The sequence below is a fragment of the Protopterus annectens genome, chromosome 4.part1 (genome assembly GCF_019279795.1).
Source record: "Protopterus annectens isolate FY-2018-M chromosome 4.part1, PAN1.0, whole genome shotgun sequence".
NCBI lineage: Eukaryota > Metazoa > Chordata > Ceratodontiformes > Protopteridae > Protopterus > Protopterus annectens.
Window position 1 is genome coordinate 833914816 of NC_056734.1, and position 72089 is coordinate 833986904.

Here is a 72089-nt window from a genome sequence, read left to right on the forward strand (position 1 = left end):
ATAATGGCACTAAGCTGGCAAAAGTCAGTGCAGATGTTAACAGACATAGGTTAGGTGCCACTTTATTCTAAAATGATTAACAGCTGTTATGCCCTGTTGCATATTGCAGAACGATAATAGATACAGAGCAGTTATATTTACAGATTGAAAGAGAGTATCTTGCAAGTGTATGGGCACCTGCAAAGTTCTCCAGGTATCTCTTGGGGCCTGATAGTTTCTAACTTCAATCTAATTGCAAACTATTAGTTCAGATAACTAATTCATTCATTCATTAATTAATTCATTCATTCATTCATTCATTCATTCATTCATTCATTCATTCACTCATCTTAGAAAAAGTAACAACAAGGTTGTAGAAACTGTTAATGAGACCAAGAAGGTTGAATGCCAGAGCAATACATGTGACTGGAAAATAACTTCTTGCTGTAGATGTAGTTATATAGCAATCCTATACATGACCAATCGTTATCAATTATTGAAGGTGGCACTGCAGCTTATTTATAAACAATAACAATGATAAGATGACAGAAAGACTAGAAAAAACTGAAACAAGCTGTTTAAAAATAATCACAAGTTGCAAGATGTGATTCAGTATGTGCACAAGTGATGGTTAAATCATTGTACACTAAGTAAACTGCTTATGCATATATGTATTCTGCAGTAAGACTGCAGGTATTAGAGTATGATGACTTACTGTTGTAGGAAGAAAGAAGAGTCATGACCCCAACACAGAAAGCACAAGTATTCAACAAATACACATAGGCCAACAGGGTCTCAACAAATACTGAGAAAGGCCCAAGGTATCAGATTAGTGTCAAAGTGCTAGTTCTGTATTATATATAAATCATTGCTTTGGCAGCCACCTCTAATACCAACACCTTTACACATGGTCATTGGTAAAAGATGGCTGACAACATATGTGAGTTTTAAGGCAAAAAATACCTTGTTGCTGTTTTTGATTATTACTCTTTTGACAAAGAAAGAATTCATGTTTCATCCATGACTAGCTAACAAATAATTAGCAGATTCAAGCCTATGTTCTCAAGACATAGTCTATCTACGTTTATGGTGCACAGTTTATGTCCAATGAATTCCAAAAGCTTGTGGCTGTCAACTTTTTCACCCATTCTACATCAAGTCCTCACTATCCAGAATCAAATGGTGATGCTAAGACAGAAGTATAAACAGCTAAAAAGATACAGGGATAGGCAAAACGTCCTCATAAAGCATTTACTACATACTGAGTTACTCCAGATAATACTGCATCAGTAAGCCCTTCACAGATAATGCTTGGATGACAAATATGGACTGACATGCCAATGACTGAGTCAAAACTTGAACCAAGAGTTATACCATGCAGTTAAATACAACTATCAAAGAACCAAAAGTCTCTTACAAAATGTTTTATACCAAACATCATTATGCACAACCACTACCTGCCCCATAACCAGGTCAGACTGTCTGCTTAAAATTAAAGGGGGAGAAAAAGTGTTACATAACAGCTGTAACAGTGCATAACCTACTGAATCATGTTCCTACACTGTACAAACTAAAGACAGTACTATAGTTCTTTCAAATAGATGCCATATTGAAGAACTTCCTGATGATTGCCAACCAGAATGAAATATTCCAGGGAGCCAACAAAACCAGTGTGAACTGAAAAAAGTAACCACATCACTGTCTGGCAAATCTTTTTCTATATGAGTTAGAAGTCAATCAAAATCTGACACAAACTTGGAAGTCTGAGTTCAACTGATTGCAGTGACAGACCGTGTATTGTCCAATCAATGCATTTGATTACTCCTGTTCCTGCTTCATTTGACTCTGCTTTGTCTACTGGCTGGAAGAGTTTGAATGTTACAACAATATATCTCAAAGTTTTCCTTCTGCAGGTTCCTAGTATAGCTCCAGTTCTAGTTTGAGCAGTTCTCCAGTTTCCCAGAGTGGGAGAGTAATCCATGTTTCTCAGTGGTACTAATCATGTGACAAAGTCACTGGGATACATAAATGAATATTGGTTCATAGGTTCATAGACCATACATTTAATACATTTTCATATACCATAGTGTTTTTGTTTAATGCTTTTATGTTTCTGCAGGCTTAGTCTGAAGTGTTAAATGTATGATGCAAATAGGTGTCATAATTTTGGAAAAATGTAACTTTCCTTGTAAAGAGAGAGATGTAATGATAAGTGGTACAAAGTTGCTTAAACTTGTATTTATTGTACATATGTATACACAATGATTGCCTTTTTAATATAAGCACTTGGTGGAGCCCTATTAAGATGCAAACTATACCATAATGCATTGCAAGTTCTGAACTGTAGTCAGTTGAGTGTTAGATGCTGAAGTGTTAACACTGTTTATGTTAAGCTGCCATATTGGTTGTAATAAAATGCGCCTGTTTGTTGAAACTAATGCTGAATCCTGACATTACTGACCTGACCAACAAAGTAAACTGTAAATTAGACAGAGCAGCTTCTGACAGAGAGTTTATACTTTCTTATTCGTAATGAAGCTATTACAGTTGCATAAAAACATCCCTAGCATCTGCCCTTTTACAGCCGGCTTGTCTCCTATTTGGAAGCACATGATGTATTGTTTAAAGACTGTTTTTATAAGTGTTTTTGGAAGGTAGTCTTTGATCATTTAATTTATAAGCTTTGTATTGCTTTAAGATATAACTTGGATGAAAGCATATTTGTGTGTGGGTTAAGGATTTGTTTGTTAATGTTTTAGCTTTTACCACAAAAGACTTGGTGCAACCCTTCAAATTTCAGTGCCAGTTAGTATGCAGGATATAAACATCAAGCAAAAATGAGCTACTAAATTGTGTATTATATTATGACCTGAGAATGAACTTTTCCTATGAAAGTATGTAACACATATACAGTATTTATGTATTGTTTAATACCTTGGGATTCAAATGAGCTCTGTATTCCAGTTAAAAGAGCTATCATTTTTGTATATATTAAACAATTTAAGCCCCATTCTATGTTGATGCAAGAATCACATCTTTTAGCCCCTGAACATTTGAAGTTGGGTTGAGTATGGTTTTATCAATTAATAGCTTATTATACAACACCTTCTATGTCCTCTGATGATCATGTAAGATTCCTCAGTGTTCTAAATAATCTCCTTGTTACCAAGAATTTCATTATTTTGAGCAAATTTAAGTACTATTCAGTAAACTAGGACACCTATATCTCCAATTTTGGATATATCCAAAACTTCTTAGACTCTATTAACAAAAACTCCCTTGAGCAGTTTGTAAACAAACCTACAAGAATTAGCAACATTTTTGAACTGATTCCTACAAATATGGCTGCCTCTTACAGTGTTCCTTTTGTTTTCCGTCCCTAGTGAAGCTTGATCAAAAGCCTGGGTCATTTTCCTTTAAACTCCCAAAACCCCCTATAACAAACCCCACTGCAGTTAAGTTATTATTTATTTATTTATTTACATTTGTTTACCGGGAAGTTAAGGTTACAAATGTGCCATCCTCACCTTATTCTATGATGAAATGCCAAAATTCACTTTTAACTGTAACCCTGACCTTCATGCAGCATCAGGCTTCACTAAGGAATTCTAAACCCATTTAGAGAAATGCATAGATTAAGCAGTCCCTACCAGAACCAAGTATCATGGGAAATTCAAAAATAAACCACTATGATGGTCTACCACCAAAACTAAACTGTACAATAAAATAAATCATCTCCTTAAATTATATAGAAAATCCAAAATCACTCTTCTCAAGGAAAATATCAAAAGCCGTACAAAACAACTGAAAACTACTATCAGGTCCAGAGAAGGAGTCCCTGAACTTTGGCTCATCTCTGAAGCCATGGGACCTGACAGTATACCAGGCTGCTTAATTAGTAGTGTTGAACATGCCCTTACAGACCCACTCTTTGAGCTGTTTAACCTAAGTTTAGTTATTGGTTTCATCCCTGGTATGTGGCATACTGCAGTCATAATGCCCATCCATAAGGGTGGCCTTTCAACCAACCAAGGTGATTATAGACCTATCGGTCTTACATACCATATCTGGAACATATTATTACAAACCTCATTAATTGCAATATCAAAAAAAAAATCTTATTCAGCCTGACCCCCAACAGTTTTACACGTTGAAGAGTAGAACTTGTGTACTGAATTTAGTTTAATTCTTTGAAAGTGTTGCCATCTGTAGATGGTGTCCAGGCAGTGCACATGGCATATCTTGATCTGGTCAAGGCCTTTGACATTATTCCCCATTTTAACATCATACAAAAGCTAAATGCATTAAAAAGCATCTCATATGTAATAAGATTGATAGCAAGCTGACAAAAGCCCGAACTCACCATGCAAGCTGCAGGAGTCTCGTCAGCATATTTGAAAGTGACCAATAGTGTCACTCAGGACTCAGTGCTGGGACGTCTTGTTTTTGGCCTTTACTTCTCAGATCTCCAAGCAAAGATTGAAGACCTCTGGCTAACAAAGTCTGCAGATAACTGTAAACTGGGCACTACTGCTAAGTCACTCTCTGATACTCAAACCCTCCAGTGTCTCCTCTCCCTAGTAAACCCCTGATGTACTAAAAGGGGCTCAAACTACATGCTAAGAAATGTAGCATCGGCACTGTTAGCAGATAACCCCTCCCCTCCTCATAACTGTATAGAAAATAAACCACCATGAAATGAAAATCTAGGAACTCAGGTTGATAATATCCTCTCTTTTGACCAACATGTAACAATGGTTGTTAATAAATATTTTTTAGCACAGCTAATTGCAAAATGAATCTCTTCAAAGTCTAAAGATATAATCATTCCTTTATTCCTTTATTTTCAACATTAATCAGAACAGTTTATTGAGTAAGATTCCTCCTTTGAGATGTAACTCACTAAACATATAAAAAATATGAAGAAAAGGGTTCCTAGGCATTATTATCACATGCCTAAAGCCTCTGAGGTATCAACAGAGGCTTGAAACTGCATTTCTTTATTCAGTGTCTTACAGGGTTTTGAAGTGAGTTCTCTGACTCATGTATTACTCCATAAGAGTCTCATTTCTCCTAGACCTTCTGCAGCTCTGCATGTCCTATGGTTCTAGCAATACTAGAACCAATTATTTAAATTTTTGTCAACAGATAAATAAAACATTGTGGAGAGATAGGTTTATAATTCATCATTCTCCCAAACTGCTGGAATAAACTCCCCTTGCATATTAAGTTGATGACTGAATGGATATTCATAGCTTTACCCCAGTACTGACTGCCATGGTCATCCTGGAGAAAGGAAGTGTGGCTTTAGGGATGGTACTGAAGAGTTGTAAATGGTCATAAGACTAACCGGTCTTGGAATATCTATGAATCTGTGAATCATTCTTTTATTGTTATAACATTGCATTGTTTCAAGCATTTAAATTAAGTCATTTACTAAAATGAGTACGTAATATTTCTTTCATTAATGCCACATAAGTAACATGCTGTGTCCATTTTTTTCACTTTCAAGTTAGTAACTTTTCTACCCATGTTTTCTTGCATGTTACATTTCTTACATAACACTGATGATAGTGTACAAATTGTCATCATATCTTCAGGTGCACGAATTGTCATCGTATCTTCGGTAGTAAACAGGATCTTACAAACGTCTGGCTCATTTTCTTTAGTGTGTGTTTTTTTAACCTTTTCCAAAGAAAATGGTGAACAAAAAAGTGATTATGATATCCATATAAAATTCACACTAATATATGTACTTATTCTTTTTTTTTAACTTTTGGCAAAATGTGGAATGAGCAGATACCCTTGCCATGTATCTCTTCCTAAATAAAATGCCAAACAAAATGTATTTATCATCTTTATTCTAACCATACTCCCCAGTTATAGTGGCAGAAGTAATTTAACAGACCACTTAGGAAATTTAAGATAGCTGAAAAACACAATAGCAGCTTGTCCTGTAATTGTTTTCAGCATTTAGACTTGTTACTAACAAAATATATTTTTATATAGTGATGTCTTCTGTTACTAAGCAACTGTTTTTATCAGATTATGAGTGGCCCTGGCAGGTATGAATCCTGTTTGGTCTAAATCAATCATTTAACAAAGAGAAGTATTTTAGTAAATATTTTAGCTAAGATGGTAATGAATAATTAATCATGGCTGAGAATAGATATTGGGTGGTATGAACCTACTTGAGGAGGGTTTTTGTCAGGCTTCAGAATTTCAACACTAATTTTCTGCCTTCAGGACTGGGAGGTCAGCTAAATTAAGAACATAGTTACCCATGATTATGAAGTTATTTGGAAACAAGACAAGACTTGAGTACACAACCAGGCAGTAGGAACAAATGGACACCTTAGTACCACACGAGTTTAGTAAAAAAAACAACAAAATTAAGTGCTTTTGTCGAATGTAACACTGACTTCTTCAGAATTAAACAAACCAATATGTTAACAATATTTAAATATCCCTCATATATCATGTGATATATTTTTGTGATGGTTATTTAATTGATTTTTAATAGTATTTAATGAGTAGGAAGTTTTAACTACTGGTTGGTGGGAGATCACATGATACATTTTACAGCCTGTTGATGGTTGGAAAGTGTGGATTGGGATAAGTTTAAAGAGGAAAACTTATTCAGAAGTTTCTGTTGTGAAACTGTGTCAAAAGCTTCACATGGAGGCCAGTATTTCTAAGTTGGTTGATAGAACTGGTAAAATTGGCAAGGGCAGTGGAAGTACTGTGCTTGGGCCTAAAACCATGTTGGGGTGGAAATAGAAGGTTTTTGTTTAGCAGATATTGGAGTAGTTGTGTATATATGCATTTCTCCAAAATCTTTGTGCAGGGGAAGAGAATCGCTATTGGCCTATAGTTATTGAGTTCTGTTGATGTGCTACCTTTATGTAGAGGGATGATGTAAGAGATTTTCCATAGTTTTGGTATGAATTGTTCAGTAATGGATCGGTTGAGTAGGATGGAGATTGGGAAAGAGATGACAGCTGATGCTATTTTGAGGAATTAATCAAGAAGTTGGTTTATGGTGTTTTAGGAGGGCTTAAGTCTAGACAGTAGCTTCTTAATGGTGCTAGTTTGGCTAGGTTTAATTGAGAAGGAGATGAGGATGTCTATAGTCTGTGCGGGTAAGGATAGAGGGTTGTTACTGTTATTATGTACCAGGGATGAACTGCTATGAAAATTATACTTTTGTTGGAGTTGAATTGAAGGCGAGTGGAAATGATTTCAAAATTTTTGGGGTGTGGTTAGTAAATTAGTAGATGTTCCAGGTTCAGGTTATCTTTATATATTATGGATATGCCACCACGCCATTTGTGAATCCTGTGAAGACTATGGATGTTATACCCAGGGGTTAGTATCTCAGTATCTTGCATATCTGGTTTTAGCTAGGTTTCTATCATTATAACAATGTCTGGAGAATATTGGCTGTGGGTTGCATGAAATTCAGAGATTTTGTTGAGTATATTTCTTAGGTTCATATTTAGAATGAGGAGATCTGTGTTATTATGTTGGAGATTAATGATGTTAGGAGAGAGGGTTACTTGGGTGATAGCAGAGCCTGGATTGGGGTACGTCTCCACTTAGTTTAATGTGAGCTGAATTAATAAGATGGAGATGTGTGAGTCTGATAAATAGTTTGGTATATTTTTGTGATAAAGAAGGTGTTATATGTGTATGCACAAATTTGAATGAGAACAGTTCGAAGGTAGAGATGTTATATTGGTATGGAAAAATTATATAGTTCATTGGTGGGGTATGGGGTGGGTTATGAGAGGGTTGGTGGAAGAGTGTAAGAAGGATATGTGTTGATGGTGATATGATGTTGTGACAATGTGAGGTATTGCCAACTATGCCAGGAGAAGTAGGCCAGTGGATGTGTAACATATGCCAGCACAGCTAGCTGGAATTTAGTAAAGGAGTATATGTTATCCGAATATCAAACTGATTGCTGGTTATGCTGAAAATGGATTTGTAAAGTTGCTTGTGTTAAAAATGCACCACTAGTGGGTCCTGACTGTATTGTAACTGGATTATATATATATATATATATATATATATATATATATATATATATATAAATATATATATATATATATATATATATATATATAGTTTCACTTCATAATCTCAAAATGCTGAAATCTCGAATTTCAGCATTCTGAGACCATGAAGCTGAAAATGCAGAATACCAAAAGTGCATAAGAGCAAATTTGAATATCTCAAATCCATGCTTATGCATTTCTGGTAAGTTACATGATATGTTTGGCTGGTATGGTGTCTGGAATTAAAGGTGAGGGAGTGTATGTGTGCGTTTTTGTACATTGTATGTGTGGGTAAGGGTAGGGAGGTGTAAGCATGAGTGTGAATGTTGGATTTGTTGGTGTTTGTGTATGTGTGATGTGTATTTGTGTGCGAGCGAGTGTAGAATGCCGTGCTGTGATTTTTTTTTTCATTGTGTGATTTGTGTGCTGTGGGTAGAATGGTATGCGTGTTATGTGATGTATGTATGTTCGTGATTGTGTGATTTGTTATTATGGGTTTTGGGATTGTGAATGGTTCGGTTTCATAGTTTCGAAATGCTGAAATTCGAGATTTCAGCATTTCGAGATTATGAAGTGAAACCATATATATATATATATATATATATATATATATATATATATATATATATATATATCTTAGAGGATACTGAAAGAGAAGTGGTTAAACTCAGCTCCAGCTAACTTTGAGAAATAGTAAGAAATTAAATTACTGGACCTAGGCCATAAAGATGTTATCTCACAGTGTTGAATGAAGCCAGATGTGCAATGTCTGTAAGAAGCATGGTTTGCTAGTCTCCTTAGAAAAAGTAGAAATTTGTAATTGTTTTATGACTTCCAGAAGCTGCACCAGATCTGAGCAATGCTCTTGTGTGTGTATTATTGACATGTAGGTGCTAAATCCTGACAGCTTCTAGCAATGGGAGGTTTCATGGGAACCAGATATCAGATGACCAGATGTATGTGATGTCATTCTGTACAAAAATAATGTTTTAATATTACAGGAGACTGAAGTCTCAGGAGCAGTCTGTTTCTTTCAACCTGACATAGAAGGATCCTTCACCTACTTATCTTGCCTTGCTCTATTAAGTAAGTAGGAACAGTAATTCTTTAGATCTGTCAAGAAAATATAGTGAGAATAGTTAAGTATTTTTTTTCTGTAACTGTGTGAATCTTTCCAGCTGTGTTATTTTTAATATTTCCTGTGAGTGAAACTCTGGTGTTTATTGTAAACAGATATTTAGTAGTTTCATGTTCTTTTATTATTTATTATTAAATATATTTAAAATTTTCATTGTGGCTGGTCCTTTAGAGAGTATTTTAACCTTTAAGAGTACTTATATTTATTCGGTGACACTGCAGCCCCTCCTGAAAGCCTTGCTGTTTGGTCAACATTACCATATGTATTAATATTAATTTCACAAAGCATAATTGGGTAGACTTGCAAGAGCCTTAGAGTAGTTGGCTTTTGAGTGCCTGATGGCGATGTAACTACTTTATAGTCTGGGCAGAAGGAGGCATAGCTAGTAAATCTGTGTCAGCCTTTCCCTGGTGTGTGTGTGTGTGTGTGTGTGTGTGTGTGTGTGTGTGTGTGTGTGTGTGTGTGTGTGTGTGTGTGTGTATGTGTGTGTGTGTGTGTGTAAATCAAAACTTAAAGAGTGTGTATGTCAGCTGCTTGGAGTAGGGGCACGAAGCACTGGTTTCACAGAGATGGTGTTGGAGGACTTGGCTTGGACATTCAGCTGAGGACTTAACCCTATAGCTGTACTAGTGAGGAGCATTATTGGGGCCCTGGAGGAAGACAGATATAAAGAAATACAGACCCCAGGCTGACTGTGCTCCCTGTGTGCTCTTAAGGGGAATTGTGCTTGATGCAGAGAGGTCTGCATGTGGAAATATTGAGTGTATCTATTTGTATTCCAAGTGAATGTCACTCTCCAATGTCAGTGATGAGGATTCAGGCTCCTTGATTATTGGCCCAGAATGGGGACATCACAGATGTAATAAGGTAAGCTGTGATAAGCAGGGTAGATAATGTAGAGAGTTGGGGAAACATTATGGTTGAGAAAAAGTGTTGCTTATTGGTACATATAGGTGAACTGGGTGAAATAGAGGATTAGAGTTGTAACTTGTACTGCAAGTGCAGTACTAAATTAAGTATGTGGGGTGGGGTTAAGTTTAGTGTTGAGCTAATTACTAGGTAATGAAAACTGTTTACTGATAGGATAGTTAGAAAGGAGGTGCGTCTGAAGCTCAGAATAAATGCAGAGGTGATAGGGATGGGTGGGCATTGGGGAAGGGGGTAGGGGAACAGAGTGAGCCCGAGTGAAGCATGGGCAGGACCGGATAGCAATGAGCTACTGCAAAACCAATCTATGACCAGTAAGTAGAGGTGATCAGTTAGAAATTAAATTAAAATCGAATACACTGTAGTAGGGGGGTGTAGAATGAGAAGGGAAGCACGAGGACAGAGTGGAATTTAGCAGAACAAAATAGCTAGAAGAACAAGCCCAACTATCTCTCAATATCAGGGAAAAAAGAGAGAGAGGAAAAACTAAAAGGTTAAACAGATTAGAAAGTAATTGAGTAGCTGTATGAACCAAGGGCATAAAAAAATATTACAGAGTAAATGAGCAGAAGTTGATTGAAACAGTGGGTAAGAGTGTGAAGACTGACTTAGTGATGTGCATGTATAATTTTAGAAGGAAACAATGCAATGAAAATATTAATAGAATATATACATTAAACATTGACAGGAGAAATGGAACAATTTGGTGAAAGGAATATTAGGTAACATACAATAGATATTGACAGTGGTTTATTTTAGTTTTTGTTATTGTTTCTTTGGGAGACCTCAGTGTCTGTTTTGCAAGAAGAGTTTCAAGGTGGAGAGTGGAAAACCTTGAGGTCAGTTCAGTTGTTTAAACCAGGGTAACCACCAGTTTCCAGGTAGTTTGTCTTTTGAAAATACTGAATAAGCAAGTAGCCAGGAACCACAATGGTAGCCTAGCCTAGGGTGTTGAGAATGAACCGAAATAGCCAAAAATTGCTTAATGACTTCATCAGTGTTGAAATTTTCCTTGTGCAGTACAGACCAGATGGAAAATAGCCAATACATCATTATTCTGTATAAAAAATACTCATTTTCATTTGGAATATGCTGGCAACTTTTTTTCCTGCAGCCACTAGTCAAGACTCTCTCCAAGCTCATTACTTATAATTTAACAGTTTCCAGCTTTTTGGTTACAGCTATAGATGTATAAACAGCATAGCAGATGTATAATTTATTTAGAAATGTATAAAACCCTGTCTCCACTGATTTAAGTGTTCTGTGTTTATCTGGCTTTGGAGGGGAAAGGGGAGGGGAGCATTTCAGAGACTTACTGTGCTCATTCTACTCAACCCCCTATGCCAGTTAGACTTAAGACTGTGATATGGACAGTCTGTACAGCAGTGCTTCTGTCTTGTGATCCTTCAGGCTGCAGGACACAGCCAGCCTCAATCAGCCACATACACACAGAGGAACATACATAGCCACAGGAAGCATAACAGTAAGCTGAATTTATAACCTTGTGGTAATATCTATGAAGTCATAGAGAGCCTTTCCACAGTACCTTGGCAGGATGTCTTTAGCTACATGGCTTAACACATAGGGTCGGGGAACACTATATACCAAGGATTACTCTGCATAATGTTCCTGAAAGCACTTAAACACAATATGGGTCTGCAATAACACTAGAAACCAGGAAGAACTCTTACATCTCGTGCCTTAATGGTAAGTAAACATAACAGGGATGAGAGAACCACTACACACCAGGGAAAACTCAGAAGGCGTGGGTCGAGGGTCAAGGAACACTAGACACCAGAGATACTCAATACGGCATGCCGTAAAGGCATGTATTAAAAAATATAGTGCGTGGAACCACTCAACACTAGGGATAAGTTGTGTGGTTTAAAAGGCATTAAGAGCAAGTTTCTGATTTTGTGCTTGGAAATGGATAAGTATGTAAAGAAAATGACAGAATAAATTGTTTTAATAAGCCAATAGTCTGGTAATGATGTATTCTAAAAACTGTATTTAAACATGATTTGCTTTCCATTTTCTACAACAAATTATATTCTGCTGATGAAGTTGCATTAAGCTTTCATGTAATGAAGCTGACAATATAGAATATTGCCCAGAAGGATCACAGACTAAACTGACTACAAAACAAACTACTTCTCTGTAAAACTCCTTCCAGTACCAACTACAGTTGTACTACAGTGCCTGATTCCCAAGTGATGTTGCTCATGTTCAAAGTCGAATATAAGTTCTGGCAATCAGCCATGGGGCTGGAGCACTGTTCGTGCTCAAACTGAAATATGAATTTAGGCAAGCAGCTGTGTGGAAAGAGGAGATTAGGATTAGGCAGTGAGAGGGGAATTGGTGTTTGGGAGCAGGAACTAATTTTTAGGGTTAAGGAGTAATAATTGGAGAATTCAGGTTTAATGAAAGGGGGTTGGAGTTTTAAGATTAAGGAGTGGGAAGGGAGTTTTATGGTTAGGGAGCAATCAGGGAATTTAGGTTTAGGGAAGGGGTTGAAGTTTTAGGTTTAGGGGGTGATCAGGGACTTTAGGATTAGAGAGGGGTAAGGGGAGAGGGAGGTGGAAATTTGATTGGGAACTGGATAGAAGTTTTTGAGTTTCTAATACCATGATGGGAATGGACCACATTCCTAAGTCAAAGTATAATTAAAGTTCATGAAATTAGTATTGTTTCAATCTTTGATGTCAGCCAAAAGTGCTCTTCACAGCACCCGCAATGCACCCAGTAATGACTCCTTCTGCAATTCATACAGGGTTACATGTATTGGTAACATGTCTAAATACAATTGTAGTTTCTTTTTTATAACACCCATTGCTCCTACTACTTTTGGAAATGTCTGGGTATCTTTCTTCCACATTGGTCTCATTTCTGCCTGAAACTCCTGATATTTTATGACTTTGTGTCACTCTGTACGCAAGACACTGTAGTCACCGGGTGTAGTGATTTTAATGATCAATGCTATTTTTGTCTTCTTTTCATGGGCCACTATATCCAGTTTTCTAGCATCTGTCTTTTGAACTGTTGGTAATGGGTGATCCCATGTGATGTAGAATTCATCATTTTCTATGATGCTTTGTGGCTCATGTTTCCACTGTTTTTCAGCCACTTCAATACAATAATGTTTGCACAATATTTCAGTATACAGTCCTTCTGCCATTAGCATGTCACAACTAGCAACGAGGTGTGCGACTGTTTCCAATTTGATTTTACAAAACCTACATTTTTCTGTTTCTCCCGCATGTTCAGTGGACTTTGTAAACCAGCATGTACGTAGCCCACTATCTTGGGCCGCCAATATTGACATTTCATCTCTTGGTTTGAATTCGCCTCTTCTTAACCATTGCTATGTTCTTTCCTGATCAATGTGAGATTCTTCCAGATGTTTTCTATACCTGCAACTATATTTATGCATTTTCCACATTTCTTACCTTCTCATCTGGTCCTTCACCTTATATCCCTTCTTTTGTTTTTTGGCACATTCAGTTGCTGCCTGATTTCTATCTACTTCTGGTTTGATTTCCATCCCTGCTTGACGCTAATATGCTTCTGCTAGATTAAGCAGAGAAGTCATCTTAGATTTATTCTCCTCATATTTCAAAACTTTCACTACATTTGGGTCTTGTGAGGGCAGCAGATATGTGTGGCATCCCACAATTGCAAATCTATACATTTAATCAATTTCAAGGAGGCCTATCCCTCTGTCAGAATGGGGAATATATAATCTTGGCATACACTCTGTGTCTTTCGGCTTTTCCCAGTTAGGGGTCGCCACAGCAGAACTCGGGTCCGCTAATGATCAGCAGTTGATTTTTACGTACCGGCTTGCCAGGCCTGACACACAACCTTCAACGAAGGTATGCCCATTCACGCATGTCTCCACGCAGAAGACGCTCTAGCTGAGAATCAAACTGGACAGCGTCTTACTGTGAGGTGACAATGCTACCGCAGCACCACCACCATAATCTTGGCATACACTGATTTTTATAAATCATTTGTTGAGCATGGGGCATCCTTCTTATTTTCCTATCTAATCTATCCAACATGTTTTGGGACCAGTCAATCACTCCAAAACTGTAAGTTAGGACAGGGAGAGCAAATTGGTTTATAACCTGGAGTTTGTTCCTAGATGTCAACGCTATTTTCAGGATTAACTTAAGTCTTACTAAGTTTTATTTGCATTTATTCATGTTTTGTTGTTGATCCTTCATCAATTCCCAAATATTTATACACTCCCTCTTGCTCAAGTTCTTTTATATCACATTCTTGTCCCAAACTGATGTTTTCTTGGTGCTACAGTTTTCCTGCTGTAAAGGTTGCTTTTGCACATTTATCAAGACCAAATGACATTCTTGTATCATCTGAAAAAGTTTCGACAACTTGCAGTTGTATATTCAGTTCCTCATCTGATGGTCTATGCAGTTTTCAATCATCAACAAAGAGAAGATGAGAAGTCTTTACACTTTGTTGTTTTCTAGGAGCCTAATTATAGCCATGACCTAAGCTGTTAAGTAGATAATTTAATGGGTTAACTGCAAGACAAAATAACAGTGGTGACAGAGAGTCACCCTGGAATATCCCCCTTTGAATTTTTATCCCTGAAATAATAATTTCTCCTTTATCATGTCTTAGTTACAAAGTGGTCTGCCACTGTTACATGGTCACTATAATGTAGTTGATCAGTGTAGGGTATATCTTATAAATTTTTAAAACTCTTTTATCCATGAATGTGGGATACTATCAAATGTTTTTTTATAGTCAGTTCATGCCACGCTTAGATTCTTCCCCTTTTTACAGTTCTCCACTATTACATTATTTAACAACAAATTATCCTTTGTTCCATATGACTTTCTTTTATTGCCCTTTTGTTCTACTGCCATAATTGAGTTTTCTTCTAAATGACTATAAACTCTGTCGGCATCAATTCCAGTGTATAGTTTATACGTCGTTGGAAGGCAATGTATTGGTCTATATTTTTTAGGGTAGCTTACAGGTTCACTCTTAAGTAGTTGTATTGTTTTTCCTGTTCAGGGTGCACAGATAAATAGTTCTTACTCATAGCTAAATCTTCATGAAAAGATGTTAATACTTTTAACTAGAAATTAGGTACTGCATCTGGGCCTGGGGATTTTCAATTGGAGGCTTTTCTTAACTTTGTTTCAATCTCTCTGGCTATTACTTCATCCCATTTCATATTCTCTACTGTTAAACTTTTTATTCTTTCTCTTACTTCTTCTATCCATTTAGCATCTTTGTTATGTTCCACTGGATCTTCATAAATACTTCTCCAAAATCTATATATTTCTTCTTTTTTTGGTGGTTTTTCAATTCCTTTTACCTTGTTTCCCAGCTCTATATAAAACTTTTTTTGTCATCAATAAATTGCTTATTTTGTACTTTTCCTTTATATTTATCTGTGTATCTTCTAAGTTTTCTGCCTGTGCTGAGATTTTTAGTTTTTTATTTGAGATAATGCATGATAGATTCTGGTCTGTTCTAATACTGCATATTGCTTTTATTACGTCTATCTTTCTTAGTATTTTTGTTGATCTGTTCACTCTTCTATATTCTTCTAACAGTGGTACTTCTTGTCAGTTTTCTCTGTTCGATACTTCCATGATAGTATTCGATTTTTCCCCTCCCTTTCCCTCACTACCCTGTGTTCTTGCAGTAGAACTGTATCAGTTACTAATTTAGCTACACAATAATATATCCTGCTTACTTCTGTTATATTGCATGGATCTCTATGGACAGTCCTAATTACTGTTTTATCAAACTTCTGAATTTTTGGATTTTATTGACCTTCTGCAGTCTATTTATTTCATTGATCTTAGTATGTGTATCTATCTCTATTAAATCAAGCAACTCTTCTCTTAGCTCATTTTCTTCTAAACTGAGGACACATTTTTTGTTTTCCATTTCCTGTGGTCATTCTATAGAAAGTTATATAGCACCTTCCTGTGGCACATTCTCTTCAGTTTCATCCTGTGCCATCCATTGCTCTGTCATATGGGAACTAACTGGCCTATGACTCCTCAACATTGACTGTGTCAGAGTTTCCACAATTTCCTGTGCCTTCCCTTGCTGTCCAGCTTCAATGTTTATACTGGTTTCCTGTGGAAGGCTCCAAATTATCTTCATATGTCACCTGAGGAATTGCTTCCCGTTCCACTGGTTTCCCCTTAATTTGGATGTCCATTGCTTTATCCTGTTGTGGTGCTTTCTGAATTAGATTTTCTACACTGAATCCTTCACTTTGCAGGTGCTCCATAACCTCAATTTCTATTTCTTTGACTTCTCCATTACTAATCTCCTTTTCTACTTTTCCTCTTTGTTTTGTTATTTTTTATATTGCAAAGTTTTCCATCTCTGGATTCCTTTGTCTGTTTTTCTCTTTAAATATCTTTGGTGCTGCTCTTTTTGTATTTGTTAGTTTTGCTTTCTCCTTTGCATAAATATTACACCATATTAAATCTCTTTTTCTTTCCCATGTCCATATTTTTTCTTCAGATGTCTCCTGATCTTCCTACTTCCCCTTACTTTGTGGATTCCATCCATCTTGCTGTGATATAACCTGTATTAGACCTTCTGCACCAAATCCTTTGCTTCACAGGCACTCCATAACTTCACCTTCTATTTTTTCAAATTCTACGTTACTAATCTTCTTTTCTACATTCCCTGTTTGTGATACTATTTTCTTTATTGTGAAAATGTCCATATCTGGATGCCTTTGCCTGTATTTCTCTTTGAATATCTTTGGGGCTGCTTTCTTCATATTGATTAATGTGGCTTTCTCCTTTGCATAAATATTGCACTATATCAAGCCTCTCTTTCTTTCCCATGTCCATATTTCTTTTTTATACTTTTCAAACATCTCTAGGTTTTGTTGTTTATATTTTCACACTTTCTCAGATGCTTCTTTTTCCAAACAGATCAATGTTTCTTGATTTATATACTGTTTTTCACAAGTCTGTTGTATTAACAAATACAAATTTTTATTTGAAGCTTCTGACAGTTTTTCTTGTGGAAGTATTTTTCTTTCATCTAATTTCTCTCTTAATCATTTTGTATACCATCTGTCCTGAAATTCTGGGTTTTTTGCATAATAATAACAATACATAATTTCTTTCTTATCCGCAGTAATCACCTTTATTGCCTTTATGGCTCTTCTTTGGCCTATCAGTTTTTGTGATTTTTGTGGACTACTACTTCCTTCTACAACAGAGGGGCCATCATCCCCCTTGGTCTGGCCTGGTCCCATTGTAGGAATGCTTCCATATTTTGAGGATTCTACACTGTCATCTTTCCATTCCTGGCAACAGTGTGCCTACAAGGATTGGGCACTTTTTTATATCCTGGGTCTTGTGCACCTAGTTATCTTTTTTAATATTTAACTTACTTCTGTCCATGATATATGCTATATAAAAACAGTCTACAAATCAGTGTTGCCTTGGTGACATTTTGTGAAAAAACAGGGTCCACCTGGTGAAGGTACTCACCAGGACTTGAGGATGAATTCAGTTTCAACACTACTTCTCTTCCTTGCTTGCTGACTTTTCATCTCTCCATTCCAACCTCAGTGGAGGTTCTGGAAGGGCTATGCAATGTGTAGGATTGTGTGATGGGAGTGCTATGCAGGAACAGGAAATTGGACTAGTGGGCGTTCAGGCACTTGTTTTTTGAAGCAAGTGGCAGTGAGTAGGTGTGCCATAACCTACTAGTAAGTGAGCACCTATAGTAGGGCCACCGACTACATCATACTATGAAACATTCACATTACTACTTCCTTGGGATTATTACTGAACGTCTTGTGAAATACATGTGACACACTTAATATTTTAATTCTCTTGCTTGATGGAGATTGAGTTGTGTCTATTTTAAAGATCAAAATCTCAACTTTGTCATCTTAAAATAGTGTATCATATGGGATATGTCTAAATCTCTGCCATTTACTGGAATTGTACTAAACAATCTGAAAAGGAAAAACAGAATAATTTAACCATGAGTTATACATTTTATCAACACTGAACCCCTTTTTGCTCAAATCTACTGCAGTGTAACCTTTCTCAGCATGTCATCTCTCTTCCCAAGTGTATTACTGAAAAAATAAACAGATACAAAAGAATATATCAGGGGAAAAGTTTAAGAAGAAAATTTGGCACGGATGAAAACATTAGACCTAAGTTTAGGAAAACATTATACCCCAAAGTATCCACCTAAAGAAATATAGTATCAGTCTCAAATCAGGTTCAAGAGGTTAGACTTCTGGCTAACAGCAAAGATTGAAACATTAATAATTTAATGAACTTTAATCATATTTTGACTTAGGAATGGGGTCCATTCCTATTATGGTATTGGAAACCCAAAAGACATGGAGAATAAAAAACAAGTTTAACATTTTCAGCTCTCATTCTGATCCGATATTGGATTAAATGATTGTATTCATAATCTCAGTTCAATATTATACATATCCCAGTGATTTTACAAAAAAAATTCACGCTGAATATAGAACAATAAAACATTGCTTAATGTTACTCATGATATGCACAGTAACTTGACTGTTGCAGGATTGAGTATAATCCCTTTGAATTGTTAATAATTCATAATAAGGTTTTTGGACATATGCTGTTTTTTTAGTAGATCCTTGGTTACTTGTGCTTTGACTTTGGATGAGTTTGCATATAATGACTTAAAATTGATAAATTTGTTCAATTATTTTTTTCCTATCAACAACCTTTGGTAAGTCAACCCACATGAAAAAAGTGACAAATGTTGTAAAGACATTATGGAAGTTTTGTAAAACCAGAACGATAATTATATCCCTGCAAGGGCTAGTAATCTGAAGTATTAAAGGGCATCAGTCTGAAAAACAAAGATATAATTGCTGCCAACATTTTTTTTTGCATTTCTTTGGAGTGTAGTAGGATCTGTATGAATGGTGCCAGACTCTCTAGAAAATATACCTGTGCATTTTAATTCTGATGATATGGCCAAGTCTAACAACTCAATTCAACAGCAAGAACTCAAAATGCAGTAGTGGTATCTGTTAGCATCAACTCACCAAATACCATATGGAACTACAATAAACAATTATGGTTTATTTGATTGAAAGAAAAAACAGGGCTTCATTTGATTGTAAACTCTTTTGATCTAAACCGCAAAACACTGAAACTCATTCCATTGACAGTGTCATATGCACTTATATATATTTATATATATATATATATATATATATATATATATATATATATGTATATATATATATATATATATATATATATATATATATATATATATATATGGGTCTACTTTTAAAACCTGAATGCCCAGAATATCGAACCTGAAAAGACTGACATGGAAATACCGAAGTCTCAAAATCCTGAAAGCCAACAATACCAAATGCCGAAATCTCAAAACCGAAAAACCATAAAGAACCTACAGTTATCATTCAGGAATTTTGCAGGGGGGGCTATGCATCCCCGCACCCCCTGCAAATTTAATATACCAACTCCAAGATCGCATTATATTGAGTACAAGAGAACAGTGTAGTGATTAGTGATCACTACACAAGATACCTGCTTCCTACTGCAAGACATTTCAGCAAACTGCAAAAAAGTTGCCAAAATCAGTACTATTTTATTATTCCCTTGGTTCACATAGCCTACAGCTCTACCTTTGCAACATTTGATATTCTGGCATTTGGCATTGTTGGTTTTCTGGATTTTGAGACTTCGGTATTTCCATCTTAATCTTTTCAGGTTTGGTATTCTGGACATTAGGGTTTTAAAAGTAGACCTATATATATATATATATAATATATATATATATATATATATATATATATATATCCAAAAGCTTTTTTCCATGGGGTAACCCCCCCGAGCACCTCCGCACCCCCTACTTAAATTAACTAACTTCACAGTCTTACAACAACAGAGAGAAGAGATATATTCCTGACATATACACAAACTTCTAGACATGGAGATACAACTTATCAACAGGCATTAGCAAGGAACTAATAATGACTAACACTAATTTCCTTTATAATTCCAATACTCCAAACTCAAAATAGTAGTCACTTTCAATCAAATGTGATTCACTCATTTGTGGTTAAGATCAATTGAGTTTTAGATCAAATGAACCACTATATTTCCTTTTAGATTAAAGAACCACAACCAAATGACTAGTTTGGTAAGTTATAGAAACTTCTCTTAGTATTTGCGGTGATAAACTGTTACTTCAGGAATACACTGATTCAGAATCGATTCCAAAGAGTGTAAGAACAGATAACAAAAAATAAGAGAACACTGAATGTAATGAAAAGGTTTCCTTCACAAGTAATTGTTTAGTATAAGTTGAGTAGTCTGCAGCTGAGGGCAGCTCTACATTTTCTTCTTATGTTTCCATGGAGGCAAGTTGACTACAAGGGTAGGTAACAGAGCACTTTTTAAGGCTAAAAGTTAATGTTTTATAAAAGCATATAAGCTGTTTTTTCACATAAAGGGAGGAGAATAAAGATAAGACAAGAACAAAAAAACAATTAGTGTCAGTAGGAGCACAGGTTTTAACATGCATCTTAGCATGGAAAGCCTTAAGTTTAGGTTAGGTAATCCTGTGTGCAGCTGCCAATTTGGGACAATTGTTCCTATCATGAGAGTTAAACTTCATTATTTGAGGATTTACATCGTTTTGTGCATTTGTTTTAAGTTAATATGGTTATGGAGGTGTTCTGATTCTTTTTTTTTTTTTTGAGGGTATTCATTAAAACAAAATGTCTTGTAAAATGTAACGTAGATTAAATGGAGATAACAAGAAACAACTGCATAAAAGATTGACCTGCCAAATATTAATGGGTGCATACAACACAAAAGTTGGAAATAGACATTTAAAAATATCATATATAATTGGTGGGAATAATAACTTATTATCATAATGGCTATACTATCCATCTTTTTGAAATGTTAATGGTCTCACAGGTATAGACAAAAAGGGAGAAGTACTGAAATATATTTAGAAATACAGAGAACAAATAGCAATGCTACAGGAGACACATTTGAAGAAAAATGAGCCTATGAATTTCATAAAAGATTTTAGGAGGGATATTCAGCAGAGTATCAGGGAGAAAGGAAAGGGGGGATACTTATACTAAGTACTAGAGAAGCTCCAATAGTGACAGAAGAGGAAAAAAAGATAATGATGATGATGATGATGGTAGATTTGAGGTAGTAAAGGTCTACTGGTAAGGGATGAGGATTATGCTGTCATGTATTAATATTCTACCTAAAACTGCTATTATGGAGCTTAAGAAATGCTGTAGGAAATAATCAGCTTTCAGCCAGGAATATTACTAATTGGTAGGGACTGGAACTTGATTTGTAACAGTATAGCTGTATCTGGGGGACCTAGAAGAGAAAATTCAACAAAAAAGCGTAGACTTCTGAAGACATTTATGAAAATATTTGGTATGAAGACATGAATTCAATAATAGGAGCTCAGAGAAAACTTACATATTTTCCCCAATGTGCAATGAATGGGCTATATTAGATTATTTCACAGCAACATGTGCATTTGATTGAAAGCTTTGACATACATCCAATAACTATTTCAGATCATGTGCCAATAACAACTAAGACAAAAATGCAGAGTAGTGAAGAAAAATGAGACTCTGCTGCTTGCTCACCTAAGTGTTAAAAAGAGAGGAATTTAAGGAATGGGTAGTGGAAATTATTTGAGAGTTGTTAGGGAAGATATAAATTTCTTCATAAGTTATAGCTAGTGGGTGGGAGGTTAGCATACTAGTTAAAGCGTTTACCTTATAAACACAAGGTACATGGTTTGATTCTGACATGGGATAATTGGCTAGGCTTATAATAGCCCAAATAGGCAGTTAGCCTAGTACTAACCTATGAACCTATGAGCCTATGTGAGTGGGATAAAATGAAAATGTAGTTTAAAAATTGGGTAGAAATGAAAAATAAAGAAATATACTTGAAAAGTGACAGGAATTGTTTAGAGGGGTTGACAAATGTTAAAGTATTGCAGAATAAGGAGAATCTCACAGGACAAGAGAGGCGCACCTGCAGAGTGCAAAAGAGGAAATAAGGGAGTATCTGGATAATATGCATGAGCTTATAATGATTGCTGTTAAGCAACAGTTTTTTCATCATATCTCCAGAACAGAAAAAAACTTTTAGTACAATACCTTAGGCAACAGTTAATAGAAAGTGTTGCAAAATTTAGGGAACCTATAAGAAGAAAAATAGCTAGACAGCCTGTAGAGGTACTAGAGATATTTTGGAAATTTCATGAAAATTTGTATAAAGCAGAGAAATGTGGAAATGAAGAAAGAGCACAAATGGAAATATTTATGGAAGACTTAAGTAAGTCAGGGTTAAAGGTAGATGAGGCTCAACAATTAAAAATTAAAGAAGGAGGATATAAGATAAAAACTCTAACGTGCATCAATCCACAGGAAAGTCTCCAGGAATAAATGGTATTCCTGTGGAAATTTGGAAGCCAGGAGGGAAGAAAGTGATAAATATCTGGAATGTTTTGTTTAACAGTATTTTAAAACATCATGGAAGAAAGCTGTGGTGCCTGTAATACCTAAAGATGGTAAAGACCTATCAGACCCAGCTTCATATAAGCCCATTTCAATTTATTTTAAACCATTATAAAGTGTTAATGTTTATACTACCTTAAATAATGGCAAATGTGTTGCCAAAATTGATAGATATGGGCCAATGTGCTTTTTGTGGAGGAAAGGCAAACATTTGACAACATTAATACAACAACGATGATCCAGACAGAAGCAGAGTGTAAGAAAATACTGATCTTGTTAATGGATCTTAATGCAGAGAAAGCATTCAACAGAGTAAGCTGGGATTTTTATGAGTAGGCCAATGGAAGTATTTGTATTCCTGATACAATAATAAGGTTAATTAGGAGGATATATGAGGGAACAGAGGCAAAAACTAAAGTGGGAGCGTTCTTTTCTGACAAATTGTGTCTGAACAAAGAAACTAGGCTGGGGTGTCCTCCTTCCCCTTTGTTATTTGCTTTATACTTAGAGCTATTGGCAAAGAAAATATGTGACTTGGAAATTCAAGGATACAATTTGTATGGCAATCAAGAAAAGTTGACTTTATTTGAAGACAATTTTATTTTGTACCTAATAAAATCAGAAAGGGACAAATTAGTGTTGTGGAACATCTTAAGACAGTTTCATGTCTATTCAGGATATACAATTAATGAAAATAAAACAAAGGCAATAGCTGTAAACTATGTACCCACACATGAACTGGTTCAGCAATACCCATATTAATGAGAACACGTTAAAACAAAGTATTTAGGAGTATGGATTAAAAATGATTCTGTTATGTCAGTTAAGGATATATGGGAAAAGACTAAACAAAAGATAATACAAAAACTGAGAAACTGGAAGCTCTTGTTTATGGATATGGATAGCAAGATATAAGCAGTGAAAATGTTTTTAATCCCTATAGTTTTATATACAGGTCAGGCATATTTGTTATCAACTAGAGGAGAAGTTGTTGACAATAATTAGTATAGTATGAAGGAATTTATTTGGGAGGGGAAGAGGGCAAGGGTGAAGTGGGATAACTTGATCCTTCCAACAGAACAAGGCGGTTTAGTACTACCTGATTTGAAGGGATATTTTAGAGCTACACAGTTAAGGCTCATATACATAACACAAGCAGAAAGGTATAATCCAAAGAGGAAAGGTTTGATGATGAAATGGAGGAAATTCAAGAAGTAAAGAGAGAGTGAGAATTAGATGCAGATCTGTGAAATAAGTAGAGAATGGGATTTTAGATGCAGATCCTTAAGAGAATAATAACCACCATACATGGTATTATATTCATAAAGTAGCAGAAACTATTCTAACAACTAAGCCAACACAAGAATGGAGAAAGGAGATTTTGTCAATAGGGATGACTACAAGTAGGGGGACAGAGAACAGGCAATAGGGGAGTAGAATTTATTGGAGAAAAATGGTCAAGGAACCAAGGTACTGGGAAAAATAACTAAAGAGGGAAACATAATAGAATGGGAAGAGGCCAAGAAGAAATCTGGGCTGCAAGCTAGAGACTGCCTTCCGTACCAGGGACTGATATCAGAGTATAGGCAAAGAGAAAGGGATAGGGCAATCCTAATTGAAAGACTTGCTCTGACAGAGGTTTTAGTTGAATCTAAAACAGAAACTGCTGTTAAAAAAGGGATAATTAGTAGGGCATATAAAACAGTGCACAATAACTATAGGAATCAAGCAGAGGATGTTACAAAATATTGGGAAGAAAGACTGGAAAAGAAATTCAAAAGGAAACAATCAGAAGACATTTGTATGGATCCCAAGTATGCGACAAAGTCTAGAAGATTTATGATTTTTGCTTGGAAGTGTTTGCATAGGTATTTTTATACCTTAAGCAGACTCTAAATATTTTTTTCCGCAGGTGGATGGAAAATGTTGGAGGTGTCATGGGGAAGAAAGAGATAACTGGGAGAGGTAACTGGAAACATGTTTTGAGAGTGTGATGAGTCGGCAGACTTCAAAAATTCCTTACAGAGTATTCTTTCAGTAATATTTAGTGAGGAAATGGGTGTAACTAAGGATTTTTTAGTTGGGATATAAAAGAGAAATGAGCTTAACAACAAGTATGCACAATCAGGGCCACTAGCTCCATATGTAAAAAAGTCAATTCTATGAAAGAATGTGTGTGTGTGTGTGTGTGTGTGTGTGTGTGTGTGTGTGTGTGTGTGTGTGTGTATGTGTGTGTGTGTGCCTGTGTGTATATATATATATATATATATATATATATATATATATATATATATATATATATACATACATAAAATATGTGTGTGTGTGTGTTTGTGTGTTTTAGAGGTGGCATGGGCAATATGAGTTGTACTGTATGTTGGTCTGCAGGAACATAGGTAAAGTATTTGTTAGCACTATGTCGTGGCATCTTGGACAGGTGTGAGGAATGGATGGCAGAGGATTCTGTTCACCACCTCCTCCCAGACTCATCTCCTACATAGCTGGTTTGGAAGCTCCTCCTAGTCTATTCCATTCTGCTCATTTTACTGGACACTGACAGATGAAATTGGAAAAACCTGACCCTTAGACTGTTGAAGTTTACTTTGAAATTGCCTTAAAGTGTGCGCCCCTCATTGCTGGCTTGCCTGCCTTTTAATTGTAGTTACTTGTATCTAGTTTGTTTCATTTTTTTTCTGGCACCTTTTCACTTTTGGCTAACAAATGTATGTTTTTACATTGAGAAGACTGGGACTGCATTTCTAGTTGTAGTAAATAGGTAGCATTATCTGTCTGAGTTAAGAAACATACAGGGACACTTAAAGTGAGATAATTGTTTTTTGCCAGAGAGATTTTTGGTTGGTTTGGTCACTTTTCTTTGAGTTTATAAATTCTGTGTGTTTACCAGCTCTTGGCTCAGTTCCACAGAGCTCAAATGCTTGGCATCCTTGCCTGCATTCTCAGAGTATTTGGCATGCATTTGGTGCCACCCAGGCTAAGATAAGTACTTTAAAACTGAAATGTTGCACTTTTTATTTCTGAAGACCACTGCTGTATATTCAAATTTACTGCATTCTTCTGCATTTCATCACTGTAAATTGTATTTGATTTTCCTTGGTCAAGCTTCTGATAGTGGACTTTGTAATCACCTTAAAGTGAATGTTTCTCATTGCTAGCCTGGCTGCCTTAGAATCACTTTGTAATTACTTGTTGTAGCTAGTTTGTTTGATTTATTTCTGGTACCTTTTCACTTTTGACTAACTAAAGTGTGTTTTTACATTAAGAAGACTGGGGCTACAATTCTAGTGTTAGTAGTAAAGTAGCCTGGTCTATCTGAGTTGGGAAACACATGGAGACTTAAGTGAGATTGTTTCATTGGCTAGATGGCCTTTGATTTGGTGTAGTCACTTTTCTTTGAGTCTATAAATTCTGCTGGTTGTTGCACTGTAGTGCTATGAGTAACTTGTATAGACATAGGCACTTAGAACCAAATTTTCCATATAAAACTTCCTCTGAAACCTTATCCAGTTCTCAGTTGTGCAAAGAGCACCTTGTTTGCATGCTGAGGAATACTACTGCATAATTTCAGTCATACATAGCATAGTTGTAGTTTCTACCCTCACAGCACCCAAGTTAGGCTGCTGTAAACCCCTGCTGTACCATCCCTTTGTAGCTCACCTAAAGAAAGAACATAAAATCATGGATGGGCACTTTCCCAATTTATCCACCCCCAGCTTGGCAGACATGGGCTCCTGAGTCAATGCATGAAGTGTCGTATGCTCACTGACAACTAACAAATCTCTAAAAAAACAGATAAAGTATGTGAGAGATGTAATTACACAATGTCAATGGAGGCAAGAATCTCACACAAAAGCAGTCTAAATAATAATCAGGTTGTCAGTAACATAAGCTCTACGCCCATCATGCACAGTATTTTCCCATCACATACATTTGTTGAGGCTCTTAAAAGCAACCTTCCTAACTTACAATGACCTCCTAATCATCTGTCCTACAATTAGTATCCTCAGCAAACCCAAAAGCAATCCTGCAAAACAACATCCAACACAATGCAACACATACAGCCACACCCTTTGCAGCCTCAGCAACAAAGTCCATAGGGCAAGCCCACACACTACTCAATATTTTGTTTATAGGAGACTCCATTCTGAGACATACAGATGCCCTGCTCACCAGGCTGAATAAGGTGTAAACCACAGTCGGTTATCTATTAGGGGCCAGGATCCTCCAAATACCCATCACACTCAAGACATCAGACAAGAAGTACTACTATGACTCATTCATAGTCCATGTGGAGGCAAATACCCTGAGATGTAATTCTCTGAACTATATGAAGAGGGTTATTATGGAACTCTCAGAGTATGTGTCCCAAGCTGGTATGTGCCTAGCATTGAGCAACATTCTCCCTTCACCAAGATGATGCCACAATATGAATGAAAGATGACTGACTGAAATAATTGGATTAGTTTCTGGTGTCACTCCAAAGGGGTACAAGACTTGTCAGCATGGGAGGATATAGCCAACAGACTACGTTGTTTTGCCAAGGATGGTCTTCACCTGTCCCATCTAGGCTTTTGAATACTGATTAAAACATTGTTCTACCCCATAGTATCTTTGTTTTTCTTTTAGGCAATGCCAAACTGACAAAACATCTGACATAGCAAAACCAACCAAAGGGAATCTTAAGGTGCTACTGCTCAATGCCAGAAGCCTAAACAAGCAACTCTACCACCTGCAGGGTCTACTCACTCTAAAGAATGTAGACATCTGTGCATTACTGAGGCATAGTTTAAAGCAGCAGAGAGCACTCTGGCCATGTATTGCTACAGTGCCTTCCACCCATTTAGGGCAGGTACTACACAGGTGAGGACCAAAAGTAGAAGTGTCTCAAGCTATATCAGCAACAAACTCAGCTCAAGACTAGTTAAACAAGATGGCTCTCTTAAGCTCCTCCATGTCCAGATTTCTACTGGCAAAGTCCTATATCATATCCTTATAAGCTATACTTCATCTTCTATGACCCAAGAAAGCCATAACTAATACTTGGACTTACTGGAGGGTCTCACCATCATACCTCTTAACTGTACAGCTTTTCACAGAATGTCCAGATTTTTGCCTCATATTTTAGGTCCATTTTTCATAAAATTGTGGTTTTCTAGCAAATCACTGTAAAATTCTTGAACATTTAAGTCAGAAAATAATGACAGACATTTGAGTTTCATACTTCATACCCTTCAGAAAATTCATGCTAATGCAAAACCTGTTGTTCTATCTACTTTCTAAGACTGTGATAGCGATATTTAAAAATTGTCCCTATTTTTGGGCCTTTGTCCCTCCATTATTTATGGCTTTGTCCAGATTTCTTGATCTAAGAGGTTGACAGGTATGTTCACCATTCAACCCAATGCCATATCCATGGGTGACTTCCACTACCCCAACATAAACTGGGATACTTACATGACCCCAAACTCACATGCCCAGAGATTCTTTGGAAACATAAACATCTTTCACCAGATTGTCCATACGCTCACTAGGGGTGCAAACATACTCAACCTGGTACTCACAATCAAGTGAGAATGCTGTACCCCCCCACCCCCATGTAGTGCCTCTCTGGTAAGGTTACACCACAAAGCTGTCTCCTTCATAATAAAAATAATTTCTTTGACTCTGGCTAACCCCATAAATTTTAGGAACTATTATAAGGCAAACTTCCTACCACTAAGTGACAACCTATCAAAATTTCAAGCCACCCTCCAAACTCTGAAAGCACAACTGCCTAAGAGGAATTGTTCACAAAAGCCCTGTATGATCATGTCAATAAATGCATAGAGACAGCTGTGATTACAAGAAATAAACCCAGAATTAATTCAAAAAAGCAAACCACCCCGGTGGAATCCAAACATAAAAAGGTTGTACAACATAAGAAAAAAGTCATAGCCAAGATTAGGAAGTACTACATCCAGCATGACAAAAGCACTCTCATCAATCTAAACAAAACTAAGAGAGTAAATTAAGTCTGCCAAAGCCATATTTAAGGTAAACATAGCCTCCCAGGCAAAGGACAACCACAAGGCTTTTTTCAGCTGTGTCTAATACCTCAAAAGCAGCTCACAACATTGTGTAGAACTGATTGTAAACAGACCAACCAACATAGACCTGGAAGATATAGAAAATCTGCTGGCTGACAAATTCAGCTCCAATTTTAGCACCCCCCCCCCCGACCACATAGGTTCATAGGTTCATAGGTTGGTACTAGGCTATCAGCCCTAGGGCCTATACAAGCCTAGCCATAACAATTCCCTGGCTATTTCTTCCCACATTATTTACTTTCCTGGACCCCTGTCTAGCAGGGCGACTGACGTGATCCCTGGGGTGAATTTCCTTTCTCCCATCCAAACGTCAAGGTTCCTCTTGAAGAGGTCCAAAGAGGCACTCTGCTTGACATGTATGGGCAATCTATTCCAGAGTCTGGGGAGTCTCTGGGTCAGGAACCTATCCCTCCAGCATGTTTTGTTTATTGTGATGACAAGGTTTAGATCCCTGGAGCGTGTAGCTCTGAGGGAATGGGATTTCTTTAAGTGTAGCATGTCCAACAGCTCTGGGTTTGACATGGCCTTGTATGTTAAGCAGAGATCGCCTCTGAGTAGACGATATGCAACAGAGTATAGCTGGAGTTTTTTAAGGCGGTCAGCGTAGGGCATCTGCTTTAGGCCTGTGATTCTTTTACTGAGGTATTTCTGAGGCCTTTCCAGTTGTTGCAGATGTCTTGAGAGGTACATACCAAATGGGGAGTTGTATTCTATAATGGGTCTAATGAGGGATGAGTACAGTGGGACAATGACCTCCTTTTTTCTGGATGAAAAGCCCTTCGTGATGAGGTGTGCCACATAGAAGGATTTCCTGACTGTTGTGGCGATGTGGTTATCGAAGGTGAGACCACTGTCCACCTGTGTCCCTAAGTCTCTTATCACACTTTCTGTGTTTAGTGTACTGCCACCTATATGGTAATTCATGGATACATGTTTTCTCCCAAAGGGGATAACAATACATTTCTTGGCATTGAGCTTGAGCCCATGGCTTTGGCACCAAGCATCTGTTTCTGTAAGGCCCTTTTGTAGAGTATCCACATCATTTGGGGATTCAATAATGGCTCCCAGTTTGCAGTCATCTGCAAACTTTGTTAGCCAGAGTCCCTTAGTGTTGACCTGTACTTCAGTGAAGTAGATGCCAAACAAGAGCGGCCCCAGGACTGAACCCTGAGGTACTCCACTTGTCACTTGTCTGGAGCTGGATTTGGAGTCGGCTACTTTTACAGTGTGGGTTCTATCAGTAAGTCATTTAGCAACCCATTAGGTGACATTGGGATTAATACCCAACTTAGTAAGTTTATCTATGATTCCAGAGTGGGGGATGGTGTCAAAGGCCTTGGCAAGGTCTAGATAGGCTGTGTGGACCACCTTACCCTTGTCCATGGCTCTGGAGACTGATTCAAAGAAGTCAATCAGGTTCAGGAGACAAGATCGGCCCTTCACAAACCCAAACTGGGTAGGGTCCAGTGTTTGAAGGTTGCCAATGTCTTTGTTTATAAGTTCCATGATAATACGCTCCATGGCCTTGCAGATAAGGCTTGTCAGACTGATGGGACGGTAGTTTCCGGGATCCAAGGTGGATCCCCTTGTGGATTGGGATAACTGTAGCTCTGCGCCACTCAGTGGGCATGAAACCTGAGGTGAGGCTATGATTAAACATGACACTTAGGTGAGGTGCCAGTTCATATTGTAGTTCATGTAGTACACAGCAGGAAATGTCATCTGGTCCCATGGATGCTGTATTCTTGGCTTTAGAGAGTGCGTTTTGTACCTGTGTGGCCGTTATTACTGGAATTTGGCAATCTTCCGGTATTGAGATGGGCCATTTAGGGGTGAGAGGGGTGAAGTTGGCACTGAATCGATCTGCCAGGATATTGGCAATATCCTTTGGATCAGTATATTTATTGCCATTCTGTTTTAGCTCAGAGCAGATCTGAGCATTGCCATTTAGATTCTTGACATAGTTATAGAATGCTTTGTGGTTGTCTTTGGAATCTTTGGCAATTTTATTTTCATAACTAGCTTTGGAGGATTTTATGAGGCATCTCAGTTTCTTACTGAGGCTAGTAAGGAGTTTTTGCATCCTGGGATTTTCCTCTTTTCTGCAAAAGTTTCTTCCTTTTGTTGTAAAGTTTGTTTATGGCAGGGGACCACCAGATTGGCTTCCTTTTTGGATGAGAGCATTTTGGTTCTATTTGGGATGGCACGATTCATGCATGAGTGGATGTGTTCGTACAGTGCCTTAGTGTAGGATTCAGCAGTTGAACTTTCAGTTCCCGTCTGCATGGGTGTCATGAAGTTTGTCACTTCTGACTTGAGTAGCATGAAGTTGGCTTTGGAGAAGTTTTTTATGGTGGTTTCTTTACTGGGGGTGGGGTGGGATGTAGATGTTAAGGGTGATTAGCTTATGGTCAGACCTGACTAACGAGGGGTGACCATAGGTATGGAGCATTGATTTGCCATGTTGGTAATGACCAGGTCTAGGATATTGGAGCCCCTGGTGGGACTATGGATTAGTTGATCCAGGGCGTTGGAATTTATGAATTCCAAGAACCGTTGCTCAAAGGTGTTGGGACATGAGTAGTTTTCCCAGTTAATGGCAGGGTAGTTAAAATCACCCAGTATTAGGGTGTTTGGTTCTATCTTAATATTTTCCAGTATGTTTAAAATGGTGTAGTGAGAATCTTGGGGTATGGTGGGGGATCTGTAGCAAGCTACAATTTGGATTGCAGTCTTACCTAGTGTTAGTTGCACTTGGAGAATTTCAGACACATTGTGTTGGCCAACTAGCCTGGTGGTGTGAATATCCTTGGTGAATATTGACACTCCTCCTCCTTTAGTGTTTCGGTCCTGGTTTGGTGGCCGAAAAGTGTGGTAAGAGTTGTAGCCTGGTATTGCAGGGGTGCTCTCTGGAGCCTTGAACCAGGTCTCAGTTACTGCACATATATCGATGTTCTCCATGTTTAGGAGTGCCTCGAGAGAGTGCATTTTGAGGTTTAGACTTCTAGCATTGAGTAGCATTACCTTCAGATTTTGCATGCTTGTACCTGTTACGGTGGTGGTTTTGTCCTTTGAAGTTTGCCTAAAAAAGGCACTATAGGGGTGGCAAGAGCCTTAGCCAGTAACCTGAATCCCAGGGGCGACAGGTGCAGACCATCTCTGGCAAAGCATCGTGGTCTGTCAATCATGTCATCCCAGGCAGACAGATACTGGATCCCCTTTGAATGACACCATAAGCTTAGCCAATTGTTGAAGTCAATCATTTTATCCTTATATTGTGGTATCATTCTGGGAAGGCAGGATGCTACTCAGTGTTAGGGTCATACCTGCCTGGGCCACATGATCCGAGAGCTCTTCCATGTCTCTTTTCATGTAGTCCAGGGAGGTGCGTCTCAAGTCATTCACTCCAACATGGACAATGACAGAGTCATATTTGTACTTGTTGTGGAGTGACTTGAGTGCATGCGTTATGTGGCAGATCCTGGCACCCGACAGGCAGCTGACTGTAATTTTCTCCTTATTCAACCTGGTGAGAGGGACATCAGTGTGCCGGACTATAGAGTCACCTATGACTAAAGTGTTAGGTACATTGTCTTGCCTTAGGGGCTGTTGCTGGGTGGCACACTGGTGTTGTGAACTATGTGACACATTGGTTGTGATTGGTGTTTGTTTGCGTTTCAGCTTCAGAGGTCTTTGTTGCTTGGGCAGGTTACAGTTAAGGGCCTCTGCATATGTGGATTTAGTGTTGCTATATGTGGGTGTTGGTGGTGCGGGTTTAGAAGGGCTATGTGTTGCTTGAGGTGTAGTGTGGGTGTTAACCTTCGCCTCTTGACTGTTTAGCACAATCTTGGGTGGAGAGAGCTTTGCTTCCATTTTGGCTATGTAAGTGCATCTCTTACAGGTTGTAGTGTTGGGTGGTAGGAGGAGAGGGTTGTCTGTGTACATGAGGCAATTGCTGCATTGCCCCAGTATGCCCAGATTCACCAGGTGGACAGGAGAAATCACCAGAAGCTGACCCTTGGACATGCCTGGTTTGGGGCTTTTTTTTTTTTCTTTGTAAAGTACAGGAGCTGTTTCCTTAGCAAGGTACTTTGCAATTATAGGCTGTTTAGTGCCTGCTATTAATTTCTCCTTATTAACAAGGAGAGTTCAGTGTTTGTATGAGTTTAAGGCTTCCTAGTGTTTTCCAGCAGGTATTAGAGAAAGTGCTAGTCACAGGGAAGTATCAAAGAGGGTCCCTCCCCACTATCTTTAGGGAGCAGGACATAGAAGCAGTCTGTAAGGCCAAAAACACTGCATCAATGGGCTCCAATAGTTTTTCAGGATGCCTCCTAAATAGCCTGAAACATGACCAATCAGGAACATTGTCGTCATTATTTAACCACAGCCACCAGACAAGCTGTTTGTCATACAAATGGAGAACTGCAACAGTCATCCTTCTGCACAAGGGCAGGCCATCAACAGACTCCAGGAACTATAGACCCATAAGTCTGACTAGTCTCATATGGAAAGCCATGGAACGCATAATCATGGAAATGATTAATAAGGACATAGAAAACCTTCAAACACTGGATCCATCCCAGTCTTGTTTTGTCAAGGTCAGAGCATGCCTACTCAACCAGGTGAACTTTTTTAAGAAGGTTACCAAGGCAATGGATGAGGGCACAATGGAGCGTAATGCATGCCTTGACTTGGCTAATGTATTGGATAAAATACTCCACTCGAACATTTTAAACAAATTCATGGATATAGGCATAACCCCTATATTACTTGCCCAATAGTCAGCTGTCTCTCATATAGGACCCAGGAAGTTAGGATAGGGGAGACCACCACCATAAAGAGTTTTGTCACTAGCAGGGTACCTCGGAGCTCTGTGCTGCGTCTTCTCCTTTTTGACATCTACTTCTCAGAATTAAGGCCATCATCAAGGGGCTCTGGTGGACCAAATTTGTAGATGATTGCAAACTAGGAACAGTCATAGACTTCCCCTAAGATGCTAACATCCTACAGGAAGGACTAACCCAGACAAATGGTTGGTGCCAAAGCCATTTCTTAAAATTCACTGCCAAGGAATGTATAACTGTACCCTTTGGGAAGCCAGCCACCCCTAGACAATCACCTCATGAATACCACACCCCTGACAGTAGCACCAGTAGTCAGAGATTCATGTACATATATAGATAGTAACCTGGCTTTTGACCAACATGTGTTTAAGTTAGCAAGGAAGTCATTATGTGTCACTCAGGGCATGGAATCTAGGTCCAGGGAAGTCATTGTTCCACTGTATCCATTTTATATGCAAAACACTAAACAAGTTGTAGATGAAATACTGAAATTCAGTGGAAAAATGTGTTATTTAGGGGGTACTTTGGATGTGAAAAACTTACATTCTTCCAGTTCACATTCAAAGAGACTGAAATACGTACATTCACTTATAGACTTATAAAAGAAGAATCTCAAGATAATTTTATAGTCTCACTTACATTTTTGTCTAACACAAAATACCTTTAAATCTAATGATACATATATTTTTCACCATCAGAATAAAGTTACAGGGGTGGAAGTTTCAGTTGCCTCCACAAATGCTAACATATTTATGACACATTTCAAGGATGAATATATTTACCAAACCTGGTATTATAAACGGAATGTTATTTTGTATATATGCATGTTATATTAATTACCTTTTAGTTTCAAGGATGATGAGAAGAAAATGTTTAGTTGCTGGAGTATATGTAAATGAATACCATGTGACGTTATAAAAAATAACTCTAGTTAGTTGGATGTCACTCTTAAGGGAGTTCATGGTAATTTCACTAATAGTGTACTATACAGAAAAAAAATCTTTGGTAAATAGATTTTTACATGCAGAAAATATTCATGCACCCCACTTAATTGAACCCCTCTCATAGGATGAATTGCCCATAGCTATGTGAACTGCAACAAATGATTGTGAGATTAAACATGTACAGAAAATAAAGTAATTGGTAAGTTAAAAGAAATAGGTTATGAACAAGTTTCTTTGAACCAGACAATTGAGAAACTTTGGCATGTTAGAAATTTTGACTTTACTAGTCAGTTTACATAGTAACATTTGCTAGAAAGACATTTCAGGTTAAGTATAGTCCCTATTTATTACGTGTCCATTTAAACTGTTTTATCTGAAATGGAACATAAATTATTTTGAATCATTTTCATATTTTGATATCAGATCCAAACCTTTCCAAAGTGCTATCCCAAAGACCTTTTTTTCTTATAAGAAATAACTGAACTTAGGTGAATTGTTTTCTTTTAAAGTATGCTGATCAGTGTTATCTGATGACCATAAATGGATGCCTCTGTGCACAAGGTGTAATATTTGTGGTTGGTATACAAGGACCAGACAGTTCAGATAAACAAAAAGGAAATTTAACATTGAACAGTGCTTTATACTGTAGTTCCATATCTTGTTTATGTGCAGTTCCTAAGTGGTGCATAAGCTAAATTACAAGAAAGGTTAAACTGAGAATACAAGAACTTATTAGACATATTAGAAGCATTTACATATGCAGTTCATTAGCTTTGCATGCAGTAGAATGCAATGAAAATAGAAATTATTTTTTAAATATTGTGTGTGGGACTCCCCTTTCTGCTTAGAGTGGATAACAATAAAGAAAACAAAACTAGGTAAAATGCAAACTTCTGTCATATACAAATATAATATTTTGTATCCAGCAAGAATGACTGGAGATCTGGCTTTGTAATGTTTAATTTGATGACATGGTTAATTGTTTTACAGAACTGTTATAGTGACAGATAGCCCTGCTTTTTCACATGAAGTTGGCTGGTGATTGAACTTTCTCTGTTTTGTATAACTTTAATGTGTTTATTCATTTCATTTCTATCCTTGGAAAGAGCAGTAAACTGAGGTTGAAGGATGCGAGTGCCATTTGCTGCCATCATTTATTGTTGTTATTATTTATTGAATCTTCCAACCCACTAATCCTACCTTCCTACATTTAACCAGCATGTTGGTTCCTTTCATCTTGCTCCTTAGATTTATGGAAAGTGAGATTCATGTGCTAGTGAGCCATCATCTATGATAGGTGATGTGCCTAAATCCCCTAACATCCCCTCCTTTGTGCACGTTTGGCCTGTGCAATACTGTGTTATATGAAGGTTACGTATAGCACCATGTGTACATCATTGCCACATGTGGGACATGTATACATCATTGCCACATGTGGGGCATGTATACATCATTGCCACTGTGGGACATGTGTACATCATTGCCACATGTGAGACATGTATACATCATTGCCACATTTGGGACGTGTATATCTTTGTCACATGTGGGCCATGTGTACATCATTGCCACATGTGGGCCATGTGTACATCATTGCCACATGTGGGCCGTGTATACATCATGTGGTGCACCACCTGAGTGCTCTTTGCTTCTGAGAACTTAGTCATCTGGTCTCCTGTTTCAGAGTCTTTCCTCAACGTCTCTCCCTCTCCCAGTGGATAAGTTAATATCAGCCCCTTGCTGTTACTCTCCATAGCATGGTCTCCTGTTCTAAGCTAAGTATACAAACCTGGGCCACCAGGGAGATGTCCTACCATGTCATGGAATCAGCCTTAGTGGATCTTGCATAATCTACTATTTCAGATCTGGAGGATTGAATACTTGAGAGCTAATTGGAAACCACTTCCTGAAATAAAAACTTTTTCTGGGGGAAATTACCCTTATTCATAGGCTTTTTATGCATACCTTTACCCCATTACTGATTTATGGTGGACTAACATTACTTATGCTGTTTGAAGGGATTTATCATGCCTAAAACTGTAGCTATAAAGATAAAGAATAAAAAGGTTAATGTAGCCTTCTTGTCTGTGCACTTTTTTCTTTGTCACATTTTATTGTGACCAATGTAATGACATGAAGTGGAAAACTGTACATCTCCATATTTTAGTCTAGCAGTTGGTATAGAGTGTTAAGGTTGTGAGATATAACTCCTATTGTACAGGTTCGATTCCCTCATCCCTCTTTTCTACTGCATGACCTTGAGCAAATCATTTAACCAGACATTGTTCCCAGCTTATCCCTACACTTTCTTCAGATAACCATGTAACACTAGTGTATTTTTTAACTGTATTGTATCAGCTCACTACATTATTCATCTCTAGCACAAGTTAATTTGCACTGATTGTACTAGTGAGTTAAAAATATTTAAATAAATTGCAACATGGCTCTAAGCAATTGTCTGAACTTTATAACCTACAATGCAAATTTTATTTTTGAAAATGAACATTCCGTTTCTTTTCTTCTGGAACTGGAGTTAACATATCGGTCTTTAGGGTAAAATAAAATACTCAAATATGGTTCTAAAGCAGGGTAGACAAGCCCCCGGGACTTTTGCCAAACACCAGCAGCAACCATACTTATTTTGCTTGGCAATTCCACTGTGGATCAACAGAGGGCAGTATCTTGATCACTGACAGTGCATACCTCTCAACTGTCTAGATTTTCGCAGAATGTCCAGATTTTTGCCTACTGTTTTTGGTCTTTTTCTCATAAAATTAGTAGTTTTCTGGCAAAACACTGAGGATTAAAGTCACTAAGTAATGACATACGTTTGAGTGTCACACTTCATACCCTTCAGAAAAGGCATGCTGACACAGATCCTGTTATTCCAGCAACTTTCTAAGTTTATAGGAGCAATGTTTAAAATTCTGTTCCAATTTTGGGCCTCTGCCCCCCCCCCCCCATTATTTTAGACTTTGTCCATATTTCTTGTGTCAAGAGGTTGAGGTAACAGGATTTCTTCCAGACTTGAGTGGATGTGTGGATTGTAATTAATGCCAAACATAGTTAACATAGCTAAAACTATATGGATGTCTAACCATCTCAAATGTCACTCGCCCAGTGTTGAGTTGAGTGTTGAGTAATTGTCTTCTATCCTTCTACTTCAACATACTACAAAACCACCACAAGAAAACAAAATAAACACAAAGAAAAACAAAAAAGCCAAACTGTTCTACCACCACCAGTTTATTATTGAAATGGTACCTCGGCAATTCGCCTTCTCAGGATAATTCAACAGTTACAAAAGGTGCCTTAAAATACAGAGCAAACACCAATAAATTAACAAATCAAACAATTATGTAATTAATTAAACACAAACATTTTCTAATCAAGCTTTTAAAATTCATGATATTACACTCATATTTATCTTTAAATAATAACAATGTTACACATAAAAAGTTCACTTTTAAAATACTTTCTACAAAATACTACAGGAGTGAAAGTTGTGATTCTTGACACTCTGTTTAGAAAAAATTACCTACCCATGTTTGAAACTGAAATAATTTTAGTTGTCATTTGCTATATAAAATGAGTCTAGTTCAGTCAATTTCTGTCTCTTCTCCTGACGTCCATTAATATAAGCCTGCACAACAGAACAGACAACCACGTAACATTTTTTACATGAGACAAAGTCATTTTTGCCTCCTCCAAACTAACTTATCATTGAGCTCATCACAGTAAGGTATATTAGTGTTACTTGGTTTCTTTTTTTCTTCCAGTCTCATATTAATACACTTTGGTGAAATTAGTAGAAATGAACTAAATGGGAACACAGAAAACAATTTGAGAATTTTCATTCTGGCAAACCTTATAGTAGTTGTTTCTGTAAATCTGATTTTACTGCCTTGTAAGTTCAATAGTTGGCATATGACACATTTCATAGCTCATGCAATTAGTATAACACAAACAGATGTAATCTTCCACTGATAAAGTGGATGTTACGAGTCTTTTCATGCGTTATTACTTAGAATAAAGTTTAAATAAAAATGGCTGCAGTACAGCTCGTCAAATTACAGTAGAGCTATTTCTTCTGACTAATGAAGCAAAGTTCTGGGAACAGACAATTTTCTACAGTAAACATTTGAGTCATGACTTCATGACCATAGCATTGCCAAAATAATTATTTACAGTATTTTGAACACTATGTTAAAATACTTTCTGTCTCCGCATGAAAAGCACAACTTTTTGCAGTGAGTGGTTAGATCAGCAATAACGTTTAATGACCATATCCACACAACAAGAAAGAGACATTGTTTGCATCTCCCTTCACATTGATTTTGCACAGCAAATGTGAGGTCTTATTTTTTGAGATGACAGAACCATTGTATGAAGATCTTGACAAGGGTCATCTGTCTCATTCATTTTTATGGAAGTTTTGTGTCTTCTTTCTTTAGCAGATCATAGCATCATTTAACTTCTAACCTGTGATCAACTGCCTCCTTTATCCACTAGTATGTGCTCCCACATTAAAATTAGTAATGACTCCTAAAGCATCATGGAACAATGGACAATTATTAACCACCAGAAACCCCCTCCAATTTCATCACCTGCAACAATATTATCAGGTGTTTTTCATCACCAACACAGCTATACATGAGCAAGTCAATGCAATGCTGTGCTGTAGCTGTGCACATGTGCAATGCTGTGCTGTAGTTGTGCACATGTGCGATGCTGTGCTGTAGCTGTGCACATGTGCGATGCTGTGCTGTAGTTGTGCACGTGTAAAAAGGTTGTTGTGCCCCAGAATTCCACATGGGATCGACCTTACTGCCGTCATGTTCTGATATCCACCTTTTGAGATAAAAGAGATGGTTGTTGAGTCCTCATTCTGCTTCTCTAAATCAGGCCAACTTACTGCACCCCAGCCAGAACTACAGTCAGATGTCTTAAACCATACACCAATAGATCTATCTGATACCTGTCATATTTGTTAGGATTTTAGAACAGATAAAGAATTATTTAAGTTAGTATCTTGAAAAGTACTCAAGTTATGAGGTTGCATTTGCCAAAGTAAGAACAAACGTATTTATTTACTTACTTACCTAATTATTTACTTATTAAAAAAATTAAGATGCTTAAACCCAGGACTGATATGAATAAATAAAAGAAAACGCACACTGTAAAACTGGAGATAACTTTAGTGAGTAAAACTGCAAGGAGCTCAGTTAATTAAACTGAACTAAATAATATACTTTGATGGTTTTCAGTATTCCTAATCAAACATGTTAAAGCATTAATCTTGTGACCAACATAAATGACATGAAGTGGAAAAAATGTGCATCTTCTGCCAGGTCAGTAGTTTTAAACAAGTGTAAATTAAGTACCTTGTGGAAGGCAAGTGAATGGTTCAGAAGGTAAGGACCCATAAATGATATATACTAATCTAGGTACAAAAATTATAATAAAAAGTACCTATTAAAAAATAAGAGAGAAGATGAGTAGAAGGTCTGAAGCACAATGACAACAAAATATAAATAATTAATCAACCAATTAATTAATTAATTAATTAATTAATTAATTAATTAATTAATTAATTCAACTCAAAGCATGCCAGAAAAATGTAAAAATGCTGCAGGTGCAGGAGAAATTGACAAAACATCAGCAAGGCAAACTCCAAAGCAAAAATATACAATTGCAGCAAATATTCTTTACTGATACTAATAACAAAATCACACAGCATGCAGACTCACATTGCAAAAACAGTACTGGACTAAGTTCCATTTTGTACATGAGTAACACTCATTTAGACTAAAGTGATAACATTACAAGATCTCATCATGCTCTATACTGGATGTACCTCTAAACATCGAAGAACACAAACCTTGAATGGTTAACAATCAATCCCAAAATATTTAAAGCCAAACCAGTGAAAAAACAAAACCTTATGATTTTTGCAGGGAGTTAAGCAACTCTGAGATTGCTCTACAGTGGGGAAAGGGCAATTTCACAGATCCCCACTGTGCACAGTCTTGCACAGACTTAACAACAGTAGTAGAGATCAAATACATTTTGATAATTTCTGCCAGTGTTAAACTAATTCAAGATTATGAATGTTTGATTATATGGAGTGTTTCCACTATACTATACTAGTAAACACATGTACTCCTTCCGGCCACCTGATATGCTTGGGTCAAATTAGTGCCTAGAAAAGGGTCCTATATCTGCAGTCTATATGAAATAGGACTCCCTCAAAGTGGCTAAAAGTTTTGGCTGTTGTGTTATCCCTGTTGGAGGTGTATTGTCGGTACAAAAAAACTCAAGGCATCCATTCTAAGACTAGATAGCAAAGCTAGAGCTAGAAGAATGGGAATAAACAATAAGACCAAGCAGCTGACAATCTGGTTCATATCTTGGGACTTGGTGGGCATCTCTCACAACAGGAACATCCTACTCTGAAGACCCTAGCCAAAGAAACCACGGTGAAGAACTTCTCAAAAGCAAACTTCACACTTCTCAAAACTGAGGTGGAATCCTTCAAAGCCTCCAGGCCAGTCGAAAATACGGCCCAAAATGCAGAATCCTTTACAAAAGCATTCTATGGACACCTACAGGAATACATGGAGCATGCCATCCCAAATAAAACCAAGACTCACTCCTCCAAAGGCAGGAGACCTGTCTGGTGGACCCTGGCCATAAATAAGCTATACAACAGAAGGAGAAAGCTACTACATGACAGAGCAAAATCCCAAAAAGGGAAGACGTCACTGATCAGTACTAGCAAGAAACTACGATCCCTCATAAAATCATCTAAGGCCAGCTTCAAAAGAAAAATTGCACAAGACACTAAAGATAATCACAAGGCCTTCTTTAGTTATGTCAGAAACCTGGGAGGCAACTCCCAGATATGCTCTGAGTTAGTGCAAAATGACAAAAAAATACACTGAACCCACAGACGTTGCCAACATCCTGGCAGAAAGGTTCAGTGCAAATTTATCCCCCCCTTCCCCCCCAAAAGAGTAAATGTCTATCCCAACAGAGTGTAGCCTTCCTGAGATCACAGATGCACAGGTGAGAGCTGCCCTCTCCAAAGCAAAAAACACAGCATCAATGGGACCAGATGGTGTCCCGGGCTGCGTCTTACACGAGCTCCAAGAAGAACTAAACCCTCATATAAAGTCACTGTTCAATCTCAGCCTTACTACAGGATATGTATCCAAGGAATGGCGTACAGCAACAGTGGTCCCACTCCACAAAGGTGGTGCCACAACAGACCATGGAAACTATCGCCCTATAAGCCTGACTAGCCTGGTCTGCAAAGCTATGGAGCGTACCATCATGGAAATCATAAACAAAGACATTGGGAACCTCCAGACACTGGATCCTACCCAATTAGGCTTTGTTAAGGGCAGATCTTGCCTCTTGAACCTGGTCGACTTCTTTGAAACAGTTACCAAAGCCATAGATGAAGGGAAGGTAGTCCACACAGCCTACCTGGACCTCGCAAAAGCCTTCGACACAATACCCCACTCGGGCATCATAAATAAGCTCACCAGCTTAAATATCAACCCCTATGTCACAAGATGGGTTGCAAACTGGCTCAAGGATAGAACCCACATGGTCAGAATAGCAGGTGCCATGTCAGACTCTAAACCAGTTACAAGTGGCATCCCACAAGGCTCAGTCCTGGGACCTCTCTTGTTCAGTATATATTTCTCCGAGGTACAGGCTAACACGGGTGGACTATGGCTGACCAAGTTCGCAGATGACTGCAAATGGGGTGCCATAATCGACTCTCTGGCTGACACAAGCATCCTCCAAAAGGGTCTCACAGAGATGGATAACTGGTGCCAGAGCCATGGCCAAAAGCTAAATGCCAAAAAGTGCATAGTCATCCCCTTTGGGAAAAACAAAGTGCCCACAAATTACCACATAGGTGGTAATCCATTAAGTACAGAAGAAGTAATTAGAGACCTGGGGACCCAAGTAGATAGCAATCTCTCCTTTGACAATCACATTGCCAAAGTGGCTAGAAAGACCTTCTATATAGCCCACCTTATCACGAAAGGGTTCACATCTAGATCAAGAGAGGTCATTGTGCCCCTCTACTCATCACTTATCAGGCCCATAATTGAGTACAATGCCCCATTTGGGATGTACCTTACCCGACACCTGCAGCAACTGGAAAGACCCCAAAAGTATCTCACCAAGAGGATCAAGGGGCTCATACAGATGCCCTACGCAGTTAGGCTAAAGAAACTCCAGCTCTACTCAGTTGTGGACCGCCTACTCAGAGGCGATCTGTGTCTGACGTATAAAGCCATGTCCAACCCAGAATTAATGCACATGCTTCACCTCAGGAAATCCAAATCCCTTAGAGCTACATGCTCCAGGGACTTGAACCTCAGCACAGAAATAAATAGGACATGCTGGAGGGACAGATTCATATCCCAGAGGCTCCCCTCACTCTGGAACAAAATCCCAATACATGTTAGGCAGAGCCCCTCACTGACCCTCTTCAAGAGAAATCTTGACGAGTGGATGGGAGATCGTAAGTTTACCCCTGGGATCTCTTCTGTGTCCCTGCTTGACAGAGGTACAGTAAACTAACCTTAAAAGGGCTGTCTTCTGTGACCTATTATACAGAGGCACAGTCAACTAATCTAAAAGGGTGGTGAAAGCCAAACACACTCTGGCTAGGCTTATAAATGCCCTAGGGCAGATAGCCTAGTATTAACCTATGAATCTATGAACCTATGAACCCAAATTGTGGGTATTAGATGTGGATCAGCTGCAATCAAAAGGCAGATTTACAGTTTGTGTAAGTACACAAAAGTAAATGGTAAATTTTAAGGCCTGTGACATGCTCTATTATATCTACACATAGGTCATATAGATGGTTTAATGCCAATACACTGAATATAAATTTGTATAGGATTGGTGAAGAGTTGGACATAGAGTGTAAAGAAGAGGCAATTTTATTTGACATGAGTATGTATCATATAAAACTGTAATTGGCTGAAACCATATGCTTGAACCACAACCCACTGCATCTCTGAGACAGCTTTACCATGTATCCTTGCAGGGGGGCTTGTCCCACACACATGACTTGCAATCATCTCCTAGATGTGCTTTCCCATAGGTCTTGATAGGACAAGTCCAGTACTGTACATTCAATTGATCAAACCCAACAAATTGTGCTCAACAGTTTGTAGCTCAGTCACTCATTTGACAGAAGCCCGTATATATATATATATATATATATATATATATATATATATATATATAAAAAATATATATATATATATATATATATATATATATCTATATATATATATATTTTTTTTTTTTGTATACAGTAAACTCTCAGTTAACCGGCACCTATGGGGATTGGTAGATGCTGGATAACTGCAATTTCTGGTTGCTTGAGAGTTGCTATTAAAATTTTGACTTGTTTGCAAGTTGGGGAGAGAGGGAATTTATTCCTATCTTCCTTTTTAAGACTCTAAGAACGTAAGGTATGTTTCTGCGGGGGGGGGGGGGGGGACAGAAAATGCAACACATGAAAACTGTAATGTATTTCTTCAATATTGTTTTGCCAGTTCCTTTGAGTTCCGGTTAACTGAGAGTTTACTATATATATATATATATAAATATATATATATATATATATATATATAAATATATATATATATATATATATATATATATATATATATATATATATATATATATATATACAGGTTTCCCTACTCTTTCATAAGTTCCAGCTTCCCAAGGATCTACTCCCTGAACAAAGCTCCCCAGTGTTGAACTCATTTATTACAGTTGTCTAGAGAAAGTCACTGTCAGTGCAATTCACTATATTTCTCTTTCTCCCCACTGGATTTGAAGGACAGAGGAGTTAGTATATGGAAGTTTGGTCTACCTCTGTGAGGAATGAATAGGTTTAAAACTTGTTAGACACAACTCTGGCAGACCTTTTTTTGTGCAGCAATGTATATAACAGCTTTTAAAGCTGGCTGTGAAAATGCTTTAGATGCTGTCCTGTGGTGGCCACTGTTGTTTTCTAGTGTCAAGCAAGAAGTTACTAATGCTGAAAAGTACTTAACACAGAGGATTATGATCAGGTTTCTGATCTTAACTACCTTATCATGTTCAAGACATGGCTGGTAAGAAATTCATGTTGAAAGCAAATATTTTTCTGCTCTGTATACTACCAGTTACACACACACACACACACACACACACACACACACACACACACACACACACACACACAAGAGAAAGTTTAGGAGCACAAAGTGTTCTGCCCGTTTTTTTAAGCCAGTAAAGCACTTATAGCTGTCAAGCAGAGAACAGCATACCTTTAACTTCTTAGTTAAAGAATTCTGGACAAATCTAAAAATAATGTGGGTAAGGCAAAGGATTAAATTCAGAGACAGTTTTTAAATATTGCTCCAATTTATTAAAAAAAGTTAACAGAACTATAGGTTTTGCCTCAATGTGCATTTTCTGAACAACAAGAAGTATGAAACTCTATTTCCTGGCTTTATTTACTGACTGTAATCCTCAGTGATTTACCAGAAAATCAAAAAAAAATTACAAGGGACAGGGTAAAAATATGAGGCAAAATCAGGAACGTTTCACGGGCATGGACTGCAAACAGAAACAAAGTGCCCCTCTGTAGATCTAATGGCTTTACAAGCTATGATGCACTTTGTTCTGCCACACTTGCTGTTGTTTTTGCCAGCTGGAATTGTTTGCTTTTAGTCCCTAGTGTGAAATCTGATCTTAACAGCACCTGGGTGTCCTTAACAAGTTTTAGTTAAATACCTCAAGCACTGTTGATATAAGGCCTTGTGCTAGGGAAGCAATTAACAAGTTTATTTTTATCATTATTTTGGAGCATGAACATGGGACTCCATGCAGTACAAAGCTGTAATACATGGTGCACCATGATTATACTCCAAATTCAGGAAAAAGGCAACTTCGTTAAGCACCTTTCTGACATAAGTAAAGTGCTTAACAATAGCTAGAGTGAAGCACTGACCACTATAGAAAAGTGTCTAATGCATTTTCATTGCTTTCAAAGTTGTTATACTCTTTGCTGTCACTGAAAAAAAATTGTGGGGAACAAAGTGGCTAACAGCTGATAAAGCTGTTCTTTCACCAGATAGAAACTTGGTATTATCACTTTCAAACCTGTAAAACACTTTGTTATCCTACACATTTTTCTGCAACTGGCAATACATGGACAGAGAAGGTTCCATACATTGCAAAAAATGTGATTGGGTCTCTCCAATCATAGATATTTACTATGTGTTTGTGACATGAATGTCAAGATTTCTTGCATCCATGTCTTGAACACATAAAAAGCTGGTTATGATCTGAGACCCAATCATAATGCCCTCTGCCATTTTTAAAATTTGAAAAGTAAATGCTGTGCTCCGTGCATTACAAATATATCGGGTTTTGGTTAAAGTTTAAAATATAAGTACAAAGTTTTAAAACAACTACGCAAGTTGAGATTTTCAAGTGCAATAGTGTCACTGTAGCAAGTAAACACAAATGTCTATTTTAAGCTGTCAGGAGATAAATGCATTTTCATGATGATGCAATTAATGAAGCTTTAAAAGATAATCAGAGGCAGTATACCAGGAGATAGGTCTGTCATATTTTAAATGGAGCAAATTGTGGTATAGCTGACAATAATTTTTTCAATAATTTATCATAGTAGGGAATGTTTTATTTTGAAACAGCCGCAGTGGCATGGAAAACTGACTTTTAAATCCCCTGCACTTTGTTCAAACAAAAAAGGCATTCCACTGATGACTAGTAAAAAGATTTGGGAATCTGCAAGGATGCTTATGATGATGGTATGTACCGGTGCTGCAAGTATGAGAAACTATAAAATACTGTGTGAGCAAGATGCCATTAACATTTTGTTATCCTCTGAAAAGTGAAAACTAAAATAAACTATAATAACTGATGGGAAATATATTCTTGTAATGTGTGGAACAAACGTGATATGCTTCAAAACTGAGAAAATAATAATCTTGTTACAGCTAGGTGCATATTTAAGAACAAAACACTAACACGCTTGATATTGCTAAGTCCTCATTAATGAACCTTTCTGTTATAAAATGAAGCACACCTTGTGCTGCTATAAACTCACAAAGGCATCACTCAGAATGGTATCAAAAAACAGGTTCCTATCGCGTGATCAAAAACTGTAAACGGCGAACGCGTATTGAATGAACCTGATTGGTCGAAACATCAAAATGTTGCACGCGTAACACAGAAATCACCATAGGGAATATTTTCCCTTTACTTCAATGCAGTATGATCTCCGAGTAGGAATATTTAAGTAGCGGGGGTGTGGGGGGCGCAGGGGGGCTTGTCCCCCTGCCTACAGTGTTTAGGTAAGTATAGTTTTTATTTTTTATTTTTTTATTATATTTTCGAAATTGTCGACCATATGGTGTTCGATGTTTGAAACTTTTGAAAATATAATATAGACACTCAAAATACAACTAGCAGTTTTAAAAACTGTGAACACAACTCGTATCCTTCAACTACTTAGAGCAAGTAATCTAGACAAAGCTAAAAATAATGGGGGGCATAAAGGCCTAGAAATAAGAGACTGATTTTATATTTTTAGAGAATAACAAGTTTTGCATTAGCATGCTTTTTCCTGAAGGATATAGAGTCTGAAACTCAAATGTCTGTCATTATTTAGTGACCATTCCTCAATGATTTACCAGAAAGCAACACATTTTATGAGGAATAGACCAAAAATATGAAGCAAAAATCTGGACATTCTGCAAAATCTGGACAGCTGAGAGAAATCTGAGACATAAACAACAGTCAGAAGTGGATCTCTACTTAACCAACAGTGTTAAAGGCTCTCACATACCATGTACTGCTACATCACCTGCTATTTTTGTAAAGGGATAATATTACAGTGAGGCATGCTAAGATATTCTTGTATTATAAAATATTATCAGTAGGTCTCCAGTCCTAACCAGTTGTCATTATAGGTACATAGGTTAGTATTAGGCTAACTATCCTTGCAGGCCATTTTAAACCTAGGCAATTATTCAATTTGGTGTTTAGAACTGACCTATCCCATTGGAGTTTAGATTCACCTAGCCCTTACCAAGATCTATATTAATATATTACTGTAGTAATAATTATTAGTTCAAAACATAGGTATCTGGAGGGGACGTGTGTTGGGATAAAACATGTATAGGTTATTACTAGGCTAACTGCTGTTGCATGCCATTTTTAAACTTAGCCAATGACATCCCTATCCACAATTCAAACTCTGAACCATCAGGTTCTTAAGTTACTTAAACTACTGCATCAACTCTGCATTCTGCATTCTTGAAATATGTATCAATAAATGTTCACTTCTCAAGCTTCACTTTTGCATGGTAAATTTCTTGACATTAATTTCTTAAACATGTAATAACATGCCTATAATCACAGACCTGAATAAATCCTTTATGTTATAACTGACTTGTCAAATTAGGCAGTAAATTCAAATGTGTATTTTGACAACTAAAATGGCATACACAAGCAGCATTTTATTTTAAAATATAAATAAAAAGTGTATCTACTATTGTAGTAAAAATGTACTATCATTTAAATCTGTCGATATTATCATAACCTTGTGGTATACCAGACAGCTATTCTAAATAGGGTACCTATTACTATTTTGAGAAACTCTTTCCCAGAACTAAGTGCTAAGACCATATTTTTAAATAACCAAATTGTCAAGGAAATAGTTTATCAGTTAATTAATACCAAATATATAATAAATTAAAGCAAACTACATTGCATCAAGGAAGTATTCCTGAATTTGATAAAAGGTTATAATTTATCATAGTTCATATATATACTATAATCTAATTCTGATTTGTAAAACAAGCCACTGAGTCACGCATGTGGAAATGCTTATTTATTTGACTTTTGGCTGAAACAGTAACAGTAAACCAGGATGTTGTCTTAAACCTTTTCTGTGGGTTAGTTACATTTGTCCAGTGCAGACAAAAAAAAAACAGAGACCATAAGTAACCAGTGCTCAGTGATGTGTGATTTCATCCAAAAGAATTGAATTGTCATTATTTCAGTTGTTACTGACCTTAGTGCAAAGTCTAATACCAAGAGTTTAATTCACACAATATAAAATATTGTTTACATCTTTCTGGATAAAGCTTTCAAAAGAGATATAACAAAGCTACATACAGGCTGTGATTATGATACTGTCTTACCTACTACTGCTAAGTTTTATAATTCATTTAAAGTGGTATAAATACCTGTTTTCTTTTTTTTACCTTTTTAAACTGAAATGTAGGTTTTATTTCAGACCAGAAACAGTAGTTGAAACGGCACATAATGTTATGTCCTTCAAGTATGAAGTAAACTATATGCAAGATTGTTAGGTGAGCTTTACATCTACTATTAGCGAATGGAGACATATGATAAAGTACTGGTGATACAAGGATGTCAAACAAACATTTTGGAGTGCATAATGAAGTAATGAAAAGAGAATACTTTTAATGTTCAGTGGTATGGAACTAGTTTCTTACACGATTAATTATTCAAATTAAAAAAGCTTTATCAGGGAAATATATCCCCTGTACCTCATGATGTGTGGGCTTTGCTTCCACAACCCAATAAGTACGTATAGTCATTTTTGAGGTTAGACCACCTTTTAACAAAGAGAATACTTGGTTTGGCACAACTCCAACTATTCTCTTTATTCCAAGATGGTACAGCATCAGAATGAATATATTTAATTAGCAAAACTGTGTGAGGCAGAGAGGCACACCATCCAGAAAAAACACATGGTGCAGTTGGTATCAAAATATTTATTTACAATGGGAGGGAACTGAATGTGAGTCTTCTGTTAAATATATATGAGCTATATAATTTGAGTAATAACTGCATCAACGTTTTAGATTCTCACTTGTACAGTAATTTGATACTTTACTTTCAACCTTTCAAGATATGACGTTAGGTTACTTCCACTGTAATAGGAACCCTCTAAATACCTGCACAGCTTGCAAAGTAACAAGTAGCTTAAGTACATTTTTAACGCTTACTGATAAGCTGAGCATACTTTCACTCTGATATTGTCTAGCTTAGCCACACTGATTATAACCTAAGCTAATTTTAAATCCCGAGATAAGAATTAATATGCATTGTGAGAGGGTAAATTCTGCAAGCCTGCCAAAATGTAAGGTGCCTGATATGAACTTAAGTCTATCAAGAGAAATGTTCCCTGGCCGTTAATATAATTAGACTCAAGGTAAGTATTCCTAAATTTGATAAAAGGTTATAATTTATCATAGTTCATATATGTACTATAATCTAATTCTGATTTGTAAAACAAGCCACTGAATCATGCATGTGAAAATGCTTATTTATTTGACTTTTGGCTGAAACAGTAACAGTAAACCAAGATGTTGTTTTAAACCTTTTCTGTGGGTTAGTTACATATGTCCAGTGCACACAAAAAAAACAGAGACCATAAGTAACCAGTGCTCAGTGATATATGATTTCATCCAAAAGAATGATTGTAGTAGAAAGGTATACCAAAACTTGTTAAAGTTCACCATGTCAATTTGCATTAAACGTCTTAACCCCTTAGGTTGATTATTAACTATTACCAAAGAGACAACCCTCCCTGTGGTTGGGTAGCGTTCGAAAGACATGTGTGCGTAAATGGGCGTGCCTTCGTTGAAGGTTGGGCATCGAGCTGGCACCTCGGCGTTTTGTAAAAAATCTACTGCCATTCATTAGCGGACCGGAGTTCCGCTGTGGCGACCCCTTACAAACAACAACAACCAAAGAGACAGCTTAAGAAAAAAAGTTCTGTTTTCCAGGTAAACTTCATATATGTTTATATATATATATATATATATATATATATATATATATATATACACATATATAAATATATATATATATATATATATATATATATATATATATATATATACACACACACACATATATATAAATATATATATATATATATATATATATGGATTCACTTCAGAAGACTGAAAAGTTACAATCTCGAATTTCATAAGACTGAAGCCCAAAATCCTGAAAATTCAAAATCCTGAATCCAAAAAGACTGAAAACACACAGGATACAAATAACGACAATCTTCCAGTACAAGGACACACACAAACACATACAAGACAAAGCATACCAGTTTTCACCAAGTATGATCAGGGGGGGTAAGCCACCCTGCACCCCCCATCTCGGGGGCTGTACCCCCCACACCCCCTGCTACTTAAACATATCAACTCCGAGAATGCACTCCAGAGAAAAAAATGGCAAACACAATCACATGTTTCATGACTGCCTGTTGTAACCTTAGTAATGTTCCCTTTTAACTTGCTACACTACAACATAACTCATGATAGTATAGTGAAGTGCAATCTCAGAGTTGATATATTTAAGTAGCAGGGGGTGTGGCACGCTTGCCCCCACATGGGGGGTGCAGGGGGCCTTGCCCCCTTGCTTATACTTTGTGGAAAGTAATATGGTTTGTGTTGTCTATAGTCAGTATATAGTGTGTTTTCAGTCTTTTGGGATTCAGGATTTTGAATTTTCAGGATTTTGAGGTGTCAGGATTTTGGGCTTCAGTCTTATGAAATTCGAGATTGTGACTTTTCAGTCTTTTGAAGTGAATCCATATATATATATATATATATATATATATATATCTTTCTCTTATACAATCTACACTACCTGCTGCCACCTGGTGATGTGCATACACCTTGTTAATGCCCATCGTTTATAACCTCCAAACCTTACTGAATTACACGAGATAAGATTGGCACAGATGCAAGGAAGTCTCTCTGTGTCACAGGATCCCTGCAATTCTTAAAACCTCCTGTTATTTAATGTATGTAGTGCTGTGTAACTATTACACTATATCACAATTTGTTTCATTGAACTGGCTCCTTAAACATCACCTCAACATGCTCTTATTTTCTCTCCTTCCTCATTTGTTATTGTTCTTCTGGCCTCTGATTTACTCTGCCTAAGCAACAGGTATTATTCTGCTAAACCTCAGTGCAATTAGTGCCATTGGTTAATTCTAACCCCCCCCCCCACCTATTATCTAAGTAACTTGGCCATTATCTTTATATTTTACTTTATACTTTAGTCCCATTTTCATCTTCTAGGGTTTCACCCTGCATACTAGATATTATTTCAACTTCATTACACTACTTAGTCCTTGTAACAGTACTACCTAAGATTCCTGCTATTTCCCTATCTCACTTGCATTCCAAATTAAACCTTTGCTTATTGTATCACTTGTAGTGAGAACTATCAACAGTAAATTTCCATAGCTTGCGATAATTTGTCTGGTATTCCCCTTAGCTTTTTCTCAAAACCCAGCTCCTGCTTGAGCTGACTGTAACTTACTTGATTGTTTTTCTTTGCTGCGCTTAGGCTCATTCCACTGCTCTACCCTGCCCCCATTTCCAACCACCCCACTTCAATTACATTTATACATACCTTAACTCCTTCCCTCTCAACACTCTATTCAATTACACATTGCCTCTTATCCATCTTGAACACATCACACCTATTATAACATTCCACCCTGAAACATTTAACCTCAACTTTTTAATAGTTCTCCCCAATAGATTCTAGTCAAACACTCTCTTACTACACAGATACCCTTTTATTTTTCCTATTAAATTTCTTCAACATGGTTTACCCCAAACCCCCATATTCCTTCACACTTCCCTTACACTATTACTTCTGACACATTCTACTTCAATCAAACCCCAGAAAAATAATTAAAACAGAAAAATCAACCACATACAACACAATCTTTGAAAAACAAACAGATAGCTTCTGTAGCATGTGATCCAGCCTCTTTGAGTCACATATCCTACTATTTGCCAAATACAAAATTCAGCAAGCCTCTCTTAAACCTAAACTACTGTTTCTCTCAAAACTAAAGATAATAATAAAACCTACTCATCTCAACCACAATTTTAGCCACTACTCTGACTTATCCCAATGTGGAGACATCTAATCCAACCCATGACCCATTTCTACCTCCATCACTTTTCAAACTTCTCCCTTAAAAATGTATTTCTAGTTATTCTGAACATATGCAGTATTTGTAACAAAATGACAGAGTTCCAAGCATGGCTATCTCAACACTCCCCAGACATGCTTGCAGTCACAGAAACATGGCTAACCCCACACATCCAAGATAATAAACTGCTCCCACCAGGATATAGCATAATCACAACAGATAGAACTCAAAAAGGGGGGGAGGGGTATGCTTAATCTATCCCAACTCATTCACAATACTTCCTTATTCTAAGCTCATTCCCGCATTCTGTAATGCTGAAATTCCCATAGCCTTTTTAAAAATTAATAAAACTAAGCAGCTTTGTATCACAGTTTTGTATACTCCTCCTGGCCACAATATTCTAATTCTAGAAGACATCCTATCCTGAATTTCACAAAATATATCAAACAAAGTAATCATCATGGATGACATTAATGTCAATTGGCAAAACTTAATCTCAGACTTCCCAGCAAACAGTATAAATCTTTATGGGTAATACAACTCATCACAACACCAACTAGAACTCAGAAAAACAGCAACCCAGGATCTATTCTGGACTGGATCTTGGTCTTAGACCCCTAAGAATTTTCCAACTCCAGTACTCTCACAGATATTTTAAGTGACCACCTTTCCACTTAAACTTACAGGACTACCACCCACTCATCCAAAAAACATAACTATAAAAACTCCCACAATATATCTAACTTTAACCAACAAGTTTTTATTAGCATATTCAGATCATTAAACTGGTACATACTAAAAACTTTATCTTTAGATGATGCTGTCAGCCACTTTAATACATTATTTCTTGATACCCTCAATAGCTTAGCCCTGCTTTGGACAAAATGAACAAAAACTAACCATGCACCCTGCCTAAACAAATCCACAAAAAGCTTACTAGGAATCAGGTATAAAGCCTGGAAGGACTGACAAAGAAACAAAAATAATACAAACCTACAAAACTATAGACAATCACACAGCCAAGCAAAATCTTGGCAAATAATGACAAAAAGCAGTACTTCCCACAACAATTAACCTTCCACAAAAACAGCCCCCCAAAAATGTTGGCATACCATCTCTTCACTCCTCACCCCAGTATCCAAACAAAACTGATTTCCAGCCGCTCATAAGTTCCCATCCAAAATAATAGATACATTTAATACCTATTTTATACAAAGTATAGTTAAATTAGTCAATGATCCTACTCAGCCCATAAATCTTAACTCCACAAATAATCTCAGCCCATCTCCTTCTCAAACGTCTTCCAAGCACTCCACATCTTCTTCCCTTCCACCAAGACATTTCTACAACTGACCTTCAGCATCCTTTTCTCTCTCTACAACCAGTCCCCAATGCTGTATACCTAAACTACTACTCAAATTAAAACCTTGCTATCTTTCCACCAACAATTTCCTTTCTGAATACTTGAAATTTGCTGCAGATGCTATTGCATGCCTCATTAGCATTCTTATCAATAGATCCAGAAAAAATGAACAAGTAAGAAACAAATCCAAACAAGCGCTTTCGCTCGGAGTGTTCCGAGCTTTCTCAAGTAAAAACAACGAAGTGTTCTAAAACATTTGCTTAAGTAGTACTTAACTAAATTGGTTAATTGCTGTGATCGTAAAGTTATTAAAAAAGCAGTACATACTTTAAGTTCAAAATCCATTAAAATCCAGATAAAATAAAATAAATAAATTGCGTAAAATCACATAATATACTTCATAAAAAGTGTGGTGTAATAATCAAGTTACCCAAAAGTGGGTTGTAAACTTACTTTAAATATCAAAATCTTTGGATGTTTAAAACAATCCTTTAGTAGAATGTTGAATACATTTTAAGTAAAAATGAAATGTGGTGAAGTAAAATGTGATAATAATTGCTAAAAAATGTTTTCCAAAATCCTTCTGCCTGAAATAACACAACAACCTACCCTAAAATTCAATAAGCTACAAAGATAAAGAGTGGCCCTGATAAACATAATTTATATAATTTATAATCTAGCCCTTCTTAACCTTAGTACAGAATTGATACTTATGTTGTCATTCAAACTTGGTGGTTTCCCTGCATCAAGCCTTAACTGCCATATGAGTTCCCTGTATTCCAAGGTGGCCTCCCAGTCGCCACCCCTGGGATCAGGGGGGACTTGCTCAAGCACCATAAACTTTATATTAAAGTTGGGACAAGTGAGGGAATGTTTAAAAAACGCGTTGTTTTTTTTTTTTTTAACATTCAACCACATGGGTATTTTTCTTGTGGTTCCAAGGGGGTAGTATATTTGGGCTTCTGCACAACCTGCTCAAGTTTCTATGTAGGGAAAACAGAGAGGGAATTAAGAAAGAGGCTCTATGAGCATTTTTATGACATAGGAAAAAAAGAAACCAACGCGTTTTTTAAACATTCCCTCACTTGTCCCAACTTTAATCTAAAGTTTATGGTGCTTAAGCAAGTCCCCCCTGATCCCAGGGATGGCGACTGGGAGGCCACCTTGGAATACAGGGAACTCATATGGCAGTTGAGGCTTGATGCAGGGAAACCACCCGGTTTGAATGACAACATAAGTATCAATTCTGTACTAAGGTTAAGAAGGGCAAGATTATAAATTATATAAATTATGTTTATCAGGGCCACTCTTTATCTTTGTAGCTTATTGAATTTTAGGGTAGGTTGTTGTGTTGTTTCAGGCACAAGGATTTTGGAAAACATTTTTTAGCAATTATTATCACATTTTACTTCACCACATTTCATTTTTACTTAAAATGTATTCAACATTCTACTAATGGATTGTTTTAAACATCCAATGATTTTGATATTTAAAGTAAGTTTACAACCCAATTTTGGGTAACTTGATTATTACACCACACTTTTTATAAAGTATATTATGTGATTTAACGCAGTTTATTTATTTTATTTTATCTGGATTTTAATGGATTTTGAACTTAAAGTATGTACTGCTTTTTTAATAACTTTATGATCACAGCAATTAACCAATTTAGTTAAGTACTACTTAAGCAAATGTTTTAGAACACTTCGTTGTTTTTACTTGAGAAAGCTCGGAACACTCCGAGCGAAAGCGCTTGTTTGGATTTGTTTCTTACTTGTTCATTTTTTCTGAATAAATCAAAACCATACTTGGAGGCTTGAAGAAGCATTTTGTTCTGCTGAGTTGCCTTGAATACATTTCTTCGCTGGTTTGGTTCGTTTTATTTTTCCTTTATCAATAGATCCACCATAGAATCTCACATCCCCTCCCTTTGGAAGAAACCTATCATAACCCCTTTACACAAAGGAAAGAATCCAAATTGTTAGAAAAATGTGTACATAACTCCTTGACCACTGTATCCAAAACAAATTACTTGCACCCACCCAACACGGCTTCAGGCCATATCACAGTACAACAACTGCACTAATCTCCTTCACAGATACGGGTAAAAAAGCAAGAGACTCTGGCCAAATAACCTCAGTAATACTTCTTGATCTTTCTAAGGCCTTTGATACAGTTTCACACCCCAAACACTTACAGAAACTTTCTTCTCTAGGTCTTTTTTCACCAACTCAACAGTGGTTTACCAGCTTTTTGGCTGACAGACAACAATGTGTAAAATGCCAAGGCTGTCTCTCCCAGTACCTAACTAACAACACAGGAGTTCCACAAGAGTCCATTCTCGGAACCTTCCTTTTCAGTACCTTCATAAACAGCCTTCACACTGCCTCCCATCAAAGCTCCTTAATCCAATACACCAATGATTCCACCATTATTTCCTCCTCTAATGACATAATGCACCTTCAGCAAATAACCTAAACTGCCTTCTCCTCCACAGAATCTCGGCTCAGCAGCAGACAACTTCTGCTCAACCCCAATAAAACAAAATTCCTCCTTTTCATACCTAAGACACTCTCATCTGCCTTTAAGATATAGTTACTAAATAATACTGAAATTTAAGTGATTTCACCATGCCAAATTATTAGGAGTGACAATAGACAATAAACGTACCATTGATCTACATATACGCAATGTAATTAAGAAAACACACTACAAACTAGGGATGCTCTATTGGCATAAAAACTTTATGGATACACCGACCAAAACAACACTGGCCACAACTTACCTACTCCCCTCTCTGTTTTATGGGACCCCTACTCTGACCAACCTTCAGACTACTCTAAAAAATTAGCTTGAATCCTGTTACAATAAAATTGCTAAATTTGCTGTTGGTGAATCTTAATACAAACTCCGCTGCCCTGATGAGAGTGCACTTAACTGGCTCATATTCCCACATCACCAAAACCATCTTCAGCCAACAATCGCCTACAAAATTATATATCAGCCTGATAACTGTCCTGCAATAAATGCAATTCTCCAAACCTACATACCTCCATTCTGAAGATAATCAATTAGTAACCCTATATAGACCAAACAAAAAAGCTGGACAATGTCTATATACCTACACTATTGTTAAACTTTGGAATGCCTTACCTGTGGATATCAGAGCTATACCAAACCTCAAGAGATTTAAACTCACACTAAAACCTTTCCTTCTCAAGTCAAGTATATGCCCCTGCTCCATAGCTAGTTAGCTCCCACCTCCACTTTCTCCCTCACATTTCCCCCATCTCCACCTCTTTCTCCACGTACCTCACTCTTACTCTTCATCTTTACTACTTTGACTACCCTTCTCCCACTCTCTTCCCTCTAACCTATCTACTTGCATCTTTAACTCAACTATAACACCCCCAACTTTACCTTTCCTACTTCAACTTCCTTTTCCCTACTCTCTTCATCTACTTTGCAACTCCATCTTGGGGTCACTATGCCAGTCTAGAAAAACACACTTTTGCTGTATCCTATTGAACTTTCACCAGAACAGTTATTGTCTGTAATCACAAATGTAATTTTTGTTTACATATGTTACCTACAATGATTTTCTATATGCCTCCCACATGTTAAATTTACTTGTAAATTCTCTTTTATATATGGCACATTCTTCTACACCTATGTACCTCCTTTTTCTTTTTGTTAACATAGTGGGAGCATGGTTTATATTCTTTCGTAAAAATTACTAACATGTTAGTTATGCTTGCGAAGCTAATCATATGCATATGTTTATTTACTCCTTACCTCTGCTTTCCCTGTACATTAGTTGTTGTCCTGCTCTTGTTTGTAAATTTTATGCTAAATGTCATTTTCTGCTTTGTTATATTTTTGCTATATTTTTTTCTGTTGTGGAGCTTTTCTTCCCGGGCCACCACTGAAAATTGGTTTCTAACCCAGTCGGACTTTCCCAGTTACTAAGTGTCAAATAAATAAATAAATATGGTCATAATATTAGTACTGGTTATCAAACATCATGCAAGGCTCAAGCAAAACCATTCCTGGTCCTTCATAGCCCAGAAATTCATTCCTAGCACTTGAGGTAATGCAAATTGTCTGTAAAATAGCTGATGCCAGTTTTAATTACTTTTCAAACAAGTGTTAGCAAGTACCTCTTGATTTATGTCAGGTTGTCATCTAAACTGAAACAAATTATAGTTTATCTGTTTTGATGTTCTAAAGTATATCTTGTGCTAAAATTGAAACTAATGATAAGGCACCAAGTTCAGAAAACTTTGCCATATCACACTAATTAAATTTGCATCAAGAGCAGTCACGTGCAGGGTGTGTGCAATTCAGAAAACCTAGTTATGTGACATGGCTAGGCCAAGAAAGTGGTTTTCTGTATTACATGCTGTGCTATATGCTAATGACTGCATAAAGAGACACCATGTATGATAATGAGGCAAAATAAGATGTTGGAATGATTCAAAAACATTTAAATGACATGCAGCTGAGCACCCACCTTGTATTGGAACTCAGTCGTATGCTCATGTTGAGCCACAGTACGGTTTCCACAGCCTTTTAAATATGTATCTATAGGAGGCTGTTACTGCAGCTGCTTTGCCCAGTGGTGCATGATGTCATCTCCTGATGCCACAGGTAATCTGACTACATTTAGCATTTCATGCACCCTGTGACATCAGCATTATTGACTGGGATGCCATGCAACAAATCATGGAAATATGTCAGTTCTATCCACAATCCCATGGTAGCCATGAAGTATCTGTCCCAGTGGATACTAAAGTATGTATGGCTTTATGTATATAATCTACAGGTACCCTTCAGTGACCTACGGGGGACACAGTGGGGTATCCTAGGCTTCTTCCTCAAGAATACTCATCATTTATTGAGACAATAGGTCAGCATTTGGGTCAGTATGTGCAGTTCCCACATACCCCAGTGGAGACAGCAAACACCATGCAGGAGTTCTATGATATAGCTCATTTCCCTAAAGTACTGGGACCCACAGACTACACAAACACTGAAAAAGGGTCCCACCTGGTGAACTGGGAAGGAGGTACATGAACAGCAAAGGGTATCACTCCATTAGCTGCCAGGTGGTTTGTAATGCAGAGGGTATAATTTACAATGTGTATGCAGACCACCAGGACAGTTTTCCTGACTTAAAAACATATGGCTCAATGATTTTCAATAGGTGACTTTCCGCAGGGGTCATCTTGTTGGAGATGCCAGATATGCCCTGGAACCCTGGCTCATGACACTCATCAGAAATCCACCCAATCAAATAGAAGGGTAGTAAAACTGGGCATAGTCACACATCAGAAACATTACACACCATGTGTTTAGGCTGCATAAGGCAAACTTTCATTGTCTGGATACATCTACATCTGGTGGTACCCTACACTATGACCCTGCTATCAGTGCTAAAATACTGACTGTCAGTACAATGTTATGCAATATTATACTTAGGAAGCAATTACAGAAGGGTGAGCTCTTGCACAGCAAGCAGGTCCCAGCAGAACAGGCAGCAGAAGCTGAAACAGAGGGAGAGTCAGACTAGTAGTCAGAGGAGGAACCAGCAGCAGGGGATGGTCATGCCAGGTGGAAAAATTACAGTATGTCATGGTACTAGTAAATAGGCAGCACATTGCACATAGCTTTACAACAGTGTACAAGAGTTAAGCAGATATACTACAGTAAAAATGATGCATGCAAAAACTCCAAGTAGCGCCTACCCATGCATAGGCTGGCTGCATTATGCAGCAGACATAGGCAACCCCAATGACAATGTACAAAGGGCAGAGCAAAGTTATCGTCATTTGCATAGGTGGAAAGAGGAGTAGAAGAGTGCATGTCTTTCACAAGGAAGTGTGTCAATGTGAATGCTAAGGTGAATAAAAATAAAACAGTGCTTTTTATGGGAAGTGTCAGAACCGGTATGGGCCGTTAATGTCTACAGGTCTTTGGATGTGTGTGATGTTTTGTGATGTTTTGGGGGTTGTGGTGGTATGAGTGTGTGTGTGTATGTGTGTGTGTGTGTGTGTGTGTGTGTGTGTGTGTGTGTGTGTGTGTGTGTGTATGTGTGTGTGTACATCTGTGGGTGTTTGTAGGGACACAGCCTAGCAGGTGTTGCAGCACTGAGTCTCAGCCAAATGGATGGCTCCAGGGCATGCACTGCAGTGGGTTCAGATTCCCATGCACATCTCTGTCCACAGGACCTGGCTGTGCCAGGAATTGCATTGTCTGTACCATGACCCTGGTAAGATGCTGGTATGCTGCATGACCTAGACTGATATCTGCTAGCAGATGTGCCAACATGATGATGGCCACAATGTTGCTCTCTCATGGGAGTAGCTACCCCATGATAAATATTGCTGTGGAAGTGCTAGTAATGTTAGCTAACATCTGTGGATGTAACTGATGACTTACTGTGAGGACAGCACATCACCCCTGTCAGACAACCCAGAGAGGGCATTTCACAGTGTAGTGTGTGATTCAGTCTTCCAAGGAATCACATATATAGGACATGCATGCCCACAGATTAGCATAATGAGCCTAGGTCACCCTTGCCAACTCTGGCATGGCTGCAATGGCACTAACCTGTGCCTCCATGATGGTCCTGCACATGTTGAGTAATAGCTACTGGCACATCAACCTCAGCAGTAGGGTAGCAACTGGCAAGCATCATTACCAACCCCCTGACATGCCACCCTCAGGGGGAGAGTGGTAACCAGCAAGCACCATTAATAACCCCCCAATATGGACCTCCCTGCTTACAAGTGCTAAGGGCAGATTCAGATATCTGTTTACTGGAGGCCACCACACTGTTTGTATATTCTGGGTATCCACAAACATGGAGACTATGTCCATAGTCTGTGCAGGGAATGTTGTGGTCACACTCCCTCTGTCAAACACACAGTCAGCATCATCTAACCACCCAGTCATGTCCGCCATCATCATCAAAGACTGCAGATCCTCCTACGTCACACAGAGACATTTTTGCTGTGTTAATATTAGATACTGCTTTGAATATACCAAATCCAGAATAAGTATGACCCAGCACCACAGCTACACATGCAATCAATATCGTTACATCCAAAAACATGATAAAAGATAATACCCCTTGCCATATCATGTGCAAATGGCCATGCCTGTTGAGTTCCTAATGTACCTGTATACCATAAACCACACAGATGTAAGAACGTTTTGAGTGACTACAAGGTAAGGAGCGGCTCATATTATGTTATCGAAATATAACGTAATCGAATGGCCAAAACATCGAAACGGCCGCATTTTGAAACTTTTATTGTGTGGGCCCGCTAAATATATATTCCAACTCTGAGATCGCACTACAGTGAGGAAAGGGCAAATATCTCAATCTTCACTGTACTGCGATCCCACAATTCAAACTTCGAAATGCGGGCGTTTCAATGTTTTGGCCGTTCGATTACATTATCTTTCGATAACATAATAGGAACCCAGTAAGGAGGACTTGTAGCTATTGATACAATGAACTAGGTCTACATACCTTGGGCATCCACTGTTGAAACTCTCTGGGGCCTCTTCAGCACTGCCTCAACATCCAGCACTGCTCTGTGGGACTCCATGGAGGTGCTACTGCCCTTATGTGAGGACAGCAGCTCCTCCATCTCTGTAAGAGGAGGCCCAGTGCACAGTTTGTGACCTGCTATCCTCTGTTTCCATGCCACAGTTTCTGCTTTGTGGGTGAGAGCATGGGCCATATCTGTGGCCCTGCAGTGGACCAAACCATAGTTGCAGTCCTGACCACTCACTGCATAAAATTTCTGACAGTTTTAGCCAGGTATAGTTACAGAAGAGCTGGTTGGTGGCACTGACAGTGAAGAGCCATCAGCCATGGAGATGGAGGGAGGGCAGTAAAGCCTCATTCTCCACATCTGTAAATTTGGGCTTGTGGGTGGATGAGGATAGGCCACCTGATGCACTTGCTTTATTTGGGCCCTGTTTTTTAACGTATTGCTCTGTTGGTATGTAAAACAGGGAAATTAGCAGCCTTGTTCTTACATAGCCTTTACAATTTCATACTATACTCCTATCCTACTAGGGACATATATTATGTTTAATTTGTGCCTGACAGATATCTGTACCCATAATCTTTAAGTAAATGTCAGGCATGGTATGTATGGTGAGCAATTATACCCTTCAAAACAATTGTAGAAGCGCAACTGAACAACACATGACCTTGACAATACCACTACTAGTAATGTTAAGGTTGCTGATATATGTGCAACACAACAGTAAAATAGTAATGAAAATTACACAGTATATGAGCACAAGAGGGTGTTTCCCATCTAAATTAACTATCTTGTCATCTATACATGCAGTACACATGCCATATACCCCTTAAGACTTTACTAAATTACTGACATCCCTTAAAGGTATCAGGTAAAAGTGGTAAAGAATCAGTCAAAGCTACCATTCTACAAAAGAATGAATGTGTAAGAAGTAGCAGTTAATGATATAAGAGAGAAATATCCTCAATTAGAAAAAGACTTCCTGCAGTATTCAAACATCCAACTCATTTTTTCCTGTTTTCTTCCATAGCCAGATAAGGCTCTCTGCTTCTCATAGTACTTACATCATGCAGATTGTGCTAATTAGGGCTCATCTCATTATGGTTTCTGTCTGACTCACTCAATTGGCATGATGAGCACATTTGGTAACCATCGAGTAGATTTGTGTACAATACCTTCCAAAAGCTTGATCACCTGTGGGTAGCTCCTCCCATGCAGTGTCAGCCTATTAGTTTAGGGGTGAGGGAATTGTAATGCAATATTTAACCAGCTGCAGATGAAGTTACTGCAGAGCATGTGTTCCTGATACCATACTCTGGTATGGAGGACCATCATGTTTCACACCTTAAAATGCCATGGGACCTAAACAGTATCTAAATGCTCAGAGTTTGCCATCCAATGCACATATGAGTTGCCCGTCGATGCTCATCATTGTGCAGGGGGTGGGACATGTGAGAACTGTTTTGGGTGTCAGATGTCTGCCGTTTTTCAGGGATTTTTCAAGCTGTGATATCATGGCTGGAGAAGGAAAGTGTAGTGCTCCTTTTAGTGCACAGAGGTGGTGTAAGGATGAGTTCAAAACATTTCTTTATTTCCTCCAGAATGCTTACAAATGAAGGCTTATGCAGGAGGCTAAACAGAACCTCAGTATAATGCTGAATCCTGAAAAAGGTTTAACTAAGGTTGTTATCCATGCAATGACATCCCATGCCTGGGCAACCTTGCTGTCACCATTGTAGTGACATGAAAACAATCCAGACCTCCTTGGCCAGTGGGAGGATTAAGTTAAGCACCAGGCAAAACCTATGTGCTGTACGTACATCTGCTGTATTTAATACTCCTTTACCCTGGCACTGTGTACCATCTGCAAATATTACATTATGCTCCTTTTATGTCTCTCACCTCTGCAGAGATTGAAAGGCATGGGCAGATGCACAGAAGCAGACCAGAGCACCTCAGAGAGTGCCGGAATGAATATGCATGCTGTCATTAAAATCTGTAGTCTGTTACTGGTAACACTAATAGGCCTTACAAAATAATGCATAACTGTAATAAACCAGGGCAACATCTGTCACGTTATGAATATGTATTTTAACAAGAGGGAGGAGCATAGGGTGACATACAAGAGTGGAGGAAGATGCACACAGGTGGATTATATCTTATGTAGAAGGGCCAGTCTGAAGGAGATTGGAGACTGTAAAGTGGTGGCAGAGAAAAGTGTAGTTAGGCAGCATAGTATGGTGGTTTGTAGGATGACACTGGTGATCAAGAAGAGGAGGAGGATGAGTGTGGAGGCAGCACCAAGGATCAAATGGTGGAAATTGAAAAAGGGTAATTGTGAGGTGATGTTCAGGGAACAGTTAAGACAGGCACTGGGTGGCAGGGAAGAGTTACCGAATAGCTGGGTAACTACAGCAGAGCTAGTAAGAGAGATGGCTAGAAAGGTGCTTGGTGTGACATCTGGAAAGAGGAAGAAGGACAAGGAGACCTGGTGGTGGAATGAAGAAATACAGGAGAGTATACAGAGAAAGAAGTTGGTGAAGAAGAAGTGGGATTGTCAAAGAGATGAAGAAAGTAGACGAGTATAAGGAGATGAAATGGATGGCAAAGAAAGAGGTGGTGAAGGCTAAGGATAAGACGTGTGAAGAGTTGTATAAAAGGTTGGACACTAAGGAGGGAGAAAACGACCTGTACCGATTGGCTAGACAGATGGACCGAGCTAGTAAATATGTGCAGCAGGTAAGGGTGATAAAGGATAATGAGGGAAACGTACTCACAAGCGAGGAGAGTGTGTTGAGCAGATGGAAAGAGTACTTTGAGGGGTTGATGAATGAAGAGAATGAGAGAGAGAGAAGGTTGGATGATGTGCGGATAGTGAATCATGACGTGCAGTGGATTAGCAAGGAGGAAGTAAGGATAGCTATGAAGAGGATGAAGAACGGAAAGGCTGTTGGTCCAGATGACATACATGTGGAAGCATGGAGGTGTTTAGGTGAAATGACAGTGGAGTTTTCAACTAGATTGCTTAATGAAATTTTGGAAAGTGAGAGGATGCCTGAGGAAAGGAGAAAAAGTGTTTTGGTACTGATTTTTAAGAATAAGGGTGATGTGCAGAGCTGTAGTAACTACAGAGGGATTAAACTGATCAGTCACAGCATGAAGTTATGGGAAAGAGTAGTGGAAGCTAGGTTAAGAAGGGAGGTGATGATTAGTGATCAGCAGTATGGTTTCATGCCAGGAAAGAGCACTACAGATGCAATGTTTGCTCTGAGAGTGTTGATGGAGAAGTACAGAGAAGGTCAGAAGGAGTTGCATTGTGTCTTTGTGGATTTAGAGAAAGTATATGACAGGGTGCCTAGAGAGGAGTTGTGGTATTGTATGAGGAAGTCGGGAGTGCCAGAGAAGTATGTAAGAGTGGTACAGGATATGTATGAGGGTATGGTGACAGTGGTGAGGTCTGAGGTGGGAGTGACAGATGCGTTTAAGGTGGAGGTGGGATTACATCAAGGATCAGCTCTGAGCCCTTTCTTATTTGTAATGGTGATGGACAGGTTGACAGACGAGATCAGACAGGGGTCCCCATGGACTATGATGTTTGCAGATGACATTGTAATCTGTAGTGAGAGTAGGGAACAGGTGGAGGAGACCCTGGAGAGGTGGAGATATGCTCTAGAGAGAATAGGAATGAAGGTCAGCAGGACTAAGACAGAATATAGTTGTGTGAATGAGAGGGAGGATAGAGGAATGGTGAGGATGCAAGGAGTAGAAGTGGCGAAGGTGGATGAGTTTAAATACTTGGGATCAACAGTTCAGAGTAATGGTGAGTGTGGAACAGAGGTGAAGAAGAGAGTACAGGCAGGATGGAGTGGGTGGAGAAGAGTGTCAGGAGTGATTTGTGACAGACGAGTATCAGTAAGAGTGAAAGGGAAGGTCTACAAGAGGGTAGTGAGACCAGCTATGTTATATGGGTTGGAGACAGTGGCATTGACAAAAAGGCAGGAGTCAGAGCTTGACGTGGCAGAGTTGAAGATGTTAAGATTTGCACTGGGTGTGACAAGGATGGACAGGATTAGGAATAAGTATATTAGAGGGTCAGCCCAGGTTGGAAGGTTTGGAGACAAAGCCAGAGAGGCAAGATTACATTGGTTTGGACATGTGCTGAGGAGGGATGCAGAGTATATTGTGAAAAAGATGCTACGGATGAAGTTGTCAGGTAACAGGAAAAGAGGGAGGCCTAAGATAAGGTTTATGGATGTGGTGAGAGAGGACATGCAGGTGGTTGGTGTGACAGACCAAGATGCAGAGGACAGGAAGAAATGGAAACAGATGATCTGCTGTGGCAACCCCTGATGGGAGCAGCTGAAAGAAGAAGAAGAAGATCTGTCACTAGTCCCACAGCTCAAAGGTTTGTGCAATGTTAGAAGTTTGTTTCTGAATGACCCCTGTATAGGTGGGCAAGTGGATCTTCATGTTAAGTCTCTTTCCTCTTCCATTTAAGTTTAAATTCTGACCCTCACTTCTTTGCTGTCATGAAAAACATTTAATGTGTATTTTATTCTCCAGTAGCATCACTGTAGCAGTACACAACCCATATACTTCTGGCCATAATTAGTAAGTTTGCTGGGTATTTCACAATATACAGTAGAGGTTTCTGTCTTTTGGCCTATCACCTGTGCTTGTCATATGTATGTTTGAGCAGCATGTTTACTTTATATTTGATTTTCAGACATAAAATGGTATCTCTGACCAAAGGCATATGCTTTTCTGGTTTATTAGCTCCTGCTATTAACCCTCTGTTTGTCAGACTCCATGTGGGTATTGTTTTTGATAAGGCTTCCCATATGTATGCATGTGTATATACATACATACATACATACATACGGGTTTCACTACTTTTGGTGAATGGTTATTTGGTTAACATCTATTTAGTTGACACGATTTGGTTGACTAAACAAATGGCCGACAGGTGTTGACAAAAGTAGCAGATTGGATGATTCTCAGGGTTGGCAAATTTGCCCTTTCCCTGAGAATTGCATGATGCTCGGTGCATGTGTAGTAGCATGTTGACATGTATAATTTCAATCATTTTGTATTGACATTATGCACTTTGACATGTATGCTGTTTGACCAAATTAAATAAGTCCATATATATATGTACGTGCAAAACATCTTTCTGAAATTCATAATTATATAATGCTTTGAAGTGTCCTTTCTTTAACTGTATCATTATCAACATAGGAATGCAATGCTCGTTGTGTATGTATTTCCTTTCCCCACCCTTTTTGTCTCTGTCCTTTGTCTTAAGTTTATTTATTTTGTTTTTTGTTTTGTTTGTCTCCATTTCTTTTACTGTTATGTGCAGCATCACAGCAACTTGCACTCATTCCACCCACAAGGCCTGTTGGCACCCCACAGGCGGCAGCAGCAATGTCACCACCACAAACATCAAAACCAGCAGTGGAAGCACCCAGCACATCAGGGTCCCACCCTTCTCCAGTTCCCTAAACACCTCCTGCCCTTGCTGCACCACTTGCACCATATACAGTTGTACCCAACAGTATCAGTGGAAGTGGAGACGACATCTTTGCCACCCATAGGCAGCTAAGAGAGGTTATAGAGGATATCAATGATAGGAGGTTATACCAATGACAGGAGGCTGGGTGCCCACATTGGTCACATGGAGCCAATGTTCCTGTGACTTGTTGAGTCATGTCCCTGCCCAGCACTGGCTACACCTTCTGAGCCAATACCCAGTGGTAACAGTACCCAGCAGGAGGAGTATTCCCCCACTGGGCCTCAACTGGCAGATGCTGCATCTGCAAATACCCAATCCCATCCTTCAACCTGGTTTTCACCTCCTTTTTGTGTCCATGACCACCCCTGTTTGTTTTACAATCCACCCTTCACAGTTGCCTTCCTCTGTCTCATGTCTCCTTTACAATTGTATTCCCCCTCCCTCATTGCCTTAACCCCACACTCAGCCATGTCTATCTTTCCCTGCAACCTAACCTACCCCCCTCTTGCCTTCCTCTTACTTCCTTTACATTCCTCCCCAGCTTTCAATTCTCTTTTGAAATGGGCTTTTAAAATATTTATTTTTTGTGGTCATACTGTGTGTGTGTGGGGGGGGTGAGCTGTGAAGACTACTATGAATGCCTATGTGCAACCAATGAGAAATGGCATTGCTCATTGTATAACAAAAATGAAGTCCAACTGATGTAATGTCCTACATGTAGTGACATATGCTGACACAGGTTATGCAATTGAGATGAGATGAGATGAGAACTGTTGCACCTCAGTCAGCAAACATAAAAGGTGGAGTAAAGCATATGTCTCTAGGCTGACTACTTCCATGGCTCAGCTTGCTCATGAGATGATTTGTAGATTGCTAATGCACAGAATGGAGGGTTCTAATCCTCTCATGGTGGTACATTTGTTTTGCACTTTTCTCCTTCCCATCTGCAAATATCTGTTCTGATATGTGCTTCACTGATAACTTTATTGTGTGCTTTTGTGGCTCACTTTGTTAATGCATTGTTTGAGGGGAATGGTACTAAAATGTATTGGCTTCAAATCCCCTAAGAGTTGTTTTGTATTTTTTCCCATGACATTTGCAATAGAGCACAGGCACACTGCTAAACCTGTAATAATGTTAGTACTGCCATAGGTAAGTGCAGTCATAGTCCTTTATTATATCGTGCCTATCCTGCCTGAGATTCATATTTTATGTTCAAGAATTTTAGATAAATATCAGTGTGGATAAGCCACACTCCCTCCTCCATTGTGCTCAGCATTCTTTCTTTAGTCAGTTGTTTCCTTTCCCGTGTTCTGATGCTTTTGGTTGTTTCTGTCGCCCTACTACCACTTATATACTCCTCCTTATGTATCCTAGCCTCATTTTCTTCCATTAGACAGTTGTCTACATATCTGTTTTTGAACTGCAATAAATCAGCATATCTGAATTACTGTCTGTGTCCCCCACGTTGATGTAAATAACCTAGGTGCTTGTCCATGTTCAGCATTTACTACAGCTACTTGTATACCTCTCAACTGTCCAGTTTTTTGCCTCATATATTTGATCGATTTGTCATAAAATTTGTGATTCTCTGGCAAGTCATTGAGGATTTATGTCACTAAATAATGACAGTCATTTGAGTTTCAGACTTTCTGTCCTTCAGAAAATACATGCTATCACAAATCCTATTATTCTCACAATATTTACGTTTATAAGAGCAATATTTAAAATCTGTCCCTATTTTTGGGCCTTTATCCCAACATTATTTTAGGCTTTGTCCAGATTTCCTGTCTTAAGAGGTTGAGAGGTATGGCTACTTGTACTTTACTATGACCATGGATTGGTCTGAGATGATCACCCTGAGGGTTCCTACTAGAGCTGCAAAGTGGAGTCGCTTGTCATGCACACTGGCCCAGCTGCATGCATTATTAATGGGCCTCAGGGATCATCAAACATGCACTTTGAACAGTGTTTGCTTGGCTGTGATTGCAGACGTGGTGTTTCTGCATCCCTGAGAAGGCCTATTTTTACTATGAAATAAGATTTAAACTTATAAATTTCTTTTTAATTTGCAACAACTTATAGAGTAAGCCAAAAGAGAAACCGTTGCACTATGTATGTGAAATCTAAATAAATAAAATGAAATGAATGTCCTACAATCTTAAGATCTTCATATTTTATTACAAATAATACATTTATAGATATATTAAATTAACAGAAGCTAAGTATTCTGTAAAAAGCATCTATTATTGGCCACCACAATATGGTTTGTTACTTTTCTTGCATAACAGTATAACATGTCCTTATATGAAAAGCTAGACCACACCATAAATAGAGAGTGCATGACAATAGCTTGCATGTCAAGGAGCCGAAATGCAAAAAAATACATTTTGCAGCAAGGTAAATAATGCTGAATTAATGAACAACAAATCACAAGCTATATTGCCTTCAGACACAGTTACTGATATAATTGAAACTATATTATAATCACTTATACTTTTACAGGCTTTAACATTCACAACAGCACAAATGTTATCGATTACACCTTTCTGATTACCTTTGAATAAGTCATGTATGGACTTGTTTTCATGTGATGGAGGCCATCTAACAAACAATCACCGCCCATGCTGGAGTATTATTTCAATTTGTTGTCCTTGCAGAATATTATACTGTGTCAAACAAGCGAGACCATGTGATTAGAATGTGGAGTCAGTTAGTATACAGACAACATGCTCATCCTTGATGCTGAGCATACTTCTCAACATGTTAGAGCAAAAAATCTGGACAAAGCCACAAATAATGGGGGACAAAAGCCTAAAAATAAACACTTTTTAAATATTGCTCTTACAAACTTAGAAAGTGTATAGAATAACAGGTTATGCATTAGCATGAATTTTCTGAAGGATATTAAGTCTGAAATTCAAATGTGTACCATTATTTTCTGACTTCAGTCCTCAATGATTTGCCAGTGATTTACCAGAAAACCACAATTTTATGAGAAACAGACCAAAAATATGAGGCAAAAATCTGGACATTCTGTGAAAATCTGTACAGTTGAGAGGTATAATATTGCTGAGTAAGCCAAAGGTCAACCAGAGATGTGGTTGATCTGTTTGCACTAATGTGAGAAAGCTGGAATGCACAATATTAAGAATGCACATGTGGTAAACTGCTTTTTATACAACGGCCCCCATTAATATTCCAAAACGTGCACGCTGATTGGTCAGCGTGCATGTTGTAAATCAGAGTTATAGTAATGGAAAAAGGTCCGGTCGCTGAGACTTTTTCCATTAGTATAAGTCTTTTTTTTTTTTTGGACAGCAACGGAGAACGGAAGAGCTCCGGTGCTGTTATCTCGCTATGTTAAATGAGGTTAACATAGTGAGATATCTTAAAAAAAAGCAACGGAGATCTTCCCTTCTCTGTTGCTTTTTTTAAAGCTGTCTTGCTATGTTAAACTCGTTTAACATAGCGAGACAAGTTTTTAAAAGTAACTGAGATCTTGCTTTCTCCATTGCTTCCACACACACAACTCTGATGTACTATGTAACCATAAGCATGCGCAGTACATCAGAACTGCCACAGAATACTGGACAGCTGCGGAAGGGCAGCAAGGAGGCATTATACAATGCCATTATTTAAGAAAAGTAAGTATTTTTTTCTTAAATAATGTCATTGTATAACAATAACCACTTCTGGGTGTGGGTAATGCTGGATTTACCCACGGTTGTCTTTGTTTGGCCACTCGGGCTTCACCCTTGTGACCAAACCACACCAACCGTGGGTAAATCCAGCATTACCCACACCCAGGCGTGGGTTATTGCTTAAATAGTTAATTACATGTGTGAGTGCAATATTGTACATTCAGGTTGTTGGAGTATGCAGATTGTCAGTGTAGCTGTGAATGACTAAGACTGAGAACTATCTTTTATCTTAGAAATCACTGCTGGCACAGTTACTGTGTACCAGCAGTAGTTCCTTTCTGAAGGGAGATTTATCCCTTCCTCAAATTTGTGTGACCAAGAAACTGGTACATATAAGTCCAAGGGATATGGGTTGTTGCAGGAGGCTTGCTTCCTGGAAAAAAACACTTATTTTGAGTTTAGTACTTTATTGTTAGTGAGTTTGGTTTTAATGTGGTCAGGTTTTTGTGAGTGCGATTTTTTGTTGCTTAAGATTTTTTACTTTGACCCTTCAAGATATAATCCTTTGATGCTAGAAGATTAGTTTTTTATAGGTTCTATTCCATCATAAGGGACTTAAGTTTAATCTCATTGTATTGTGGCGGGGCAAAGGGTTGTCTGCCTCAAATACCCTCCTTCCTATATGGCTTTAACCAACATACCCATCTGCCTATGGATATTAAAGATCCCACAGTACTTGTTTGAAGAGGAACAGGGGATCCAGAACATGTTCTTAATAATTTGTACACAGTGCTACTTATATTATTTATACAACAATTCAGTAAGAATTTAACTAATCAACCAATTGTGACATGCATTTGTTTTATTTTTTTCTAACTTTTTATTTCTGCAAGACTGCAAATAGTGAGTGTTGTGCCAGATGTTCTTGATTTGCATCCAAGACTGAACTTTATAGTTTGTTATTATAACTGAGTAAAGTCAATAGGCACAAGTACCTCTTGAGTGCTGTCCATTTAAGGGATTGTTCTCAGAGCCAGATGGAGCCTGAAATAATCAAACCCAGAGCTACAACCTGAAGCTGTTAGGGAGCTCTGCACTAAAATGCCAATAGCTGCTAAACTGGTTAGGCAAGCAGGTGTTTAAGGCACAATATTGTCAAGGTTATAATAAACAAAATAGTGGTTGATACAACAAAAAATTAAGAAAATTAAGAATAACATACTGAATGCATGACTTTCCATCCACAGCAGGCCTTCAAACAGCATAAAATGGAGGTAGACAGACATACAGGCAAAAATCTACCCACTGCCAACTAGGCCACCAACCATCCTTCTTCATTTGTCTCTG